This window comes from Nycticebus coucang, chromosome 7, assembly GCF_027406575.1.
Source record: "Nycticebus coucang isolate mNycCou1 chromosome 7, mNycCou1.pri, whole genome shotgun sequence".
Lineage (NCBI taxonomy): Eukaryota > Metazoa > Chordata > Mammalia > Primates > Lorisidae > Nycticebus > Nycticebus coucang.
In genome coordinates this window covers 104,432,535-104,504,623 of record NC_069786.1, presented here as the reverse complement: position 1 = coordinate 104,504,623, position 72,089 = coordinate 104,432,535, and the positions used below count along the sequence as shown (strand labels likewise).

The window sequence follows — 72,089 nt, the reverse complement described above, 5'->3', positions numbered from 1 at the left end:
CAAATCAAATTAAAAACATTAACTTGGAGGGGTGGTTGTTTGCTCTTATTAAAGAATCACTATTAAATTCTTTTGATAAAATATATTGATTAAATCAAAGGAGGGAAGAAATAACTATCCCAGAAAAATGATAATTGCAGAAGTCATTTCAAGTTGTAAGCAGAGAGATCAAAAAGATGGGGTGGGGGGAGCAATTAGAATACATGGAGATAGAAAAGGAAAGGCCAAGTAGAAACGAAAGACTTCCTATGGAATAATTAGAAAATATGGTAGTGACCTTAAGAAATTGCTTCCCCAAAGTATAATACAGTAAGTGCAGTCAGAAAACTTCTAACTCATAGGGGATAAATGCATTTTAGACAACGAAGAGCAAATGTTTTTAGTTGCTCGATTGGCCTGGAGAGAACTGTGGAAGCAAGAATGCACACCCCTAGGAGAGAGCTCTATTGAATCCAAGAAGAATTTCTAGAGAGAAAGAGAGAGAAAGGAAATTCACTGACTCATAAGGGAATAAAGGAATTGGGTGGCCACAGAGCCACACCTAAACCATCCCTGGAACATGAGACCTCCAGAGATGCAGCTCCCATGATCTCCCTCAGTCTCAGTGTTCCAGGGTGGAGCCTTGGTCAGAATGTTTTCCTTCTTACTAATCAACAATCATATGCAGAAGATTATTCTCTTTCATTTTGTTCACAGTAGAGAGAGAAAACAGGCAAGTCCCTCACCGCCTTATTTTCTTACAGGGCTAACAGGCACTGGCATTCCTTTATAACATAGCAATACCATCTCCTGGAAGAATATTATTAAGAACTCCTGTGGTCATCTCCAGGTTCATTAATCCAGATCTTTTCAGGCTTTCCTCCTCAGGGGGAATTCCTAGGCTTTATGAATTAGTGCCTTTGGAGAAAGCAGTGTTAAAAACTTAATAATAATGAAGTAAAGCTTCTCATAATTAAAAACACATTAAAGCAAAGTACTTGGGAAATGAGAGTCTACTCCAGTGGTGGCTCTCCAGATATGGTTCCAACTATGACCCTCCCAAATCTATCACAGCACAATTGTCAGACAACAGAGAAGCAGCAAAGAATCTAGGCGGACCAAAGGCAGCTCTGAATTTTGACAGCTCCCTGCTCTTTCAACTCCTATTTGAGACCCCTTTTAGGTGGGGTAATTACTATTACTAATACTACAAATAATAATGATGATAGAAAGTTACATAGTTATGGCTGGGCACGGTAGCTTGTGCCTGTAATCCCAGCACTCTGGAAGGCCGAGGCGGGTAATTTGCCTGAGCTCAGGAGTTCAAGACCAGCCTGAGCAAGAGCCAGACGCCATCTCCACTAAAAATAGAAAACCTAGCCAGCATCGTGGCATGTGTCTGTGGTTTCAGCTACTCTAGAGGCTGAAGCAAGAGGATTGCTTGAGCCCAGGAGTTTGAGATTGCTGCGACCTATCATGCCATGGCCACTCTACTCTGCCCAGGGTGATAGAGTGAGACTCTTTCTCAAGACAGAGAAAGAAAAGTAAGGAAAAAGAAAGGAAAATAAAGAAGAAAATTATATAGTTACCATTTATTTGTGCTTACTATGTACAGTAGGCAGAATAATGACCTCCTCCCCCAGCCCCAAAGACATCCTAAGCCTCAGAACTTTAAATATGCTACATGACATGATAAGGGGGAACTCAGGTGGCAGATGGAATTCAGTTAGTAATTGACTCAAAGTTTGTCCATTAAGATAAAGAACAAGACAAGATGTTCATTCTTACCACTGCTTTTCAACATTACACAGTAGTTCTAGGTAATGCAGTAGAAAAAGAAAAGGAAGTAAAAAGCATACTAATCGGGAAAGAAGAAATAAACTGCTGGTAGATGACAGGATGATCCCTGTAGAAAATAGAAAAGAATCGACCAAAAAACTCCTGGAACTAAGAACTGATTATAGCAAGGTTACAGGACACAGGGTTAATCAAGTCCATTGTTTTCCTGTACACCAGTAATGAACAAATGGAATTTGAAACTAAAAACACGTTACCATTTACATGAGCACCCCCCACAAGGAAATATCTAGGTATAAATCTAACAAAATTTGTGGAAGAAGAATATATACTAATGAGGAATATATGAGGAAAACTAAAACTTTAATAGAATATTAAAGAACTAAATAAATGGAGAGAAATTATGCGTTCATGGATAGAAAGATTCAATGTCATTAAGATGTCTTCTTCCCAAAATTATGTATACATTCAACATAATCCAAATAAAAAATCACAGCAAATTATTTTGTAGACAGTGACAAATTGATTTTAAAGTTTATGTGGAGAGGCAAAAGCCCCAGAAGATTGAAGATGGAGTTAAGGTTGCTAATGAAGTGAACTGGCCTTGAAACCGGGAGATTGTCCTTAATTATCAGTTAGTACAATATAATTGTGAGGATCACTGGAAGTAGAAGGAGGGGGAGGAAGGAAAGTCAAGTTTTAGAGGAAGGAAGGTGAGGCCGGCTGCTGCTGGCTTCCAAGAGGCAGAAAGGAGTTGCAAGTCACAGAATGCAGGCAGCCTCCAGAAGCTGGAAACCAAAAAAAAGTCTTAGAGACCCCAGAAAGGAAGACAGCCCTGCCCACATCTCAATTTTAACTCAATTATACCCATTTTGGACTTCTGACCTCTAGCACTATAAGATGATAAATGTGCAGTTTACGCCACTAAGTTTGTTGTGATTAGTTACAATGACCATAGGAAACTAACCAGCTGTGCCAAAATTGGGGCTAAATGTTTCCTGTCCAAGGATCTCTAACTGTTACAAACACTGCAATGAAGGCCTGATGGTTCGGTTTCAATGGATGAAGAAGGGACAGAGGGCCTGGATGTTAGGCTACTCACCCAAGGCCTCAGCTAGTAAAATGAGGAGCTGGAGTGTAAATCGGGGCCTGTTTGACTTCAAAGTCCATCATCATCTACTCAAAACTCAAAAGGTATCGAGCCCTCAGTAACCTAAAGCACCTCCGCTCTGTCCAGATACGCACAGCTCAACCTTGCTGTTAGGCTGGCTCCCCAGAAGCTGTACAAAGCAGGATAAAAAAAAAAAACCAGAAGAGGTCCAATTACCATTTAAAAATAGCTCTCTATCTAAGTGGCCAAATGAAAGTATTATTTTGGTCTAATTGGTCCTACTGGCTCTGTTTGATACTTCATTTATTCAATATATAGGATTCTTCAGAGGAAAAACATAGAGGGGCAAGGGGTGACTCCTGAATGCAGGCTAAAAGCTTGGCTGAAAGCAATTTGAATCAATAAGCAAGCTAGGGCTTTGGTCTGGGAAATTTACTATAGTCGGGTTTGAAATGCTTTTTTTGTTTTTGCTTTTATAATTAATTACTGTTGATAATGCTTTTTGTTATTATTTTTGTAATTAATTACCAAGCATTTAGAGTAGCCAGTGACTTTTCACACGTGGCTTAAACATACAGAGATAAGAGATCAGCATCATAACTGGAGTACACACTTATGGATTACAGAAATGGTCACATAAGAATTACACACTAATTCAACTACAATAAAAAAAATTACACTTGAAGAGCTTATTATATACTATTCCTTCCCCTTCTGAGAAACATTTGAGCAGAAGCCTAGCATGGTTACCATGGCAACTATAATGCAAAATTGGCAGTAACTTTATGAATTGCAAATTCCTCTAAGGGTGTTGAGGATTTTTTTTTCTACTTCCATTTTTAACCATCTCATATGCATTATTCCAGCAATATGTTAAACAAGGTTTTGGGAACTCATGCATCACTTCAAAACCAGCTATGTTTTAAACCCTCAAATTCCATTATTCTAACAAGAGCAAGGCTAAACAGGGAACACCCAATTTACTGAATTTTAAATTGTCCATTGTTTTTAACTGAGTTCTTCACCCCTTTGCTAAAGAAGATCTAGGTAGTCAAATACATGGAATCACTATATTCTTTCCCATCAGCTGCTCTTGAATGTCTGAGAATGGAGAAAGGTCCTAGTATTAAAAACAAACAAACAAACAAAAAACTCATAATCTCACAATCTGTTTCTCCCTCCAAGTAACATCAGTTACATTTTGTATCAATATTTTAATCAAATAAATGATCGTTTTCATTGTTTCTTTTTTTCACCTCCATCTTTACTCATAGATGCTAATGAGCAGGAAAGTGACCCAGGGGATTAGACAGTTTCCAATATAAATGGTTTGCCTGGGGAGTTTAGAGATATACAAAGGTAGCCCAAACTATTGTGCTATATGAGCCTCTTCATTTATAAATACATGTAACTGAGAGGTGCAGTTACCCACATGATCATAATTGGTTCAGCCCTTAGCATTTCTATTTCCTAGCCTCACGACTTTGAGCAAGTCACTTGTGAGATTCTGTTTCCTCATTTATTAAACAGGGATTTTAATTTTTGTCCAGGGCATTTCCCGAGTCTATTCTAAGAATCGCATGAGATAACGCATTTGAATATTTTTATGTCCCATTAAAATATTGCTATCAATTCTTCTGAATTTTTCTTTTAGATAACCAATATTAAGAATCTCCAAACTATGGATATTCTTTATTTTCAAAATCTGGTACCAGGAAGGAAGGATTCATGGATTGGGAGTCTCGGGGTTTAGGAAATAAACTGAAATAAAAGTAAGAATTAAAAGATTGGAATTAAATCCTAGTTTAGAAAAGGAGACCTAAATCATTGCCTCTGTTTGGTTTCTAATTCAGGAAACCTATTTGTTTGCAAAACAGTAACACAGAAAATTACTGCATCCAAAGCACATCTCTAAGACAAGTGTTCACCCATATGCTTAATGAGTTCAAAGAGCAACAGCATTTTGTGAAGAGGACCAAGTCTACTGGTTTGTTCCTCTCCGTTCCGTCTGAGAACAACTTCCTGTGGTCAAAGGAATGTTAGTTGTTCTCCTGCCTCTGAACAGTAGCCTTCAAAAAGGATGTAAGTAGGACATAAACCTGATGGACGTGAATTGTGATACGCAAGACAATCAGAGAAGTGTGGTGGAGAAGCTCCAAAAGACTGAGACCCTGTTTGGCTTCCAAGGACTTTCTGTTCATCCTTTCATTTATTCACTCAACAAACATTTAGTGAAAGCCAATACTTTGGCACATAAAAGGAAGTATCAGGCACAGTTTTACTCACAGGGAAGATTATATGGCTCTCTTTTCTAGGCCTGACTGGCTAAGGGCTAAGAGAATACAGAAATTGCAAAGACTAACCACAAATAGGGCAGGAACAGATGAGAAGAGACACCTCAGTGAAGTGTTGTTCACGCTGTATTCAGAGGGGAGCTTTCCAGGTGGAGAAGAGGTGGCAGGGATTCTGCAGAGTAGAAAGCATATGCAAAGGCTCTGAAAGCTCAGCCTGGAGTGCTGGTAAAGACTTCCAGTAACTGGAGCGAGGATGCCAAGGACAGGGAATAACGACCAAGGAATCTCAAAAGTGGGTTCGGGCCAACTCAACAGTACATGCACAAGAAATGAGGAGTCCTGAATTTTTTTTTATTATTATTATTTTTTTTATTGTTGGGCATTCATTGAGGGTACAATAAGCCAGGTTACACTGATTGCAATTGTTAGGTAAAGTCCCGCTTGCAATCATGAGGGAGAAGAATGATGTTGTCAGATCTGGGTTCTGGGCAGGACCCTGTAGGAGTAGCAGGGCTGGCCAAAACAAATATAAATGGTCGATCAAAAGTCACTGGCACTTCCAGTGGAAGAGCCTGCTCTCCCCAGGGCATACCTAAAATCTCACGGCCCAAAAAGTCTGGGGGAGCTGCAGGAAGAAAGTCAGAATCTGCTGGGCTCCACAAATTCTTGATGCGTGAAGAAAGTTTTGGAAAACTGTCAGCATTATCTCAGAAGGTGAGCACACAGATTGCAGAGCGCTTCTACCTTTCCAAGCTTGGCAACAAGACAAAAATGTGGTCGATTCCCTTCACTCCGAGTAACTCACACCAGATGCTGATGCCCTTAGACTCTTCCAAAGCTACAGCTCCCCAAATCATTTCTTTTCCAGAGGTCAGGCATATGGAGCTCATTAAATCCCATACAGCAACATTTTGACTGTGTAAAACTATTTGTTTGCGGTAGAATTTAACGCTGACTTTTATTTGCAAAGCACTGCTATTCTTGGTGCTCGGACGATGGCCTGCTTTTCTATAAGCTTAAATGTGGTTTGGGGCAATGGGGAGGACCTTAGACCAAAAGTTAGAATTGGAAATCTGGACTTAGGTCAAGCATTTGTTTAAAAAAAGGGAGAGCTTCGTGTCTTGGAGAAGGTCTTTCCCACTCTTAGTTTTCTATGGCTGAGGAAGACTCGGAGAATTTAAACAACAGTGGCTGGAACTCAGGTCTCCTGATCCTCAGCCCAATGGCCTTTTTTCTCTTTCCTTTGCCTCCCTACAATTCAAAACACATACACACACACAAAGAAGAAGACGACGGTGACGACAACAAAAGGGTCTTTTTCAACAATTATGCAATTTATTCCAATGTGAAAAAATGTTACCCATGTACAATGTATTGGTACCTTCAAATCCTAGTGTAAAAATTAGAGAAAATTGATAAGTCATTTGTTTGAAAATGATTTGCTTTCTGTTTGACTGGTACAAAGTTGTTTAATACATGTAAGATATATAGCTCTGAAATCAAATCTAAAAGTTTAAATAACATTCTCAAAGTCACATGGCTGGTAAAGTCTGGGTTTCTTCATCATTAAATAAGCATGATAATACCCCAAAGTTGGACTGTTGCATTTAACTAACCTTTGAAGAAATGCTTAGAAGACATTGGCTATTATTATATTTTATTTGGTATATGTGGGTTTGGGCTTCAAATATTCTTCCCTGGAAACTCCCCATATACTCACGCCCATGACACTGTCATTGTTGGAAATATTTGGTACACCCTTCTTTTGAAACTGCCTTTAGAGCAGCGGTTCTCAACCTGTGGATCGCGACCCACAGGAATTGTATTAAAGGGTTGCGGCATTAGGAAGGTTGAGAACCACTGCTTTAGAGTTCATTTTAGAATGCTGAGAGGAAATGATCTCATTATGCCTATATTGAATCAAAAGAAGTATAACTCAGTTTTATCAATTTCATTCACCAATGCTAGCTGTGAGGTTCTTTTAACCGTTTGTTTAAACCAAAGCCAGATATAGAAAATGAAGATTTGTCACAAATATTTTTTTAAAAAAAAGAAAGAAAGAAAATCTTATTCCTTAAGCAAAAGGGATACATTGAGCAAGTCGTAAGTCCCAGAGCCAAACCCTGTTCCAGAGTTGAGAAGGTGGAACATGGGGGTGTTGATGACTCAAGGTCAGCCTTTGGGAAACTAGAATTCTCTGGAACTTTTCAGAAAGAAATATTGCTTCTCAGAAACAATTATACATGGGTTTTCACAAGCAGGAAGATCACTGTAGCTCTGATTGTGATTAATTCTTATTCTGTGGGAGGGATAGAAAGAAAAGGAAATCTTTGAGAACCCTAAGCACTCTCGACCTTGAATGCAAAGCAGCCTGTTGAGGCTGGAGGAGCACTTGGGCCATTCCTATCATATCCTAATTCCTGATAAAATTATCCCCACCCTCTCTTTCCCCAAAGACACACACACCCCATGAAAGAGCAGACTGGCTGGCTCTGTGTTCCACCCAGACACTTCCAGACTGTAGGGTTAGCATCTTGCCTTCAACTCACACCTCAAACATTTCATTCATCATGTTGTTATCATTGATAACCATTAATGCTGATGGTTAATCATGATTTAACAATAAACAAAGAAAAAGCCCTTTCCCTGGTGAGCATGAAGAATTGTGGATGAATACATCTTGTTTGGGCCCCACACGGTGTAAAGTCACATGCTGTTACAGTGTTAGAGGATGTTTTATTGTAAGAGATAATGTTTTCTAATTGTAATATTTACTCCTTTCAGATTCCAACCTCATCCAAAGTCACCTAGAGGGGGTTTGTTAGAGGCTCTTTCCTGCAGTTTATGAGGAAAGTAGTCTTTCTCCTTGGTAATAACTCTACAGTGAACATGTGAAACCAAGCTGAAGGGGTGGAGGGATGCTTCTAATAGCAGACATTGAAACACACACACACACACACACACACACACACACACACACATAAGACCTGGATTCTAGTCCTTGCCACCAGGGTAACAGAGCAAGGAAATGAAATCTAGGGGTTCATTTGACATTACATCGTGCACTTTGAAGGCTCTCACTACAGGAAAGCAGCTTACTGAATAGGCCAGACCAGTAGCTCCAGCAGGCTGGGAGCAGCGTGATTTTGCTCCATCCTCTGCACATCACGCCAGCCCTGGGGCCCCCTCCCCACTCGGAGATGGCATATCTAGCATATGCCAGGGCACTTTGGGTCACACTCAGTTATTAGAAGAGCCTCATTTTCAGGTATTAAAAAGTTCCTTTACTGATCTATTCTCAAAATACTCATTTCTGACCCAATTTAAGTTTCCTTCTTTCCCCCAGCTCAGTAATGAGCAGAAGGAGGAGGTCATGGAATCTCCTTTTGTGGGGAGTCCACCTTGTTCTTTTATAGGGAGTCCACCCCCTGGAGCCTGCAGCTCCTCCAGGGCCAGGGTGGGGAGGAGGGACACAGGGTAAGTGGGTGAGGATGCCCTTTGTGTGCTAGATGCCCAAATGCTGGCTCTTCCTCACAGGAGGGACTTTTGTGGAGTTCTAAGAGACACCTCCTGCCCTACCCCCTACCCCCATGACCATTGCTCTCCCATATCACAGTATCCCTGACTTGGTTCCCCAGATGCACTCTCAGTTTGCCTGCAAAGACCCCACACAGCTTCTTTTTTGCCAAGGCTGCTGAGCTCTGGCAGGAAGTCATTGAGGGCTGGTGCCCTTCAGGATGCCTCCAACCTGCTAGTGTCTTCAGCACTGGATTAATCCACAGGAAATGTTATGCATCCATGCTGACCCTCTCCCTGAAAAACTTGAAAGCCTAACGCCCTCTCATGGCCACCTCTCTTTGGCTCTACCCTCAGAAGCAATTCTAGGCAGCCTTCTGCCTTTGAGCTTTACCAGACGAGAGTCAGGCTCCCATCTCCACCAACTCTCCCAGCCCCAACCAGTGCTCAAAGAATCTACAACAAGCTCTCAAAAGAATTCTGAGCCTAGGCTTCTGAGAGTCGCCTCATGAGTCCCGATTCTACCTCAGTGAGTGAACACATCCAAGCCACCTGTCATACTCTCCAAGACTTAGGTCGTGACCTGACCCTTCCTTCTCGTACAGTGAGCCCCTGCATGGCAAGGGGCTCTGCCCAGGATCACAGATCATTTTTCTCTTCAGACTGTTTCAGCTTTTAACTCAGCTAAAAATTTTAAGCACAACATCCTTCTCTATCATCATCTTAGGCAATTTACAGAGACAAACTTATGGTTTCAAATCTGTAGCACACAAAAGATGGATTTTTTAGATTCATTAGAATATGTTAATCTCACATCAAAAAGTTTATATTTATAAGCACTAGTGCCACAAAGATGATCCCATTAGATATATAGAAAAATTTATCTCTGATGAATTAATCTTGAGAATCTTGCCAAACACATATAATATGTGGTACCTGATACATTCACAAGTTTTTATGAAATGGCTGAATAGGTGGGTGGGTGCATGGATGGGTGGCTGGATGGATGGATGAAATATTTTTTTTTTGGATGAAATATTTTTTAAAGGGAAGGCACAATATCTGGGAAGGCAGCAGAGAATTAGAAATGGGTTTGATTTCTTATTCTGGAATTTAATAGTTATTGACATTGGGAAATGTCATTTAACCTTTTCATGTTTCAATGTGCTCATATATACACAGATATAATAATCACAAAGTCCTGGTGTGAGAGAAAGATGGGATAACCTCGGATGCTTCCATGCTACATACAATGAAAAGGTGTTAGCCGAATAGGGACAGAGAACCTGCCGCTCTGCTATTGCCTTGAACAATTTCCATGTTTCTACGACTTACTTTTACTACAGTAAAATATATCTTAGAAGACTTCTCTCCAGTTTTCCTTAGAAGGTAGCCCATGTAGGAGAAAGAACTCTGATTTCAGGGCTCAGCAGATCTAATTATCTACACAACCACAGGCTATTCATTATAAGCTCTGTGCTACCTTTCTCTTAACTGGAAAACAGGATCGTGCTCACTATCTCAGGGGTCATTATGAAAAGCACATGTCTTAAAGTAGAACGCTGCCTAGTGCATAGACAAAAGTACTTCGCCAATACAATAGTTAGAATCAATATTGTCCTATGGGTTTCCATTGAAAAATACCATAGTGTTACCTCCCCCTTGACTGCCTACGTCCAGTCATTTCTGAATAAGTTTAGTTGCTATGGTTACCTTCCAAAGATACCATGGTTGAAAATGTGCTGAGAGATGGGAATTGATGGCAGAAGGTTTTAGTAGAGGACACAAAGCAACTTCAGCAACTGAGACATTTTAATACATGTGAACTCTTTCCCTGGAAACCAAAGTCACATTTGCCAAAATGGAAATGAAATCAGGAAGTAGAGTTTCAGAAGTTCCACATTGGGCCGGCCTCCTTCCCCCATCACCAGGACCTCAAGGACAGGTATACCTGGCCCTGCATCAGCTCCCAAGCATCTCAGTTTCCTCCCCCAGGATCTGGCAGTCAGAAAGATGTTGGTTGCCAGACAGAATTCATCAGATTCACTTCCCAGATGCTATCGCTTCGGATGCCGAAAGAAAAAATAGGTTGCCCAGCAATTGAGGTTGGAAAGGATGACTGTAGCAGAGAAACGCAGTGTTACACACGAAACAATAATGGGCTTTCTTGTTAAAACTCATTAGCATACATTTATGTCTATTTCAGAGGTCCTCACATCCCTGAGATCCCATATAGAGCCTCTGGAGGGGCTAATGCTAACATCCCAGGTCACACTATCCCCTCAGCAGTGTTACAGGGAGGAGGTTTCTGATCTGTCAAAATCAGTCAGGGCTGCAACAGTTCCCAGTGAATGAATGAAAGTTGGCCTGACCCTGTTTCCTGTTTCCAACTAAAGCAAACCCAAGACCTGATGGGGCCTCACAGGCAAGAGAGTATTGTGCACTCACTCCTACTGAAAAGACTCTTTCTGCCTGGTCATTTTCCCCAGGCATCCCAGGGAGCTGTCCTGCTCTGATTTGAAATTCAAACCAGAGGGAAGTCACCTCTAAGCAGACCAAATGGCCCGTTGTGCTTTCACGTGATGATCCAGCACCACCTAGGGGACATTGTCGTTCATTTCTTGCAATTCCCTCTATAAAATTCCTTTCTAAGTACAGGCAGTCCCCGAGTTTACAAATGTCTGACTTACGTACAGCTCACACTTAGGAACGGAGGCTATCACAGGTTAATAGGTAAATGTACCTGTTCCAACTTATATAAAAATTCAACTTAAGAACAAACCTACACAACCTGTGTTGTTTATAACCCAGGGACTGCCTGTATTGCAATCTATCTTCAGTCCCCATCCCCATACAAAAAGTATAGAAGCTTCTCTGCACACGTTTTTCAAAACCCAGTTCCAGACTTCCTTGAATGGAAACCCTGGTCCACAAGCTTAGCACACACATGAGGATCACGGCCAAGGAACATGGTTCACGTTTAGCATTCCCTGTGGGGAATTTGTTTATCATGACATCAATTACTAAGCATCTACTACATGACAAAGCATATATATTTATTTCTAATTTATACAATAGTTGTTCAAATTGTCGTTCAATAGTCCCCATTTTGCAGATGAAAAATTAATGCTCTGAGACATTTAGAGATTCATCCAGGATCCTAAACCAGGGCTGACTTATTCTTTTCACTGTAAAATGCTATCTCTTTTTATCCTACCTGGCATTGAGCCTACACAGCAGTGAGACTGTTCATTTTAATGATTCTAAAGCAAAACATGCAAATAAAAATTATCCTTCAAAGAAGTTACTTTGAAATCTATCCTGTTATTCCAATAACGAATGCCTAGGACATTTCTGAGTCTCTGCTGTAGAATCCACCTTTGGGGCTATCTGTGAGCTACACACCATAATCTTATTACCTTAGAACCATGTAACACGTTTAACAAAAATATGGTAGATATCATAATGTTAAGCACTAGACAAGGTCCGACAATTAAGTTCACAAACCCATCCTAGAAAATGTGCTACATACCTCATGGCTGAATGTTACCATGGCGACTATCAAGGTACTCCCCTTGGTCATCTGGTGATAGTTCAGCTTTTTTTTCTAGATGAATTTGCAAACTTAATTGTCCGACCTCATAATCTTCCATGTCCCTCCTTTGTAGATTTTGATTCTGTATATGTGGAATGGGCCCAGCAATTTGTGTTTTGTCAAGTACACAGTGAACCCAACACCAGGAAAGCTGGAGACATACTGGTGTGATGATGTAAGCATGAGCTCTGAGGTGGGAAGGAGTTGGGTGGCAGATCTGTTTCTGCCTTTTTTCTAGTTGTGCACCCCTAGGAAACTCTCTTATAGGCCCTGAGTATCACTTTCTTCATCTATAAAATAAATATCAATATTTATTAATAACAACCAAACAGGGTTGTGGTAAGGACTGAATAATATAATGGATGTGAAATGCTAGCTTCACTGGCTGGCACATAGTACACACGTAAAAAATGATCATTACTTAGTCACCCTCTCAGCACATCTCATTTGCCCTGTGTGACTTTTTGCTAATTCTAAAAATGAAATCCACAGTGAAAGGATATGAGGACACATAAAATATATGACTGCAACATATATGATACGTCATTAAAAACTAAACTAAAGAGCCTTAAGAGATGATAAATAGATAAGCCTTAGGAAAAGAAAACATTCTAGGAATGAGAAACCAAACACTTAAAACAGTTTGACATGGAAAAGAAAAACGAGTTTCTAGAAACACATACACACATTGATACAAAAAGACAGAAGCAAGCAACAGAAGTGTCCATCTGCAGATACATGATGGCTAAACAAAATGCGGTCTATAAAAACACAATGTTATTCCACCTTAAAAGGAAGGAACTTCTGACACATGCTACAACACGGATGAGCCGGAGGACATTGTGCTAAGTGAAATAAGCCAGTCAGAAAAAGATAAATACTGTCTGCTTCCATTTACATGAGGCCAGGTGTCCTCAAACTGCGGTCCGCGGGCCACAGGAAGCGGTGTGAATTGTATTTGTTCCCGTTTTGTTTTTTACTTCAAAATAAGGTATGTGCAGTGTGCATAGGAATTTGTTCATAGTTTTTTTTTTTTTTTTAAACTATAGTCCGGCCCTCCAACCGACTGAGGGACAGTGAATTGGCCACCTGTTTAAAAAGTTTGAGGACGCCTGCATGAGGCCTTTAGAGTAGTCCGATTCATAGAAACAGAAAGTAAATGGTGTTTGCCAGGTGCTGGGAGATAGGGAGAATGGGGAGTTATTGTTCATGGACATAGAGTTTCTGTTTTGCAAATTGAAAAGATTCTAGAGACGAATGGTGGTGACTGTTGCCCTACGATGTGAACGTCTTTAATGTCACTGAACTGTATGCTTCAAAAGGATTACAATGGCAAGTTTTAAATTGTGTATTGTGCCACAATATAAAAGTTTTTTAATTAAAAAAAATCACATGGATATCAAAATCACAGTTCAAGGTGAGTTTCAGAAGTATCTTTCTCACTTGGTGCTGCTAGGGCAGAGAGCACCATATAAGAGAGATAGTATGGCTTAGGGGACCCAGTTTTTTTAATGAGCAGGTACATTCACAATTTTACATCTTCATTCTCAAAAACTGTGACCATCATTGCTTTGGTTGTCTGTTTTTCTTTCAAGCTATTTATTTGCCCAAAATCACCCGAGAAATGCTATCAATTAAAATAGATTGCAACTGCAACACCTGTTCGGCCTGCACTACCATTGATGGCCTGGCGGGGGCGCCTGGAAAATGGTGGCGGTGCCTGGCGCTCCTTCAGGGAAACACTGAGGGAGAGGCACTGAGGTCTCCCAAGGCAGAGGTCTGCCCTGGGGCAGCTGGGTGAGGAGCAGATACGTCAAACCTGGACTCACAGGGTCCCCGGCCCGTCTGTTTCCACGACTCACAGCAGCAGGACCAACAGCAACTTCATTCGAACCTCAGGCTGGTGAACAGGGCTATGGCCCTCGGTTTCATTTATCTTTAATTGATTTTCTTCAAGAGTAGGCTTTCCTCAGAACTAGCATTTACTAAGATAGAAGCAGTATTTTCTGATGAGTACAAGCAACATCCAAGTACTTCAAAGGTTTCCAAATACCATAGCATTGGCACTTTGTCTAATTTAACTCGAAAGTTATGAGAAGATGAAAGTGTTATGTACATATTTAATAAATTTCCTATGTTTTCTCTGTTCTGTATTTTCTAGCAAAACTAAAAAATGGATTTCTGGAGACAATCGGGCAAGAGTTTGATGCCAACTTCCTTTCCCTCTAGGATTCTATGTAAAGAGATTGCCTGAGACGCAAGTTTCTAGCAGGTCTCTAACCCTGAGTGAAATTCTTTTTTTTTTTTTTTTTTTTTTTTTTGTAGAGACAGAGTCTCACTTTATGGCCCTCGGTAGAGTGCCGTGGCGTCACACGGCTCACAGCAACCTCCAACTCCTGGGCTTAGGCGATTCTCTTGCCTCAGCCTCCCGAGCAGCTGGGACTACAGGCGCCCGCCACAACGCCCAGCTATTTTTTTGTTGCAGTTTGGCCGGGGCTGGGTTTGAACCCGCCACCCTCGGCATATGGGGCCGGCGCCCTACTCACTGAGCCACAGGCGCCGCCCCTGAGTGAAATTCTTTAAAGCAAAATTCAGAAGAATTTTAAGAAAGGTGTCTTATTTCTTGACTATAACACACACACACACACACACACACGAAGCTGAACAATTAAGTTCATGAACTCTTCCTAGAAAAATTGCTACATACCTCATTGCTGAATATCACTGTGGTCACCTTCAAGTTACTCCTCTTGGGAGCTGTGAGCCAAGGCCAGCACCTAAGCCACCCTAGCACCTAGTACACTCTTCAAAGCAATTTTGAAACTCCTTTTCTGGAACGGCCAGCAGAGCTGTCATTGTATGAGAACTGACAATTAAGTTCACAAATTAATCCTAGAAAAAGTGCTTTGAAAGGCGAACTAGGTGCTGGTGACAATGCATAGCTTCCCAAGGGGAGTACTTTAGTGATATTTAGCAAAGAGGTATGTAGCACTTTTCTAGGATGAGTTTGTCCAACCTTGTATATATGTATATGTCCTAGTATCTTTATCAATCTCAATTCAGTTGCTAATCACAGAAAACACTCTGTCTACTTTAGACACAACGTTCATGTACGTTAACTTCTACCATTTGCATAAGCCTCCTCCTGCTGATAAGACAGTAAGAAGGGCTGAAGAAACAGCCTTTCATCTGGCCTCCAGAGTGACTCTGAGAGCTGTTCATTAGAGCCTGGAGGCTGAGAAGTCAAGAAGATGCTGCTCATCGCTGACTTTAGAGCCATGACACCTTAGTCACAAGTCACCAGCAAAATAGATGCTCCATGTCCTGCCACACCACACCCTGGCACCTCTGTTACTGCTATTCCAGAAAACCCAAATGTTCCATGGTAGCGATGGCAGAAACATGTAGTAGCAGAAATATGGTCTCTATCTCACTCGGCCTTCCCTATTTCAAGGCACATCTGCATGGAGGAAGCTAAGGTGCGTTTGGAATTCAGCCCCAGGAAAGGCGGCCTTCTTCAGCTTTTTCTGGATCCAACCCTGAGCCTAGAACAGCCATGTGCACCACAAACAGGTAATAAGTGAGTCAAGGCGTATCTATGTCCTCGGCCTGCTGAGGAGCCACAGCCACCTTGAGCAGTAAGCTCCTCATCTAGAAAGTAGCCCAAACGGGGTCTGACAGTCCTCCTCTCTGTCCCCAGGAGTGAAGAGCAGAGCAGCTCTGCTGTGAGGTGTTGTGTGAAGCAAAGACCATGTCCAGTCACTAGCAGCCTGCTGCTGAGTGAGCCACTGACCATCATGGACAAGGGATGCTCTAGCTGCTGAGTAATTTCATGGGAAAGTGCAGTTGGTTGGGGTTTGAGGAACGCTAGCTCCTTCCTCATAGACACAGCTCCAGGTACGTGCTCCAAACCTCGTGTTATGGAGACTTCTATTTGCTCAGAGATGTCCAAGAGATGTCCTGTTTGCAGGATGACAACTTTTAACAATACTATCTATATATATAAAAAAAATCTATAAACCGGAACCTCATCATTATTTGGAAACACTTCATATGAAAAACTTCAATTGCATTTGAGATCCAATCATATTATCACCAAAAAATGCCAGTATCACATTTTGCCAATGACAAAAAAGAATTGCAGTTAGGCTATTCATATAACTTCTAATTTTTGAATTTTTTTTAAGTTTTAAATCGTTTCATGAGCTACTTGTATAAACAACTCATAAAATGTCTTGATCAAGAATTGCCATTTCAAGCTTACAACTTGATATTTAACAGCTATGTCTAGAAAGCAAGATCAAGCTTCTCTGGAAAAAAAGACTGTAATTTGGAAATTTTGCACAAAATTAGCCTTTCAGTTTTGTTTTTGAAACATGGTCTTGTTAGATTGCTCAGGCTGCTCTCAAATTTCTGGGCTTAAGGGATCCTCCAACTTCAACCTCCTAACTGCACACCATCATGCCCGGCTAAAATTAACATTTAAAATTTTCCCTAACACTTGGGTTTTTCTGATTTTTTATTATGTCATATAAAGAAATCTTTTCTACCCAACTGTGGACACCCCAGATGCTCTGCAGCTAGTGCCATGGAAGCACTGTTGTTTCCAGTGTGAGCCACAGCAGTTTCCAGGGGCCAGAGGGCAGGAAGTGCAAAGACGGAGGAACCCGGCAAATATGTTTATTATCTTGTCAGTGGTAATGTGATAGGTATATATCAACACTTACCAAATCGTGTCCTTAAAATGTGTGCAGCCTATTGTATGTTAATTATACTTTAATACAACTATTTTTTTTTAAATGATACGAAGAAAAAAGCACAAAGCACATTCCAGAAAGGTGTTCATTTACACTCCGCTAGTAGTAAATGCAGGTGCTTGCTTCATTACACCTTTGTCAGCAGTGTAATTATTGTAAGGGAAAAAAACCTGCTAATTTGAATGGTAAAAATATCCAACTGTTTGAATGTGCAAGTCTTTACTAGTAGACTAAAATATTTCCACATCGATCAGCTCTCTGCCCTTTTCCCTTCATTGCCGCTAAGCAATGAAGAATGCTAACACTAGCAATGCTAGTGTTTAGCTGCCACGTCAACTGGTACAAACTCAAGAAACTTACTACCCCAAAAGATGGTTATAAGTATTCATAGATTTGTCCAGTCCTTTGAATATGAGTCCTAATCACCACATTTAATACTTAGAAAACAAAGCTTAGTTTAACTGCAGAATATTTTTATCATGGTCCAAAGCTTATAAAAGTTGAATCACTTGGTCAAGTACACAAAGCTAGATGATGTTCAATCTGGAACAAGAAGTGAGATCTGCTGGACATAAGCTGAAAAGCAGCAGGAGAGGAAATGATGATGAAGTGATGTGGAAACCGCCAGCAGGGCTGAGACTTCAGAAAATAAAATTCTTTTGACCTTATCCTCCTCATCCTTTAAGTGAGAGAGGGGTAAACAAGACCACCAACTTCCTTCCAGCTCTAACCTTTTCTAAATGCAAGCTGGGTAAGTTGATAAAACCTGGCGATTCTTGTCATATTTCTTCAGTTTTTGTCTGGGGATCCTTAATTATCTGTCTCATAACCCAGACCAACCCATTCAAACTCTAGCACTACCCTCCTCTGTGCAGCCTTTGCCCAATACCTTATCCTCACTTTAGATATGAAGAAAGGAAACCCCAGGGTGGTGCCTGTGGCCTGTGGCTCAAAGGGGTAGGGCACCAGCCCCATATGCCGGAGGTGGCGGGTTCAAACCCAGCCCCAGTCAAAAACTGCAAAAAAAAAAAAAAAGGAAACCCCAAACAAAGAGAACCACAATGGTTCCAAGGTTCCAAGCCTGGTTAAAATAATGAAGAGAAAACACGTATGAATGCTTAGCCATGCCCAGGCATGTAGAAGCATATCCATTAACTGCACACCTGTGTACTTGGGGTTAGAACACCACCAACTGGCAAGAAAGTTCTACGAGAGATCATGCTCTTCATCACTAGATCCCCAGTGAGTCAAATACCAGGTAGACAGGTATATTGAACAAAATGTTTGAACTTTAAAAACGAACATAATTGAAAAATAGCCCTCAGGTCTGATTTAGAACACAGTTCAGTTATATATTTAATTCAAAAGACTTCATGAAATGGTGGGAGAAGTAAAAGGGAAGAAAAAAGAAAGGAATGACCTCAACAACGGCAAGTCACTGTGTTGGCAGCTTGCAGCCTCTCTGCCATCTGTGTATTATCATCTGGGTTTCTCTTACCGCCATAAAACAGGTCTACCAGCAGTGCTCGTTACAAATGCCAATGTCATCCTCACCCCATTTTAACATGCTGCTTCACCAATTCTTACACACTTGACAACTGCTACCTGGCCAATGTTTGAAAATGATTTAAAGGTATAACCCCAAGTCTCAGAGCAGCTATGGCAGAAGTATAAATACTCACATTGCAAACATAGGAAGTGACACATCAACTTGCCACTGACCTACTGCAACTAAGAAACCAGTTTCTAATGCATTGGAGACAATGAGAAAAGGTGAAACCTACAGCTCATGAATTTCTCAAATATTTGGGCACTAGAGGGGATTAGTATAGTAGGAAAAATGTTCCTTCTGGAATTTCCTCAGCATATTCTAAAATACCAGTAACAACATTTCTTCCATTCTTAAAATTAATTTTAACAGTGAACATAACAAACATTTTTTGTCATAATGAGCAGCCAGGCTAATTCCACTGATAATTGAATTATTATCTTTATTAATTTTTACAAATGCATATATCCTAATGTGAAAAGGCTGATTTTTACTTTAACATACACTTTGCAAATTTGTATCAGCAGTAGGCAAGGCTTCGACTGAATAGATTTTGGTCTTCAAAAATGTGACTGCATCCTCCATCTCTAGTTTGTTCATCTCCCAGTTATTAACCTTACAAAAGAAAGGAAAATAATCAGTTTGTGAGACAATGACCCATAAAAGCCAGCTTAGAGATCCAAACACAGTAGAGTAACATCAAGTCAACTACTTTTTAAAAGCAAACATTACCTTCTAATTACTCATATTTTAAAGGCTACACGTGAAGAAAGCTCTAACAGTGAAAAATATAAAAACATTTAAGGTTCTCCACATGGTGCAAAAACTAATTTCTTGAGGAAATCTTGGAATACATATAATCACCAGTATGAAAAACAAAACCTTAAGTAGCAGCCCATTAAGAGAAAGGGGCCATTTGATTCTCAATAACCCATGTGTAATCCATTTCCGGATACTAAAGTACTATAAAGGAAGACTGGAATGCTTACATTTCACATTATATGCAGGACCAACATTAACATACAGATACATTTATTTTTAAGGTTCTTGCTACATAGAGACATCTGAAGAGGCTATTTAAGAAAAGCTGTGAACAGGCAAGACCCCTCCTCCCTCAACCATCTAGCTCTTTCTGGTGACAAACATCCTCTAACAGCCTCACACTAGCCATGAAAACAAAGCTTTAACATCTTTTCTTCTCTTGTTCAAGATAACCTGAAAACTAAATATGGTTTTGTGTGTTTTAAATTAAATTTGAAAAAATACTACTTACATTCTTCCTCTTAGTAAAAAAAAAAAAGATTAAAGCTGACCAAAATAACGTTTATAAAACCCCTGGTAAATGACAGTAATCAGCTGAGGAGAAGCAAAATCATGCACTAAAAAAGCTCTTTCTCAAAGAAAACAATAACTAAAACATTCCAATGATGCTGGCGATTCCTCTAGAGCAGCGGTTCTCAACCTGTGGGTCGCAACCCACAGGAACTGTATTAAAGGGCCACGGCATTAGGAAGATTGAGAACCACTGATCTAGAGTCTTAGTAACTAATTTTAGATTCTTTGATGCTATTAGAATGCACATCAGTAATTGAAGAATATTTCATTTGCTTTTTATTTCTTACCAAGATCACATGAAAACCCATGACATTCAAATGCCGCATTTTCATAGCAAGAAATCCTCTGGGGTGGCTCGAACCCCAACAGTAAGCAGCTCTAGGCACACATAACATGGCTACTCTGAAAACAAAAACAAACAAAAAACAAGACCAGTTACTGACACGACCATTTCAGTCTGGCTGCTCTCCTGCTGCGAAGCTGAGCTTTCCACTGACCACGGTCCTCACCACTCCCAACTTCTGTGCCCTTCACTTCTGTAACTTGGCCGCTGCAGTGGGTCCAGTATGTAATGCTGCTTTATAAAAAAAAAGTACATACGAATTCTTAAACACAAAGTTCTCTCTCGTGTTTAAGGGATAGCTACATTTCTGATGAAGAAAATGTTCAAGTATGAAAGCACCCACGTCCAGCGTTTCCCATGCGGTGCCGATTCTGACGTGCACACTATTAGTCACAGCACCAGGAGAAGTGCTGGTGTAGACAACACCAAATGGTGAATGTTCTTCTTAGACTTACTGTCTCCAGAGAGAGGAGCATGAAACCAGAACTGGCAGATCAAATACAAAGAAGAAAACCCTAAGAAAAAAGGCAAGACCGTTAAAAAGATAAAATGTATAAAGATCACAAAAATGCGGAAGGTGTAATTTGTTTTTTCATTGTTCCTAGCACTTTGGAAATAATAAGTTTGCTGAGAAAAAAGGGGGAAAAAAGACATTTGTGATCTGTCCTCTCCTATACTCTGGCTATTAGAAAACAATAGAAATTTTATATTTTTAAAGGAATGCTCTTTATGCTGAGAATGACTATGTTACTTCATTATGCCAGAACAATGGAATGCCTAGAAAAGAAAAATGATCATTGAATGGGGTTAGAGAGAAAGCTTTTTTTGAGGGAAGATGGGTAACATGGACAGGAAAGAAGGCAGTCGAAAAAGGCGGCCAACAATTAAGCTCAATCCATTCAGAAAGGGGTAAAAGGCACAGAACTGCAGGTGAATGGGGAGGGACGGGCAGATAAGAGTGTGAATCCCTGCAGTTTGAATCTGTACCTCTCTGTCAAATGTGTGGACATGCTCAATAGAGTAACGGGCTGTAACCTCCCTGGGGTCAGGCCCATGTGGAACCCAGCTCTCTGTGTGCACCATGGAGCCCAGAAGAGCCTTTCCACAAAGGCTGAGCACAGGGTATATGCAGTGATTTCATGATCTTATGCAGTGGGCAGGACAGTCTCTTAGGGTACAGCACCATATTTCTTCCAGAGACACTGTATGAACCAAAGCAAACAACTCTGGTTTAGCTTCAGTGTGCTTGATCCATACAGACACAGCTTGATTCAAAAGCTAAAGTTTCTTTAACCTCTGGAAGAGTCTTGGTGGTAGAACAAAATATTTATTGGGTATCTGATTTCTGTAGAAGCCTCAAGTCTTTACAATCACTATTATAAACATAATACTGTCAAAAGTTTACACTGCAGTGATACTTTCAATTATGTTAACATTGTAATATTGAACTGTTTAGCTTCAAAACCTAATTGTTTAAAAATATCTGTTTCATTAAATGGCCCAACTTCGTAATTGAACTGAACACGATTGTATTCAACTATAACACCCACATTTATACCTAAGGAGAAACAGATTTATGGATGAGAGGTCTCTTCGTGCTTAGCAAACTCCAGGCAAAAATAAGGTCTTATTATTATTACTGCTATTTAATATGAAGTGTTTTAGAATTAAGATTTAAATTCAAAAAGCCCAGCAAATGAGTATATGTAAGCAACCTTTGAATATCTGTAGCGGAAGTCGCATCGGTATTAGAAAATGGAAGCACTCGACTCCTGTTGGTATCCATTCTGATTTCAAAATCTGGAAGAAAAGAGTGATATTAATTTTTCAAACATTGCTCAAAGTGATCTTCTATGCCAAAATGTCTAATACTACTAGCAATAATGGTAACGGCAGTAGCTGAAATGCATGCGTGCCAGACACTAGTTAGTCTAAGCCTTCTACCTATATAATTTCATGTATGGTTACAAGGCCCTTACAAGGCCTTTATAAGGTGGGTGCTATTAGTATTGTGATTTTACAGATAAAGAATGTGAGGTTAGTAAATGCCTGAAGTCAGAATACTAGTAAGTCAAGAGCAGGAATCCACACCCAGGCATCTAGCTCCAGAGGCAATGCTGTACTGCATCAACCTGCTGCCGTAAACTTAGAATCTTCTGTTAGAAAAAAAGGAAAATAAAATGAAAGTCCCATACCAATACAGTAATTATGTGGCAGCTGCACGTTTTTTGAGAAGTATCCTCCACCTCCCAGAAGGCGACTTAGCACCTCTGCAACCTTTGTGTTGGGATCTGGTGGTGCCGGTGGCACCTGTGGCAGTGCTAGGTCTATGGCCTTGTGATAAGGGGTATTATCAAGTTTTATACAAGTATCCAAAACATGAAGCTTGTGAACATTCCTCTCCGTGTCATCTAAAAAACAAAGCAAAAAAGGAACAAAATAAATCATTTGGAAAAAATATTAATGCCACATTTTAAAAACTATTATCAACATGCCCATATTTCTAATTATCTTTTTCTTACCTGAAAAATCTGTCTCTCTAGTTTCCACAGTGTTTCAGATCAAAGCCCTATACCTGACAATGTTTTATGTTTTAAAGTATCTCTGAAGTTCATTTAGTCTAAATTCCTTGATTTATAGGTAAGTAAACACCCAGGAATGCTGAAAAGTCTTGTGATTAATTAAAGGTAAGATTGGTACTAGAATCCAGGTTTTCTGGGTTCAAGGCTGTTTCCTCCAATATCATACTGCCTAAAATATCAGCACACGGTACTGATTCTTCACGACTCAACTCAGGGATTTTATAATACTGGCCTTTTTGTTTGTTTATTTATTTATGACAGAGTCTGTTTGTGACAGAGCTTTGCTTTGTTGCCCAGATTAGATGGTGTGATAATAGTTCACTGCAACCTCAAACTTCTGGGCTCCAGTGATCCTCCTGCCTCAGCTTCTGAGAGGCTGGAACTATAGGCCTGTGCCACCTTGCTCAGCTAAGATTTTCTAACTTTTTTCAGAGCTAGGGTCCTGTTTATGCTCAGGCTAGTTATGAACTCTCGAGCTCACGGAAAACTCAAGCCTCAGTCTCCCAAAGTGTTAGGATTATAGGCATGAGCTACTGTGCCCAGCCTATAACACTGGTTTTTGTTGTTGTTTTTGTTTTTTAAGAGACAGAGTCTCACTTTATCACCCTTGGTAGAGTGCCATGGGATCACACAGCTAACAGCAACCTCCTCCTGGGCTTAGGTGATTCTCTTGCCTCAGCCTCCCGAGTAGCTAGGACTACTGGCGCCCACCACAACACCCAGCTAATTTTTTTGTTGTTGTTGCAGTTTGGCCCAGGCTGGGTTTGAACCCGCCACCCTCAGTATATGGGGCCAGTGGCCTACCCGCTGAGCCGTAGGCACCGCCCTATAACACTGTTTTTTAAAAAATGTGAACTACACTATTCTTAGTAGTGTGTACAAATTTTGTACACCTATCTGGATATTGCTTTTGCTCGCTTAACATTAAAGAATAAAAGTCAACAGTTAAATTTGGTTCCAAGAATAAATAACTCACTAATTTGGTGGTTATTTGTTTTCTTGCTCTGAATAAGCATACTCTCAATACAGGTCATAAATGACCAAAAGTTTACACCTGCAAAAGCTGATTTCCAATGTAATGTACAAGGATTAGGAAATGCAAACACTCTGATCAAGGCATAAAGAACAACTTGAACATTTAGCCTTTGTGTAGGTGGATACAGTATAAATAAAAATAATGATGATGCATTTCTTATTCTTTTCTTTCATATGTAGGATCTGCCATTAAAGTACTGACCTTTGACTTCACCATCATTACTTCTTTTCTAAATAACATCTGCTCTGCAAATTTTAATTGATACTGCCCCAACTCAGAATCCAGGCTGAATCGCAAGGCAGTGACTGTGCCTAATTCCCATCAACATTATACACTGATATCCTACCTGCTCTCAGCAGCTCACTGATGACTTCCTTTTGGAGCAGGTGATTAACAGGGGCGAGAGGCAAATAATTCATTAGGCAAAATGAATACACAGCATTCAATAGGTTTTCAGAAGAAATGTGGTAAAGACAACCAGTCAGAGCACTAGCCATCACATCTAGGAAATGTCTGGGAAAGAAAGAAAAGTCAGTTTTCAAAAACTGAAGACAAAGTTTTGGTAGGGGTACTTAGGTTCCCTAGGATCAACATCTTTAAGGATTCCAAAGAAAAAGAATAAGAAAATCAGGCTTGCAAATAAGTATCCACACATCATTCTGGACAGGTGGCTATCATAACAAGTACTCACATTCAATTAATGCTGGCTTTTGCTATATATCTTGCACAAGACAAATGTTTTATAAACTTGAACTCATTTAATTCCCATTAAAATTCTATGGGAATCATAATAATTATTATTACCTTCATAATCAAGAGGAATAAACAGGCTCAGAGAAGTTGAGTGACTTACCTAAGACCACACAGCCAAGGAAGTAGCAAAGACAGTACTAGAACCCTAGTTGTCAGGCTTCAGAGCTTTCTAATCATTACAGTGGATTTTCTATAAGGCCTGGACTACCACAGCAGTTTCATAACCAATTAAAATTCTCCAGCTATCAATACTCTGGGTTGAAACAACTGAGCGGAAGATGGGTCAAGCCCAGCAGTTTGAGGATGCAGTGAGCTATGATGATGACCCTGCACTCCACCCCAGGCAACAGACTGAGACCTTGTCTCAAATTTAAAAAAAGAATCGCGAGCGTTATCATACCACCCAGAGCTAATGTCACACAGTATGACAAAGTAGTTAAGCGCACATGAAGAGAGAAAAAAATCAAAATTGGTGAGGTCACCTGCCCACAGCGACACTGCTAAGAAATGACACAAATAAACTCTGAACCCACATCAATCTGACTCTCAGGGCAGAGGCTATACATCACTCTGTAAGGAAAAAAAAAAAAAAGGAACACAGGCCACATACTGTGTCACTGCAGAAGAAGGAAAGCTGACAGTAACTTTTGGGAGAATGAGAATGTGAACAGGTGAAAAAGATGGGAAAGGAAAGAATTTGAATGGAGGCATGAAGTGCTCGCTACTTGCCTGATGGTGAATAACCAGCGAGATGAAGGCACAGAGCACTGAGTCTGACATCAGGGGCAAACATACCCAGAGGAAAGCCTTGGAAACAATGGTATCATAAATACAGGTCAATGTTCCAGATGAACTGGGAGGCCCATGGGCAGATCCATGGGCGGGGTCAGGGAGAGAGGGGCTGTGGCATTACGATGGGGTGGGGAGAATATAACAGATCCCAGGGACAAAGCGAGGCAGCATGGATGGAACGGATCATGGATGGTGGAAGCCTGGGCAGTGATCCCCTCTCTGATCTTCTCTCGCCCCTCCTCGCACGGGAACTCAGCTTCAGCAGCCCACGCTGCTGCTGTTCCCTGCACGTGTGTTTCCCTGCTTTCCTCCAGCCTGGTGTGTGGAATGCCTTCCACTCAGAATGTTCTTCCCTGCTTATCCTCCCACAGGAACTGCCCATCTATCCATCTTCTAAAATCGGATCAGATGCCAGTGCCTCTGGGCAGCACTGCCTGACCCTCCTCTTCATCAGGCTGGCATCCCAGCACATCCTACCTCTATTTCCAAACACCTCAGATAAAACTCTATCACTCTAGTTTTCATGATATGTTTGATTGCCAGTTTATATGTCTACATTACCCATTACACAGACAATCCTCTGGCAAGAATGTGTCTTATCTTATTCATCTATGTCCTAAGTACCCAGGTGCTTGGTAAATGCTGACTAAATGAAGAAATCAACTTAGATAAGGAAGACAAGAGAGGAGCTTGTTAGCTCCTAGAAAGTATAAGTTGAGAATAATAAGAATTCAGAATTGTTGAACTTGAGACACTTCTGGGATGTACAGAGATAACATACACCCTGCAGAGACTTAGGTCTGGAGTTCAGAAGTATACTAATAACCAGAGATGCAAACTTGGGGCTATCTATATGTAAGGTGGTAAATATGGATCAAGAAGCAAAGAAACCAAAGGACCAAAACAACAGAGTTTAAATGTGAAGTGTTTCCTTCCCTTGGTTTCAAACCCAGGAACATATTCCAGATTTAACACACTTTCTCTTCCATAGTCCATCACTTAAATAAAATAATGATTAATGTACGGCATATGGATAAACAAGGTGCTACATCAAATTTCCCTCCACTCTCCTACTTAACCCATTTCTTCTAGTCAACTCTCTTCCCAAATGCTATGAGTCACCCTGCTTCTAAAACCTCTGACCAGTGGTTCTCAACCTTCCTAATGCCGTGACCCTTTAATACAGTTCCCACGATTGAGAACCGCTGTTCTAGACTCTGCATTTTAATGGACCAACAGACCCAATCTGACAGTGGCCCAAAACAAGGGTTTAACTTTACTGGTCTTACAACTTGGGAACCAAATCAGCACAGGAAGATAATTTCTGCTTCTCAACTCTATGAGTTTACCCCTTAGTCAATCAGCAGACCAATTCCCCAGCCCTTTACCCACCAAACTCTCTTTAAAAACCCTGGCCCCTAAACTCCTGGGAAGACAGATTCGAGAAATTCTTCCCGACTCCTGGCAGGTCAACTTGCAATATTACAATGTCTCTCTGCTATAACTCCTGCTGTTTCAACGTATTAGCCTCCTCTTGAGCAGCGGGTAATGAACCTGGTAGGGCTATAACAATTATATGCCAACAGATTAGGTAACCAAGAAGGTCTGGATAAATCCCTAGAAACATTACAACATACCAAGACTGAATCATGAAGAAATAGAAAAATCTTTAAAAAATAAAAAAAAAAAAAAAACAGAAAATCTAAACAAACCACTAATGAATAAGGAATTTAATCAGTAGTCAAAAACCTCCCCAAAATGAAAAAAGCCAGGAACAAATGACTTCACTGGTGAATTCTAGCAAACACTTAGAAAATAATTAGCAATACTTCTTAAACTTTTCTAAACACTTGAAGAAAAAGGAATACTTCCAATCTCATTTTATGAGAATGGCATTACCCTGACACCAAAGCCAAACAAAGGCACTACAAGAAAAGAAAACCATAGGTCAATATCCCTGATGAACACAGATGCAAAAATCCTCAATAAAATACTAGAAAACCAAAATAGATAATTAAAAGGGTTATTCCCTATCAGCAAGTTGGATTTACCCCTGGAAGGAAATGATGGCTTAACATACGTAGATCAATTAATGTGACATTCCACATTAACAAAATAAAAAATAGAAACCACATGATCATCTCAATAGATGCAGAAAGACCAGCTGACAAACTTCAACATCCTTTCAAGATAAAAGGCTTTCAACAAATTAGGTATAGAGGGAATGTACCCCGCCATAAGAAAGGCCACATATGAAAAGCTATAACTAACATCATATTCAATAATTAAAACACTGGTATCTTTTCCTCTAAGACCAGAGTAAAATAAGGATGCCTACTACTCTCACCATTTCTATTCAACACAGTAGTAGAAATTCTAGCCAGTGCAATTAGGCAAAAAATAAAATAGAGAAAGTAAGAAAAGGCATCCACATCCAAAAGGAAGAAGTAAAATTATCTGTTGTGTTCCTATTCACATACAACAAACTATCCAACACTCTTGTTTTGCAATAGCCTCAAAAAGTATAAAATATTTAGGAATAAACTTAATTAAAGAGATAAAAGACGAATACTGAAAACTAAAAAAAAAATTGATTAAAGTAATTGAAGAAGAGACAAATAAATGGAAAAACATACAGTTATCTACAGAGTCAGAGCAACCCCTATCAAATCTCAATGGAATTTTATACACAAATAGAAAAAAAAAATCTTAAAATTCATATGGAACCACAAAGAATCTAGAACACCAAAGCAATGAGAAAAAGGAGCAAAGCTAGAGGCATCATACTTTCTGATTTCAAAATACAATAAAAACACAATGGGGAAAGAATGTTCTCTTCAACAAAGGGGGTTTGGGAAATTGGATATCTATATGCCAAAGAATGAAATTGGAACATTATTTTACACTATACACAAAATTAACTCAAAATGGATTAAAGATTTAAATATAAGCCTTGCAACAATAAAACTTCTCAAAAAAAAACATATAGAAAAAGCCTTATGACATTGGTCTAGGCAGTAATTTTTTTGGAGTAACACCAAAAGTACAAGTAACAAAAGCAAAAACAGACAAGGGGAACTACATAAAACGAAAAAGCTACCGTACACCAAAGAAACAAACCAACAGAGTGAAAAGGCAACCCACAAAATAGGGAGAAAAATCATTGCAAACTGTATGTAGGAAAAAGGGCTAATCTCCAAAATACATACATAAGAAACTTCTATAACTCAATAGCAAAAAAATAAATAATGTGATTAAAAAATGGGCAAAGGATGTACAAATAGACATATCTCCAAAGAAGACATAAGAGGTCAAACAATTAAGTTCACAAACTCATCCTAGAAAAAGTGCTGGATACCTCACAGCTGAACATCACTGTGGTCACCTTCAAAGTACTTCCCTTAGCCATCTGGTAACTGTAGTGATACTCAGCATTGAGGTATGTAGCACTTTTTCTAGGATGAGTTTGTAAACTTAATTGTCAGAGACCTCATATGATGACAGCTCTGATACCCATTCCAGAAAAAGAATTCCTAAACTGCCTAGCTTCCCAAGCAGAGCACCTCAAAGGTGACTGCGGCACTTTTTCTAGGATGAGTTCATGAACTTAATTGTCCATCCTCATATAAACGGCCAACAAGTATATGAAAATACATTCAATATCACCAATTATTAGGAAATATAAATCAACATGGCAATGAGGTATCACTTCACACCTATTAGAACGGTGATTACTCAATAAAGAAAAGCTAACAAGTGCTAGAGAGAATATGGGAAACTGGAATTCTTGCATACTATTGATGGGAGTACAAAACAGTGCATGGAAAACAGTAAGAAGGTTCCTCAAAAATTTTGAAAGTAGAACTATCATATGACTTAGCAATCCCACTTCTGGATATATTTCAATTCCTATAAATTGAAATCAGGAGCTCGAAGAGATATTTGTACTTCCATAGTCACTGTAGCACTATTTATAACATATGTATAATAGCCAAGATAAACAAACAACCTAAATGTCCATCAACAGATGAGTAAATAAAATAGGATGTACACATATAATGGAATATTATTCAGCCTTTAGAAGGAAATCTTGCCATGTGCTACACCATGGATGAACTTTGAGAACACTATGCTAAGCAAAATAAGCTAGTCACAGAAGGACAGATATTGCATGAGGTATCTAAAAAGTCAAGGTCATATAAACAGAAAGCATGATGTTGGTTGTTAGAGGTCAGGGGAGGGGAAAACAGGGAGTCCCTGCTGAACAGGTATAAAGTTCCAGTTCTGTGAGATGATTAAGTTCCAGAGGTCCATTGTACACTACCATGCCTACAGTTAAAACATCATAGTTAAAAGCGTTATGCTGCACACTTAAAATTTTATTAAGAGTTCTTACCACAATAAAAATATTACTTTTCAAAATACATTTCTCAATTTTTCAATGAAGTTAAAGAAAACTAAACCATAAACTTAGGAAAGGGTGGGATACCTGTGAGAGTTTTAAATGAAAACTCCTATTATGAATTAACCAATATAAAGAACAAAGATGCAAAACGAAGAGCAACAAATATAAAATGAAATGCTGTTTAAATGAGTAAGGAACACTTTCTTTATTGACATGGATGATGGTTGTGGATGTGCTCACTTGTGATAATTCATTAGATTTGTGATTTGTAATCTTTTGTACAAATATGTTTTGTAACAATAAAAAAGCAAAATAACAAACCAGTACGTACTCTTTGTTCTGGTATTTGCAGACGTGGTTGAGAGAAGAATATACATGAAGAATGGAGACGATGTTTTTCACGTCCAAGGATTCAGGCTGCTCTACTATTTTCTTCATTAACAAGTCCATCATACCAACAGGTCGAAAACCAAGGTTTTCAAATAACAGAAGGAGAAAAATAACCTTAAAAAGAGAAAGAATTGAGGGGAAAACTCTTTAATAAATACAGTATGCTAATAAATAGTTTATTAGATCTCAATTTAGACAGCTGTACAATTGTCCTGATCAACAGAATATATCCTAAAACGGAATAGTGATCTCCTCCTCCCAATGACACACTCTGAATTAGGTGTCAAGTTAATTAATAAGCAATCTCTTTTTATAAGCTGAGAACCACAGCATAAACTGGTTTCCATATTTCCATTGCATTTAAAACTAAATCCTTTCCTATGCACTTTTTGTACAACAGATCTGAAAACTACTCTTAAATATACCTTTTCTGAAGTTTTTCAAAATGTCCAATTCAATCTTGAACTCCTCCCATGCCCAAGCCAAGATAATTTCCTAGATTCTAACTTATAAAAGATAACTCAAAAATTTTCATATTTAATATTAATTCCTGTGAGAATGGAGCTCTAATAGCATGATTAAACTGCACCGTTCACCTCCAATTTCCCTCTCAGTCTTTCTCACTTATGATTATTCTCTTTCCATAATCAATTCCCAAAGTAATCTAAATATTCTTTTTATTCTTCAAAGTAAACTGAACCTAGTGACTTAACACAGTTACCACTGACTTCATTACAAAAAGGAATTTATACTAGCTACTTCATTTTTTAAGTGTTTATATGTAGTATTATTACCAGAGACCATGAATTTTGTTTTTTTTGAGACGCAGTCTCACTTTGTCACACTCTCTAGAGTGCTATCATAGCTCACAGCAACCTCAAATTTTGGGGCTCAAATGACACTCCTGTCTCAACCTCCTGAGTAGCTGAGACTACAGGCACCTGCTACAACTCCCAGCTAGAGATGGGGTCTCGCTCTTACTCAGGCTGGTCTCAAACTCCTAAGCTCAGTGATCCTCCTGTCTTGACCTCTCAGAGTGCTAGGATTACAGGGATAAGCCACAGTGCCTGGCAAAGAGACCCTGAATTTAATGGCTTTTACTCTGAAGGAAATAATGGACGCTGATCATTAAGTAATGACATTTTATTCTTCATAAACCATAAGTATGTCATACCACCCATTTTTATTATTCAAAATCTAATGAGAAGTGTAAACACAAAAATGACGCAAAATATCTAACCAAAGCACCGCACAACCTTTTGAAAACCAAATAATAGAGCAAACTTGGGACAGCATAATTTTTGTTTCAGATAGAAAGATGATTAAAAGATTCAACAGTATACAGATGATCCTGAACTTACAATGAGGTTAAGTTCTAATAAGTCCTACACATAGTACATTGAAAATACATCGTAAATCAAAAATAGATTTATTACACCTAACCTGCTGGATATCATAACTTAGCCAAGCCTACCTTAAACATTCTCAGAACACCCACATTAGCTTATAGGTAAACATGCTCAGAACACTCACTTTAGCTTATAGTCGGGCAAAATCATTTAACACAAAGCCTGTGACACTGTACAGTATCAGTTGTTATCCCTCATGATCATGTAACCGAGTGGGAACTGAAGCTCACTGCCACCACCCAGCATTACAAAAGTATATTGTACCTCCTGTCTCTAGCCTGGGAAAAGATCAAAATTCAGAGTATGGTTTCTACAGAATGTGTATTGCTTTCACACCATCATAAAGTCACTACCTCATACGTCAAATCATCCTAAGTCAGGTACCTATATTCACAAGTAAACCCCGGATATAGAAATAATAAGAAGCTACTTATTAAAAAATCAATTTAGTGTTGGAATATTTTAGTATATTAGCTGCTATAAAGGTAAAAAAAAAAAAGTATTTAAAATGCTAAATGAATTAATATGCTTTTTGAAAGTTTCTGAGGCTTATTCTAACATACTCACATGTTTCAACTTCCAGATGTCATAAGTTGCAGCCACATAGTCTGCTATTCCCTCGAAGAGATAAGAATTATAATATCGGAGATCTTTGCAGGACTGCAGTATGTTCAGCATTACTTTAAAAGGACATCCATGGATATTATCTTTAAGAATGAATTAAACAAACAAAAATTACCAGAGGGTTTTAAATATACGACTCAAGTTGCTTGATACCTATTTTCATAGAAGAACAAGGTTTTTAAAACAAATAAAAGAACTGTAGTCCCAACCAGTATGTCAGATGCTACAAAGCATGAAAGAAAATTGTCCTTACCAATGACCGTCTTACTGCACTCATTCAAGAGCGTAAGAGAACGGTGATTCATAGCGGCTAGTGCCTCAAACATGTGCTGGCTATTCAAAATAGAAAATCTGTCTAGTTCACTCAAGGCTTTCATCTAAAGAAAAACAAACTTAGATTTACTGTTTGTGGCAAACAAAAATATTAAACTTTTATTTTTAAGTAAAAAAGATGACGTTTAAGAAAAATAGTTAAATATATTTAACTACCTACATACAGATAAATACGTCTACTTCTATTAATTCACTTTAGCAAAACTAAGCCAAATGGTATAGCAATGTCCCTCTAAAATATTAACTTCAGGAATTGATAGTGCATTACAATAAATAATGATTTTTCAAAAATCATCCATTGCAGAAAATCCAGGCTTACCTCCAGTTTCCTTTTAAGAGCTATTGGTGCATCTTTTCCAATACATTTCATCACAGCTTGTAAAGTGAAGACATGTTTTATTTTCCAGACTTGCTGATCAACTAATATTCTGTCATCAAACATCAAACACAATAAATATTATAATCCTAGAGTTTTCAAACTAGAAGAGAAATCTTAAAAAAAAAAAATCAATTGGTCCAGATCCTACTTTTTATAGGCCAAAAATATGAATCCCAAAGAAATAACCTTGAGCAGAAATAACCTGCTTGAGAGAATGTAAGTAGTCAGTGAAAGACCCAGACCCAGTCTAGTACTATTTCCTCTCCATGTTACTGTACTATCTTTATCAATGAACAAATCACATCAGGAGATTACAGGAAAATAACCTATGCATACTCAATGAAAAAGAGAAATAAGCATTATTCTCACTGATCTATGATATTAGATCAGCTGCATCAATTTTATAAATTCCTTTTCAAGGTGGGCAAGTGTCGTATAGTCCCCACAGAGTGTTCTAATAACTATCCTGAATTAAATACACAAATCAGTTCTCCCTCAGCTCATATCAGTACTATGTTTTAAGATAAATTAATTTCGATTCCAGTGTTACTCATATTTTTCATGGTAGACCCCCAAAGAAGTATTATTTCCAGCTTTATCTCACCCTGAGTCAGGATTTTAACTTTAATAAGGGATTAAAGACTATAACTACATACAAAGCCTCCCCAACCCACCACTCCAAAAAAGAAAAGCAGTTCAATTTCCATCTCATTTGTTTGAATTCAGATACAAGAGGAACAAAGAAAACCACATGAAGAAGGCATAAGAGAGACTCGACGCCCACAGCTCAGGGGTTAGGATGCCAGCCCCATACACTGGGGCGGGGGGGTTCGAACTCAGCCTGGACCTGCTAAACAACAATGACAACCACAACAACAACAAAAATAGCCAGGTGCTGTGGTCGGCACCTGTAGTCCCAGCTACTTGGGAGGCTGAGGCAAGAGAATCACTTAAGCCCAAGGGCTTGAGGTTGCTGTGAGTTGTGACGCTATGGCACTCTACTGAGGGAGAAATAGTGAGAGTCTGTTTCAAAAAAAAAAAGGCGTAAGAGAGTTCTCACCTTAATCCTGCTTGAAGAACATGCACATTCTTGCATGGCTCCATTGCCCCTAAAAGAGCTGACAGAACTGAAAGACATTTCTGATCACACTCATTGATACGTTCCTGTTGAAATTAAAAAAACACTACAAGTGATTAGCTGAAGCAAAATCACCAAGCTGATGCTTTCAGTAAAAGGATTAAGTATCGAACCAATAATTTCTATAGTCAGTTCACAATGAAATAGCATCTTTGGGAAATAACATGTTATGTTTAAGTGAATTTCCCAAACAATTGATAGATATCCTTTTAGGCATCAACATATTTTTACTTTCACTATTATCTTTGAAAATCCATTTGGTAAACAACCTTTATTAAACATCATTTTGTGAAACAACCTTTATTAAACATCATTTTTACCTCTTCTTAGAAACCAAGGTCATCATAAAGACAAAAGAGTTTGAGGGCAGTAATATAAAAGCTACTGATATAATGGGTAATTTGCCCATTCCTAAGGATCCTTAGAGGCTCTGCCCTATATCCTTTCCTGGGTATCAAGCTGAAAACTTCAGTTATGAATCTTCTGAGTAACATTTCCTGCCACATTCTATCACCACTATTTGGGTCTCAAGGGGAGCTCAGGCTCCACAGATCCTTCCTTTAGGTCTCTTTAGTTAAGACACTAATTTAGATTCCAGAAACAACAGTGGGCATAATTTTGAAAGTAAATAGCAACAACACAGCTTACCTAGTACTTCATAATTTAATCACAATCTACACATCTCACGAGAGTTTTCATAACCACAGCGGAGGAAACTTAGACTGAAAGAGGTATGGTCTTTTGCTAAACTTACATGACTAACCAATCACAGTCTCACATGAAAATCAGATACTGATAATAAATGGATAAGGCTGGAAAGATTACAAAGTTTCATTCCCATAGGAGCGTTTCCTGCTGTGAAGGGAAAGGCCACTTGACTATGTGATTGAAGGGCAAATTCACTGATAGCAAACTGTCCTTTCGTCCCTAACTAAAATGTCTTCATAACATTCTGACAGGTCAGTGAGACAATCATACACATAGATATTCTGACTCCAAAATCCCACTGCTCATACCTTACCAATCCACATGCTATGCTGATAGGAATATGCATTCAAAATCCAGAAAGAACATCTCTGACTAGGTAAGGTGACTTATAATCACTTTTAAATGACTATATAGAGAACTAAATGACAGTCTACCAAATAAACATGGCCATTCTGTAGTTTAAACTCTGCATATGTACACGAAATAAAATTCTTGGTTGAGAACATATGGAAATCTCAGTAATGCAAAAAGTTAGTTGAGGGCAGCACCTGTGGCTCAGTGAGTAGGGCACTGATCCCATATACCGAGGGTGGTGGGTTCAAACCTGACCCGGGCCAAACTACAACAAAAAATAGCCGGGTGTTGTGGCAGGCACCTATAGTCCCAGCTACTCGGGAGGCTGAGGCAAGAGAATCGCCTAAGTTCAAGAGCTGGAGGTTGCTGTTGCTGTGAGCTGTGATGCCACTGCACTCTACCAAGGGCAACAAAGTGAGACTCTGTCTCTAAAAAAATAAAAAGTTAAGTTGAAAACTCTTACATAATTATGAACCCAAATACATGTGAGATTATCCCCAAGATATTTCTTTTAAAAAAGTATTTAATTATGATCATTGAGTGTAGAAGTCTGAGGTGTCCACTCTTACAATGTGATTAATTAACAAGCTAATCTTGCCTTTCTCACATCTAGCACCATTCCAGTGACATTATGCAGGACATTAATGTCTTGTTTTAAATTAAATATACTAAAAATGGCTCCCTCCATCCAATTTCAACCTTCTTCCAATGCATTTTCCACTCATTCAGTGATCTAAAATGCAAATTTGAACATGTCAACCCGTTGTTTAAAATTCTTCAATGGATTCCCATTGCTGCAGCCTTAAGGTCACACACAACCCTTCAGATCCCCAAATATGGAACCCTGACCAAATCTAAACTTTGAACAATAAATTCCTTCATTAAAAGGATTTGTTCTGTAAAATTTGAATTCAATCAAAAGGCCACACTCAAGAATCCAGAGGGTCACCTGTGGCTCCACAGCCATAGGTTTGCCCCCCTGGCCTATACTGTAGGCCCTACAGGATAAATACAAACTCCTCAGCCAGGCATGAAAGGCTCTTTATGATTTGGCTCCTATTTTTCTAGCCTCATGTCCTGTCACTAAGCCCCTTCTCCCTCAACCCTCTGCCTTGACCAGCACGTGCACAACTTCCTCCCTACCCCTTCAAGCAGAAAAACCCACCATTATGTTGTTCAGCCACAGCAAACTACTCTCAGCTCCCTAAACTTGCAAACTTTTCCTCTGGAATGTCAGGGCATGCAATCTTCTCTGCTTGAAATACTAACCCTTTCACCGTCAATCCTCTTACAAAGCTCAGGCATCATTTCCCACTGGGCTTGAATTCCAACTCTACCATGGACTAAGTTCTCTTCCTTTCTTGGTTTCCTTCAACTATCCAACCTTTCTTTGTATTATACATCTTGCATCTCTCCTCATTTTAGCTTCTTCATTACTACTAAACCCTGGAGAAGGTAAATAGGGCAAGCTTTCATAAATTTCCATAGCAAAAGGAAGACAAAAACCTACCTAATTAAGGTCTCTAAATCATACAACATATGTGCCATTATATTAGATAGTCTATTCTTGTAAGGAGGCCACATATCTAGTTCCCTTCATTCTTTCAAGATACTCTAAACCAAGTAAAAACATGTAAATCTCCTTTTGATTTTACCTGGATCACCCTCAACAAAGTCTGTACCAGAAGAGTGTTCTGAGGGATCCCAAGCTTCACTATAGCATGAAGACTAAACAACAAGTGGTCATAGTGCATAATCTTGGCTTCCCTCATTATATGTTCACAGAGCTGGTTAAATGCAGGGTGGCTAACCATCAGTTGTTTTTCACAATGCTTCTGGTCATCAGACAGCCTTTTGGCCACTGTCCACATTGCTGTGAAATAGTTACTACTAGGAAATGTAGGCGCTTTTGAAAATTCATCCAACACATCATTCAGGGAATTACACTCTTGAGACAGTTTTCTGTAACTGATAGGGGTTGGTTTTGTTTCACTGGTGAGAACATTTTCATTGGAGACTTCATGATGAAAGTTTACTTTGTTGAATCCATTACTGTGTGCACCAATAGAGAAAAAGGAACGTCTTGAGTCAAAGGACGGTCTTCGAGGACAAAGTTGTCTGTCAACTGTAAAAACTGTTAACATGCTTCTGCCCTTTGTTTGAAAGCCATCAGCTCCCAAATTAAAAATGAATGCATCCTGAAAGAGATATCTAACAGATGATCTAGATGGTTGAATTTTGTTACCAAAGTCATTTAAGAGGCGGTTTCTTAGCTTCCAGTTTGAATAAACAAAGTTTGGTCTGCAAAATCCCAAAGGATTTAGCTTCACAGTTCTGCTTGTTGAAACTAAAGTACTGAATTGTCTGAGGTTCCACAAAAAGGAACATGCTTTGTCACTCATTTTGCTATTCACTGAAACGCTTCCAAATGGCTTTAAAGTTGTCAATATGAAACAAACATCACTTCCACTACTGAAAAAGAATACACCCTGTCGTTTTCCTGTAAAGAAAGGGATAATGAAAGGGGAAAAAAAAATTAAGCAAAACTTTTACTTAAAGAAATGAGATGTATTTAACAGAGGAGACAATGGGAACCTATGGAGTCATTAAAGATTTTAAAATGGTAAAACTACTTTACAAATACAGGCTTCCTTCACTTGTACTACAATACGTACCATTTTAAAGAAGCCAGGTTACTTTGTAAGTAATCGTTGTATAAATGAGATTTTTTAAAGTTAATTTCTGGTTGGAAAGCGTTCCATAAAGCTACCTCTGTAGTAAGGGCTTTTGTTAGTATCGCTAGGCAGATGTCTCCAAATATGAAAATAAAGGGATTAACAGTGACAGATAATTTTCAATATGAGGATTTTGCAGCAGCCCAACCTGGACTGTTAAGAATAGGGGGCTGGATAAGTAGAACCGCTAAGAAGGAGAAAAAGAAGGTGATGTATGCACATGGCCTGCGTGTAAGGGAAAGATACAACTAGTCAGCCTCACCAGGAGCCTGCCTGTCCTTTCGTACCTGAGCAACCTAGCATTAAACCACCTCCTAAACTTAATTCCCCGCAACTCCTAAGACCTTTCCCCTGGGTAAAAACTCTTTTAAGTGTGATACTGCCAATAGTTCCGGCCATGCTGGTCCTTCACTCACCTTAAGAGCAGAACATTGAAGCTTATGTAGGCGCCGCCATGACAGCGTCCCCGAGAGTAACGCATATCGCGAGATTTTACGGATTCCTTCATAGGCCAAAAATGGTTTGTTTGTGGTGATTGCTGGAGGAGTTATTCAAAAAGAAGAAAGCCTACCAAGGAGAAAGCCTAATTTTCCAGGATATAGGAATAGGAATGAGGAAAATTACAGAGCTTATTAAAAAAATGCACGATCACGTACCGAATTCAAGCCCTAACTTTGTAAACACCTAACCTGGGCTGGGCGCCAGACTTCGGAGTGCGCCTGCGCCAAACCCGCGCGGCGTGGTTGCCTGGATACCGTGACGCCGCGGTTCTAGTGTCTAGGTCTCTCTTGGCAATGGCCAAATTCGTGATCGCAGGTGAGTGATCCCGTCGCCTGCCAGCAGATCGCTCAAAGTGGCAACAACAAGCCTTGTCCTCTTGGCAGTGACCCTCTTAACTGGCTTCTTTTCGAGATACTCCTCTATACAGACTATTCCGTGCTTTTTTATGCATTTATTCAAAGATACGTATTGGACGGTGACCATATGCCCAAGCACTGCCAGACACTGGAGAAATAACTGGGAAGACACCTTTGCCGTCGAGGAGCTTTCAGTCTCATGGGGTCCAGAAGCATAGAAACAAATACTGTTCTCGGGCTGTGATTAATACAATAAGGGAGACGTGCACAGGCCACTGGGAGAATACACTTCTAATCTGGGTGTTGGAGGTGGGAGAGAGGAGGAAACAAGAAACTCACTGGGGGCTGAGGATGGAGATGTTATAGGAACTGAATTGTGAAGGTTTGAGCTGGGGAGGCTGTTCCAGTCAAAGCCACACAGGCTGGAAGCCCCATAGCCTTATTGAGAATCTGGATATAGGGGGAATGAGAAGAGCTGGGGCTAGAACAGGAGCAGGACCCAGATCTTTGCACCTCACGTGCCCCCAAACAAAGGTGTTAGAAATGTATGTTGAAAGCAGCGAAGAATGTTGACAAAATTTTAGCAGGAGAATAGTTTTAATGGGTTTGCATTTTAGGAAGCCCCTCTTGGCAACAACGGAGGGGAAGGATTGGAAATGCTGATGGAGAGAGGCAAGGAAACTTCTGAGGAGGCTTTTACTGCAATGGTCTATTGCCCCTGCCTCCTCTCCTTCTCAGCAAGTTTCTTAAAAGAGTGGACTGTTCTTCTATCTTCAGTGCTTTGTTTCCCCCAATTTGACTTCTACTTCTACCTCCTAACAGGAATTGCCCTCACCAAAGTCACCAATGACTTTTACAGAAGCACTTCAGTGCTTGTGGTATTTGACCTCTTTGATGCAATTGAACACAACTGGCACCCACCATCAGCCTAGAATCTATTTCCTTTGCTTCTTTACTTGTTCAGAAGAGTATCTTTGAACACTGAGTAACTTTATGCTGAAAGACATTGGAAAACAAATGTACAGAGAATGTTGCATGTATGACAGTGGCAGGGCAGGAGTCTGTGGAAATAGTGGCAGGAGACCTGACTTAGTCAGATAAGGGCCTCCCAGAGGCAGAGATTTTAAGCAGATGCCTGAAAGATGAGAAAGTATTACCTAACAGAGAACAAGTAGAAAAGGAGGCGGGGGTAGAGTAAGGAGAATTAGTTTAGTAATAATTGAGAATATAAAATAAACAGAAAATTGAAATAGTTTAGTAGGACTGCAGTAGAGTACAAGGCAAAGAATATCATAAGATGAGGCCACAGTTAGATAATATTATCATGAGCCATATTCAAGAGTTTAGAATTAATCCAAAATAATGAAAGGTTTTTGGAAGGGGCAAACATAGTAAAGCTTGCATTTCATCTTAGTGTTATGTCTGTAGTGTGGGAGAAAAAGACCGAGTGCCAAGTGACCAGTTAGGAGGCCGGTGGTATACTCCAGGAAGGAATTGATGGCTGGGCCTAGCGTGGTAGATATTGGTAATAGAGAGAAATGAGTGGTTTGGAGAGATACTGGGGAAGAATAATCCGTAGAAGTGGATGTCTAAATGGATAGAGCAGAACGAATAAGGGATAAGAAAGAGTTAAAAATTATTCCTACGCAGTGGTTTGGATAACTGGGTAATTTAGGAGTCATTGGGGAATAGGGAGAATAGGCAGAAGTGTGGGATTAACATTCTGGATACTCTTAATACTCCAAGATAACTGGGGAGATTGACATAAAAAAAACATTGAAGAAGGAACATATTTGGTGTAGTAGTGGTGACAAAGTCCATCACAGACTTACTGAATCTTTATGAGTCATTTAAAAGGAGATGTAAGGGTTAGATAAGCAGATATATCTGAGCTGGAAATACAGATTGTTACCTGAAACCTACTGATTCTTTAGGAGTCATTTAAAAGGAGATGGAAAAGTTAGATAAGCAGATATAGCTGAGCTGAAAATACAGATTGTTACCTGAAACCAAGAAAGTGTAAGAATACACAGGAAGAATATACACAGAATATGAAGAGAAGATGCCTCTCAATGTTCCTTTTAATGGGTTGATAAAGGATAGAAAGCTACAAAGTCTAGAAAGGAGTGGCCAGAGAGTAGGAAAACCTAGAGAACGCTGCATCACAATGGGTTTTTCAAAAGGGTAGAAGGGCAGCAGTGGCAAATGCTGCCAAGAGTCAACAAGAAAAGGATCAAAAAGGATTCATTGGCTTTAGTGTCATGGAGGTCTTTAGGGACCTAAAGAGTTATGGGATAAGCTAAATTGCAGTGGGTGGAAAATAAATGGAAGTGAAGAACTAAAGGTGTCAAGTGCAGTGAACTCTCTGAAGAAGTTTTTACAGAAAAGGGCATATGAAAGGCAATAGCTAGAGGGGTCATTGTTTTTAAGGACAGGAGAAACATAATAAACATATTTAAATATGATGGAAAGGTGTCATTAGAACAGAGACAAGATTTTAGAAAGAGGGGCTAATTCCTTGAGCAAGGTTACTAAGAAGGCAAAAGAGGGTGGAGTTCAGAGCATAAGCAGTGGGATTAGACCTAGAGAAAAGACAGGATTCCTCTTCCAACAAAGAGGAGAAAGAAGGAAAGGGATGATTCCAAAAGCAGATGGGCTTGTAGGCGTGAGAGAAGGAGGTTGGGGGTTTTCCCAACAAGGTCTTTTTGCTTGGTTTGGTTTAGTTTTATAAGATAGGAAGCAAGGTTGTCCATTGTCTTCTGATAGTACAAGGAAATGTTGGGGAGGGAGAAGACTTAGAGGAAGAGGCCAAAGTTTGGAATAGTCATCGTGGAGAACATAAGAGAGTGCTGATAAAGGACACAGAGTTGAGGGACAATTAACGCTGGTTAATTGGCTGTTTGTCTCTGCCATGTTCCTCCAGGGGAGTCCTAGCAGACAGGACCTAAGCACTAAAAGAGAAAGTAATTGGGTTCATCCAGGGTGAAGGGCTTTTGCCACTCTAATTTCCATAATAATAGTGGGGCAAGATGATTGAAGACGTGAGTCATAGAGTGGTTTGAAGTCATGAACTGTGAATTTGAACTAGGAAGGGAAGCTTATAGATGGGGGAGGCTGAAAGGGAGTTTTGACTTAGAGTTGCCCATGAGGTTAAGAAGCTGGTGACTGAGAGTTATTAGGGAGAATGCCACAAAGACACTCTGTCCTTGGCCCATGTGTCTTCTATTCTATCAGACACCCAGTCTTATCCACTCTGTTGGCTTTAACTCCCTGGGTATTGATGTCTGCAAAACAGGTATCTGAAACCCTTCCATGGTCCTATCCCTCAGCATCATATATCCAGCCACCTGATGATCATGTCCACTTAGATATATTACTGTCACCTACAACTGCACTTGTCTAAAATTGAACTTGTCATCCACGATTTCTCACTAGCGAGGTGAGATTATCTACCCAACCCAGAGACAGATCTATCCCAGACCCTTCTCTCTCCCTCCCCACAACTCCCTTCCACACATATCAAATCCAAAAGTGATTTTACCACCATTCCTTGCTTCACACTTTACCTTCTACTGGCTGTTAGTGAGTAGTTCTTAAGAGTAGTCAGCAGCCTCCCGAAATGAGGTCTAGCATAGCACTGGAAAAGAGTAAATATTCAATAGCTTTTTTTTTCCTTTTCCACATTTTTTGAAATTCTGATCTGATCTAGGAAATCTATTTCACTTTTGTCAATATAATAAAAATAAGTTTATGTCATGGCAGTTTATACTATAACTTCATATTATAAAACTATATCATAACTATGATATAGTTAATATGATTAATTATGATTAATAATATGATTAATCATATGATTAATTAATATTAATTAATAATATAATTATTATTATATGATTAATTCCATAATTACATGGGAAATACTTAAACTACATAATTTCTGTATGATGGAAGAAAACATTGCTTATTTGAACTCTTTCAGGTAAAGCAGATTGTCCATATTATGCTAAAGCAGAACTTCTGGCTGACTATTTACAAAAGAATCTTCCTGATTTTCAGATACATAAAATTACACAACATCCTGAGGTTTGGGAGGTAAGATGCCTTTATAGTTTATTAAACTCATATATGAATAAAAATGTGTTTTAATTTGATTCAATTTTAGCTAGCATATCAGATCGCCATCCAATAATGAATGTTCATGTACTACTGATATTTGAAGTTGATTAAAATGCGTCCGGACTTATCAGTTTCAAACCATTGTTTATATTTTTTTTCTACTACCTAGTTGAACTAATGAGACCCTAGCCAGTAAGTAGAATAGATTTGACTGCCCCCTTCAACAATCTAGGTAGCTTGTACTGCACTTGCTGACTTTTCATTTTTCATATTGCTTTATATGAACTGAGGGACCTGTTTATTGGAAATACCCTTCTTTGGGACTGCATATCTCTGGAAACAGGCTTTGATATGGAGACTTTGGTAAAAGGGCTTTACTGGGATGCACTCTTGAGAAGAACATCCCAAGAAGGAATGAGGACAGCAGGGTCAGGCACAGGGGCTGCAACAGAAGGCTTAGCCCCTGGGGTTAAGTGTACCTCTGCCAAGGTACACTCTCTTGAATGGCAGAAGAGTGAGTGGTTCATACTGGTAAGTCTTCACTTGTCTAACTTTATGTTCCACTCTTGATTCAGCACTCTGGGGGCCAATTCTATAGTTCTTGCAGGGAACTCTCAAGCTGGGTGGCTTTTCAGGGATATCCCAAATCGAGGCAAGGTACCTGAGCTTCTATACTCTCACCTTAATCAGTCATGGGTTGCAGGCTGCCCCTGGGGAACAGACTTAACCTTAAGCAAAGCAATTCTCTTTGGCTGAGGCCAATTCCTGGAGAGAGAATTGAGTCAACCCTGAGTCATCAGCAGCCTTACACCTGGTGGCTAAGGGTGCCTCGCTGTGAAGGAGGGGATCTGGGCCGAACACAACAGCATTTGTGACAGTTCACTCTCTGTGCCTTTTGGATCCACACGCGCCCTGTAATAGGTTCACACCATCTGGTAATCACTCCTCCAGGAGTCTGGTTGGCATTTTTCCCTGGGGAAACTTTACGGGAGGAAGGATAGTCAAAAAAACTACAAGTCTCTGCTGCACACTGACACTCATCACCTCTCTTCTCTGCTGTCTATTACACATTCCCCTCACTCTGCCGATCCAGCCTTCAACTGAGTGAGCTCCTCTGCTGGGTTGTTTAGATGTTCTCTGACAGTCACTGTCCCCTGGCCTCTGTTATTTCAGGATTTTCTCATCCCAGTTGTCAAAGATTCCAGGTATGTAACAACATGTCCTTTAATAGCCTTGGCCTAGAATGGATGGCCACACTGGGACCCATGTCACCAGTTCATTCCTTGTCACTTTGGTGAATGTAGTATCCTCGAGGCCAGTGGTTCTCAACCTTCCTAATGCCACGGCCCTTTAATACAGTTCCTATGGGTCACGACCCACAGGTTGAGAACCGCTGCTCTAGGCCCTTCTAGGGAACGTGGCTGACCAGGAGGTTCTCTAGCCTCCAGTGTGCTACATCTACTAGCCTTTTGATCCCTTCTTACGTTGTCTGCATGGCAGTTCTGGTATTTTTATTTTATTTAATCACTTTTTCCAAGTTTCTAAGAGCCAGTCTAGCAACATGTTGTCACCAGCTTCTGAGGCCTCTGCCAGGGTCCACTCTCTTGAATTGCAGAAGAGTGAGTGGTTCATATTGCTAAGTCCTTGTCTAACTTTATGCTCTACTCTTGATTCAGCACTCTGGGGGCCAATCCTATCCATGTCCCCCTAGCTCTTGCCAGGACACCAACGTGTCTGCATGGTGTTAAGAGTCCTTTGGGGAAGTTCCTCCATAGGCCCAGCACTTCAGTGGCCAGGCTGTGCTGTGACGAGAGGAGCATAGTGGAACCCTCACTGCAGCACTGTTTGCTTTTAGGGGGGATAAAGGCAGGGAAATCTTCAAGATCAGCAAAGGACATTAGTCTCTAAGATTTTGTGTAAAGCAGCCTCACTGTATGTGCCTTCAATGACATGATAGCGTGTACTTTCTGCTCAAATCTTGTCATTGGAAGCCCTGGTCTACACAAACCAGATAACGATAATTTGAACTTTTTTCTATAAATATTCTCAGAAATCCCCAGCTAACTTTTATTTCATTAATTCAGTCTGTACCCACAGATTTGAAAAGCAGCATCAAATTTGTATGACCCTAAGGCTGGAATATCTTACATATAACACGAACAGGGCAAAGTGAGTTGAAATTTTGTTTTAAATCAATTGAATCCAAACACCTAGCCTCTCTCTTTTTTTTTTTTTTCGTTAATACTATTTTTCTCAAAAAGCAGGTTTTTTTCATGCTGACATTTCCAGTGTTGGGAAGTACAAGTACTATTTGTCATCGTCATTCTTTGCATTACCAAGGAGTTCCTTGTTCTACAGGATGCACAAAAGGCTGAGGTGTACGTCCCAGACCCCCAGTGTTCACCCAGACTGTATCCACCTTTTGCCATACATGTCGCATTCCAGATAATGCCTTGGTAAAGCATTTTGTGTCCTGAGTAAGAAGTACAGCTCGGCCTGTTGCAGGTGTGCAGACACGGCTCATCTCCCGTAGGCAAGCTGGATAAAGGTTCCAGTTTCTCTTCTTGGAGTCCATCCTTTTTCTAAATGGCAAATCTGTTACAATAATGTCCACTGAGCCTGTTCTTAAGGGCAGATTGCAGATATCCCATTGAACAGCATCTATGGGCAAGCCCCACGATGGTTTCCCTTCTGTATTTTGGCTCTTGGTCAATAAAGATGAGATGTTATTTACTGCTTTATTTACAGCCAGTGGATTATTATCACCAGCAATATGGTAACAGTCAGACCATTCGGTCGCTCCCTCTATTGGTATTGCCCCTGTTCCACACATTGGATCGACTATTATATCATAAGGTAGAGGATCACAGAGCCTGAGCATCCCATACGCAAGAGTTGATCTAAGAGTTGTGGGTCCAAAATGTGTGATATTTCTTCGGTGGAGACTCTCTTCAGTCAATGCAATGCCCACGATGATTTCATTACCATGGATAGTCAAAAGTACCTCCACATCAAAGTTGGTCATGTCAGCCTTCCACTGAAAATAATCTTGAATAGCACCTCCAAAATCTCTTGCTGCCTCATTTGAGGTAAAGCAATGTTTCTCCCCTGCCCTATTGCACGTGACTCTACATTTTAGCACTTGAGACTCAGTTTCTTGTTTTGCACCCTCATCAGTCTCATCTATGCAAGATGCCAAATCATCACCTACTAATGTTGATATCTCCTCTTTGATGGCTGGATTTTCATAATAATCTAAGATATGTGACTCTAAAGCATTGCCAGGGAACTCTTTTTTAACATCGGTCTCATCTGTTTTGTCTTCTTTTCCATCATCAATCTTCTCTTTACTTGAATTTTGATTTATCTTTGTGCACTTTTTTTTTTTTCTTAAAACTGGTGTTAATTTTCCATACTTTTAAAGGATCTGACCATGGGAGTTTTCTAGCCAAGTCTTCAAAATCCTTTAGAACATCTTCCGGCCACCAGCGCAGACCCTTCCAGCTCTGGAACCGTGGGCCTCACACAAACTGCCACCTAGCCTCTCTTTAAGTTGAACACTTGCATTGCAGTTCCCCTCAGCAAAAAGAACAACTTTCAATACCTTGACTTTATCAATGAATTTGAAGAATATTCTTTCTAATTTGATTCATATGTTACTAACTCATGACTTTCTATCTTTATGTTATGCAAAAACATTTTTACATTCTTATGCCCAAATTAACAGCATTTTATTTTGGGGGGGAAGGACTAATTTTTCCAAATTTTTACAAAGAAAAATCCTTGGGAAGATGGCTGTGATCAACACAGGGTAGGTACTGAACACCTGTAACCACAATTCAGGTAACTAAACTGTACTGTGTGTACATGGTAGCATTGGAAACAACCTACTACTTAGTGTTTGGCTTCTAAAGTATTAAATTTAATCCTCAGGCAGATTTACTATATGACTTAATCTGGGTTATCATTCAATAGGAGTGGCTGAAAAATGTGTGTACAAAGAATAAGTGGAGTCACAAGAATTCTCCCATCATCTGGAGAGAGCTGTTGGATCGTGGAGGAAAGGGTTTGCTTCTGGGAGGATATAATGAGTTCCTAGAGCATGCCCAGGTATAGAAACTAACGTGATTTATCTGTTCAAACAATGATTTTCTTCCGTTATTTTCTTTTTCAAATGTCTTGCTTTCTGATAGTCTCTCATCTCTCTTTTTATTCTACTTTTTCTTTAAACAAAAGCTTTCCATGACAGCTATTGTCAGCTAGTTGGCTGCTCTCTGGTGTTGACTTCCTCTTTTGTAATATTTAGCTTTACTACGGGGTCACCTCTAGCATGACGACCGAGATGATGATGGTAATTGCTCAGGAGAACCTGGGGACACATACAGAAAAGGAGCAGGAGGAAAATACCCTGAAAGGTCTCATCAGCCCCTTGAACGTCTGGATCACCAGGTGGGACAGTCAAACCCCAGGATTCATGAGATTGGCTTTGTATGTTTAGAAAGGACAATGAGACAGGATTCATTCCTTGATGGAAAAATACATGAATGGCAGGTTTGAGACTTGTGTGTATGTATACTTACATGTATAGGGGTGTGTGTGTATATCTCTTTCAATATAATTAGTGAAGGAGCTTTAGGTTTTAAAAACACACATGCTTAAGCTAAAACCAACTTTATAGCATGGCTGCTTTGCATAACTTCTTGCTCTTTCCCACGTGTTGGAGCTTTCTGTGCACATCCATTCCCTCCTTGTAGCCCCATTTCCCTCACCTTGCTCCTTTTCACTTTCTCCTTCTTTTGTTTGCTCCTCTTTACTCCTCTCTGCTCCCAGTCTGGGGCACATGAAGTCTTTGTTGTCATTCTCCCTCTTTCTTGCTCTCTGTCCCTGCCCCACTTGCGGTCACTGCCCCATCTCTGTCTCTCTTGCTCTCCCTGTCCGCCTCTCCTTTCTCCCCGCCCTCAGTCTGTCTCATGCACTGCCCTTCCCACTACACATATATGTGTCCTAATGTAGACACTCATTAAAAAACTATTTCTTATGAATTGAGAGAGATAGAATAAACATCCTTCACTGTATTCCTCAGATTTAATAAATAATACATCTTTAGATATTTCTCAAAGGCTTCAAATGGTAAGAAAGTTGGTGAAATCCCCCTTGTACCCCACATGACATGCCCGGATGCATTTCTGAACTTCCTGCAGGGGGTCATCATGTCATTTCTGCTTATATCAGCTCACTGTTGATAGCGGCAGCTAGAAAGGACACTTGCTGAATTGTGGTTACAGGTGCTCAGTACCTACCCTGTGTTGATCACAGCCATCCTCCCAAGGATTTTTCTTTGTAGAAATTTGGAAAAATTAGTCCTTCTCCCACAAAAGAGAATGCCATTAATTTGTAGATAAGGATGTAAAAATTTTTTTGAAAGAGAGGTAGAGTTAACTAAAACTTATGAGATGTACACAAGTTAAGATATGATACAGTTCTTAGAAATTGTGCTTTATGCATATTGGAAAGTCTAGGATTGTTCTCAGACCATCAGAGTAAAGGGTTAGTAATGAGAATTTTTTGTTCTACTTTTGATTTCTAGCCTTAAAAATGTCAGTGCATGTGTGTATGTGCTTATTTAAAATATTAAATCACCCCGTTAATGCCCATGTGGAGATATCTATTAAGAATAAAGCCTTACAAGATACAAAGGGTTGAACCGTTCATAACCCAGCTTTCCACTTTCATCAGTGCGTCGGCTCCCGCTTGCTACAACTTGCTTCCCATTTTGACCAGCGGAGAAGTGTTCGGGATGCACACGGCCATCAGCATCACTCTGTTTGACAACCAGCGCACCGAAGAAAGTCTCAAATGCCTGGTGATGGAGACCCAGGACCTGGCGTCACCCGTCCTGCACAGTGTGTCCCTCTGCACAAAGGTGGAGGAGGCCTTCCGCGAGGCCCACGTGGTCATCGTGCTGGACGACAACACCGACCGGGACGTGTACTCCTTGGAGGAATGTCTCCGAAGCAAGGTTCCCCTGTGCCAGCAGTACGGCCGCATGCTGGAGAGAAATGCGCACGACTCGGTGAGAGTGATCGTGGGAGGAAAAAGCTTTGTGAATCTGAAGACGGCTTTGCTTGTGAGCTACGCCCCAAACCTCGCCCACAATATTATCACCGTGGCGCTGGGCGTGGAAGGTCAGGCCAAAGCCCTGCTGGCCAGAAAAATGAAAACAACTCCTGCACGTGAGTCAGCTTCTCTTTGTGTTTGTGTTTTTGTTTTGATTTCCAAGCAGCTAGGAGGAACACTGTACCCTCTAGGATCATTCTGAGTATGGGAACAGAAGTGCAGGGCAGATACACAGAACTTACTGTGTGATTTCACTACTGCTGACGTTTTTTTAAACTGGCTTTTGTGACTGACTTTTTCCAACATGGTAAATATTAATAAACAAACATTTAACATAATAAGATCTATATTATTCAAGTAATGATTTGACACCTTTTCTTTGCATGACAAGAGTCCATTACGGTGGTAATCAGTGTTGTTTACAAAAAAGATCAGGGCTATGTCCAAGTGGCTCTGCCCCACTTGGTCAATCTGTGTGACCTTCAGCTATCATTTGCTTTACGGCACCTCAGTTTCCTCATCTGTAAAATAAGGACATTAACAGCACCTATCTTCCAGCATTGATATGAGGATTCAGTAAGATGATACAAGGATGTAAAACTTATCAATAAGATTACAGAGGGAAGGAGGGAGGTGGGTGGGGCCTTGGTGTGTGTCACACTTTATGGGGGCAAGACATGATTGCAAGAGGGACTTTACCTAACAATTGCAATCAGTGTAACCTGGCTTATTGTACCCTCAATGAATCCCCAACAATAAAAAAAAAAAAGATTACAGTATCCGATCAGTGTCTGCTCCTATTCCTCTTTGAACTGGCAGACATCTGAACTGTATGAAGATGAGACTGGATCAGAGAAATGGAGTGTTGTGTTTAAAAAGGAAGATCACATTTTAGATGCTTGTCGCTATTTGTGCCCTTAGATGGAGCGGGTGCAACATTGTCCATTGAGAATGGAAGGAGGTACAGGATAGTTTCCCAGTAAAACTGGGAAGACTTTGCTGTCTGGACTTGACTGTGAGCCTTGAATGCTCCAAATCAGAAGATTTCTGTGAACCCATAACCTTATAGCCAGAGCTATCTTTTTTTTTTTTTTTTTGGCTTTGAAGCCATAGAAAACATAACTTCTCTCATTCTTGCATACATATCTTTAGGGTCTTACCCCCAGGGTCAGTACAGAACTCAATCAGATTAATGCTAAAATTATTTGATAGGGAATAAAAACATTTTCTAACTATTTCATCTCTGTTACATGTTTAGACACTGACTTGTCACAAAAGGTGTATAAGACACTGATGACAAATGTATCACTGCAAAACGAGGCAGTGATACAGAATTTAAAGCAAGGTTTATGGGTGGGTAGGTCGGGGGTCCGGAGCCCTTGACAAGAAAGCTGCTGTCTTGTGGTTCTGCAAGTGCCAAAACTCTAAGCTGCATTCTACTCAAAGCCAACAATCACGTGAGGAGAAAAGTTGGGGAAGGGAAAGAGAGACATTGAAGAGACAGTAGTCTAAGTAACACTGTCATGGAACAGCAAGGAGAAACCCAGCAATGATAAGAACAGAGATGGAAAAATGGCTTGAAAGAGGAAAACTACCACAGAAATCATTCGGGAATCATTTCAGATGCCAACAGGATAGCAAACCTTTTCAGAAAAGCAAAGTTCAAGATATCTCCTAGGGTGATGCACATATAAACCTGTTTCTCAGATCATGTGTGTTGGGTCCACCAGGACTCCTGTTCCAAGCGATAGACAGTCAACTCAACTGACATCAAACAGAGCACTCTTTTCTGTAAAGCACAGGAGGTGGTTCTTATGTCAGGCGTAGCTGGATACTAGGGCTCGAATCAGGATGGGAGGACTCGCCCCTGCTCTCTCTTGGCCTTTCCCTTTGTTGATTTCCTTCTTAGGCAGGCTCTAAGAAGTGGCAAAATTGCCACTGGCACCCCCAGACGTATGTGCTTGCACAAACTCATCAGCCAGGCTTGGAGCACAGGTCTGTCTCTGAATCAGTTAGTGCAAGCCGGGAGAATGGAAATCTGGGTCTCAGGCTTATTGGTGAGGACAGCCCCACCCAAGACATAGCGACTGCAATTGGAGAAATAGTTATTTAAAGAAAAACAAGATGATGTTAAAGAAAAAAAGAAGGAGGAATTACAGTTGGCAGGGAATAAAAACAGCAAATGTCCAGTATAATTTTCAATAGCATAATTTATGGTATTCAGATCTATATAGGGCTTCAAAGCAGTTAAGAAAAATGAGACCCAGTGAGAATAAAAGTTTCTATAGACTCTGGGAAGGAAGCCTACTGTATGCTTACCTGGAACTGGGAATTCTTTTTCCCATGTGGCATCCCATGAGCTCCAAATCCTGACTACCACCCCCTTCCCTCCTACAGCGTGCAAGCCAAGAGCACATCATTAGCCCTTCTAAGAGTTGAGTGGTGGAGGGAGAGCTAGCTGTTGTGATTCCTACTTCATGAGTCATTTTGATGCGGGAAGGTCTCTCAGGGGATGATGGGAGGCAGTGACTATTCAAAATCTCTTCCCCATTCTCTTCTCTCTTCTCCCCTAGCCTGTCTTCTACTATAGGAGTTCAAACGCTCACTCATTTTCCCAGTCTCTTTTGCAGGTAGGAGTGAGTGCCTGAATGATGTAGTCCACTTGGGGTTCCCTGGCCTGGGAAGAATATTTCACCTTTTGAAAAGAGAAAAGGCAAAAAAGAGGAAGCCTCTGCCCCCTTCCTTCCCCTGTTGCCTGACTCTGAACACAACTGTGTGAGAGTGTGATATTTGGAGCTGCTGCAGCCATCTTAGAACCATCAAGGGAGGGCCCCAGGCATCACTTCCATGAGCTGCTGAACCAGCACATTTCTCTGCCTACCTAGATTTGTTATCTAAGAAAAGTCCTTGTAATGAAGCTAAGTCAATAGGATGTTCTGCTATTTAAAGACAAAGCAATCTTACCACATAGAGAATAGGAAAGAATTTAATCTTCCCGGTAGAAAGTGGTATGGCCTTACAAGGAAATTAAGTTTTTAAGCAAATAAATAAGTTAATAAGTAAATAAATAAAATGACTTATATGCAGTCTTCATACAAGAGTCCTAGAAAAACCACAATTATAGAATCATAATGAATATCAATCCCTATTTCTCTCTAACCCCTGTCTTCTATTTTTCTTCTTAGCATGTATCACTTTGTATAGTATTTGTTTTCTTACCCACTCCCCACCACCCCCAGAATGTTGTAAGGATTTGGGCTGACTTGTTTTTTGCTAAACCTCATACCCAAAAGTGCCTCAAGGTAGGCTGTAATTCTTAATCATTGACTAAGATATTCCCCAGGATCCTCTTCTTCCAACATCCTCATTTAGCAGGAGATAAAACTCACCTAGAGAGTTAAGTGATTTGCCCTAATTTCTAGTCCAGTCTAGAATTAGGGGTTCTGTGTCAAAATCAAAGTAGATTAAAAGTTCTCTCTGTCTCTCTCTCAAGCAAAATAAATAAAGTTACAACAAATACTGGTGACATATTTTTCAGTGGCAGTTTCTTTCAAGGGATATTTCCCTGAATTGAATCATATAGCCATATCATTCATAGAGCATTGTTAGAAATCACCAAACCCCGATGGTCAGGGAGGTGGTCCCCATGTTTTGTGAGGTTTTAGGAAATGTAAACATACATTCATTTTATAAAGGCCTGAAACAACCAAACACATGAACATAAAATAGGCTTCAGGTCATTTTTTATTTTACTGTACATTATTAAGATTATTTTTTAATTTCTATTCTTTACAGACATTAAAGATGTGATAATTTGGGGTAATATCAGTGGAAATAACTACGTTGATCTGAGAAAAACAAAGGTTTACAGATATGAGAGTGCCATTTGGGGACCTTCTCAATATTCTCGCCCTGTCTTAGACTTGATTTTTGACAGGTATAGTATAATTTGAAGTGAAATATATTAACAATGTTAAATAAATGTATAATAGTTATAATCTTTTAAATCATCTTATATTTGAACAAAAATAACTGGCATTGTTCACACTCATATTTGTTCATGCTCTCTATTAAAGAAACAGAAAATTCTGCAGAATATCAACTAAATAGTTCCCATTCCCAATTTATTTGGTTTTGAAATTATGAATTTTTATATTTATGATTATCTGGTAGTTCATATATTCCAAAGGTTATTGCTAAAGCAAGTATATGTAAATGGAGTCTTATTTAACATAAAGACAGAGCTATGTATCCATGTTGAAATTAGTTGAAACATTTTCTAGGAAGAAAAAAAAAACAAAAACATTTTCTAGGAAGAGGAAATAAGATGGTGAGCATGCCCAGGCCATGCTGGGTGTTCAGTCCCAAGAGGGCAGAATCGAACCCAGAGGTAGTGAGGAGCACAGCCAGGGCCATTCCCCTGGGTTGGGATGCTTACTTCACCACTTATAGCTATGTGACTTTAAAGACATTAGCCTCTGTATGCTTTCAGGTTTTTTCATCTGCAAAGTGGAAATGGTAACAGAGTAAGGGGCTTATATGGTCGCTGGGAAGATGAAATGTGTTAATCCGGGGAAAGCACTGGGAGCTATGCCTGCTGCAGGAAACACTCGCATCACAGTGAGGCAGAGGAGAATCCAGCAGGAGCATCTTCGAAGCATTTTTCCAAACTTCCCCGCACTTTCCCAGTTGCGGCATTTCCTTTTCAGTGGCCCTCACTTTTCTTTTTCTTCCTCAGACCACAAGCACTTCATCCATGCCTGGAAATGATGTGTCCCAGGTTCACCTCCCTGAAGCATGATCCCCCTACGTTCACTGCCTGGATAGGGCCAGTGCCTTGTGGAGCTGTGTACCTGCTCTAATCCAGTGAACTAGTCCCTGGGTTTAGATTTCAGAACATTAAAACATGTTTATTTCTCCAGTTCTTAGTGTGAATACAGGTTAAGCATCCCTCATCCAAAAATCTAAACAACTCTTAAAGCCAAACCGTTTTTAGTGCCAACATGATGCCGTGATTGGAAAATTCTATACCTGACACTTTTGATTTCTAATGGATCCGTTCATACAAACTTTGGTTTATGCACAAAATTCTTTTAAAATATTATATAAAATTACCTTCAGGACATGTATATAGGGTATATGAGGTCTTATAATTAAGTTTGCGAACTCATCCTAGAAAAAGTGCTACCTCATCGCTGAATATCACTATGGTCACCAAATGGCCAAGGGAAGTACTTTGAAGGTAACCATAGTGATATTCAGTGATGAGGAATGTAGCCCTTTTTCTAGGATGAGTTCATAAACTTAATTGTCAGACCTCATATGATGACAGCTCTAATGGCCATTCCAGAAAAAGAGTCCCCAAATTGCTTTAAAAGGCTGAGTAAGTGCTGTGTCGGTGCACACCTTCCCAAGGGGACTACTTCAAAGATGACTGTAGTCGTGGCAATGAGGTATGTAGCACTTTTTCTAGGATGAGTTCACAAACTTAATTATCTGACCTTGTATATGAAACACAAGTGATTTTTGTGCTAAGGCCTGAGTTGCATCCCCAAGATAATCTCATTATATATGTGAAAATATTCCAAAATCCAAAAATGTCTGAAACACTTCTGGTCCCAAGCATTTCAGATAAGGGATACCTTACCGATAATTCAATGTTTAATGAAATTATTTTATTTAAAATGAAGGATGCCACTGGTTCCAAGATTACATCTACATAGTATAAGTTCTTTGTAGTGGAAGTAATTGCTCTTGAACTTTTGATCACTTTCCTGTGTTCCATATACATACATATATATTATCTGTTTTTAATTTGATATTTTGGGATTCCTTTTGCTACATTTCATTATTTTTACATTGACTTTTTATAGAAATTGAAGACATGTGAAGAAAGGGCACAAGAAGTTATATTTCTGTTTTGTTTGAGGATATGATTCCTTACATTTAGTTCCATTGACCCAGGGAACCTCCTTTTTCATTTCTACACCTCTCTTCATTATAAAGTTGTTTCTTTCTCCCCTTGCAGTGAGTGGGTAAACAAAGAATCTGTGGCAATTCTTAACAACTGGACTACCACAGGAAAACAATTTGGAGGCATTCTGGCTGCACACAGTATAGCCACTACATTGAAATACTGGCACCATGGCTCACCCCCTGGGGAGATTGTGTCTGCTGGAGTGTTGAGTGAAGGTAAATCTGAATTTTTCAGATCTTGTCATATTTAAAAACCTCCATGTACACTGTACACCATGTGCCCCCAAGTTTGTGTCCCTCCACATCTGGCTCTTAACATGGTCTATGAGCTGTCTAGACTTTTGTAATTTCATGATCATTCATTCATTCAGTTATTCATTCAGAAATTCAACAGAATTTTGTATGAATGCATTGAAAGCATAGAAACACACTTAGGAATTAGGCCTTGCCTCTGCCTTCAGGAAACCTACAGTAAAGGAGTGCCAGACACATAAACAAAATAATATTGTTAAGTTTTCCTCACTAGGGCAGGCACAGTGGCTTATGCCTATAATCCTAGTGCTCTGGGAGACTGAGGCAGGTGAATTGCCTGAACTGAGGAGTTCGAGACCAGCCTGAGCAAGAACGAGACCCTGTCTCTACTAAAACTAACCAGATGTTGTAGCAGGTGCCTGTAGTCCTAGCTACTTGGGAGGCTGAAGTAAGAGGATCACTTGAGCCCAGGAGTTTGAGGTTGCTGTGAGGTATGACTCCATGGCACTCTATTCAGTACAACAGAATGAGACTCTGTCTAAAAAAGAAAAATACATAGTTCAGTATACTGAGCAGAGAGCAGTAAGAATCAGCACAGGTTTTATAAAGAAAGTGACAATCCAGGAAGCCCTGAAGTCTGAGGAATATTGCTTGGAAGACAATTATGGGAAGAATACTGGGCACAGAGAGCCACAGGGGCAAAAACACAAAGGCAGGACCCAGATGTCGCAGTACCAGCCAGAACTGGGGATGTGGGGAGGTTACTGTCCATCCACAAATAATGGATATACTTTTTTTTTTTTAACAGAGTCTCATTTTGCCGCCCTCAGTAGAATGCCATGGCATCACAGCTCACAGCAACCTCCAGCTCCTGGGCTTAGGCAATTCTCTTGCTTCAGCCTCCCAAGTAGCTGGGACTACAGGTGCCTGGCTATTTTTTGTTGCAGTTTGGCCAGGTCTGGGTTCAAACCCACCACCCTCGGTATATGGGGCCAGTGCCCTACTCACTGAGCCACAGGCGCTGCCCTGGATATAGATTTTTATAGCCTTGACATTGTAATCTACTAAAAACTATCAGAAGGCTTCTACCATTTTACAAAACATGAAAGAGCATACATAATTCCTTTCCTTTGTGATTTGCTATCTCCTTTAACAAGCTTATTCACTCCCAAACCTCCTGGCCCTGGCCTCCTTGCTGAGCTCTAGCCTGTGAAACATTGCCACTGGATGTCTTGATGTCCCTTCCATCCAACAAACACCAAACTGAACTCTGTGTCTTCCTTCTCAATTGGATCTACCTCTTGTATACTTTATGTCACCTGTAGAACCACCACCTTCCCATAGTTCCAGTGACAATGGTACAGGTTAAAGAAATCTTTCCACCCACCAAAGTCAGAATTAATCTCTGTCCCTCCTCCATACCCACAGAGCATTTTGTTCCTCTGTCAGAGAGCATGTCATCATCTGCCTTTTCTTGATAGTGTGGTTAGTTGAATGTCTCCTTTACAACAGTGCAGGCACCCTTAGGACAAGGGCTTTGTCTGGCTCATCTTTCTTTACCTTTATGGGCACAAAATTTTATATAGTATCTTGTTCAATTAAAGTTAAGGTGCACAGTCATCATCATAGCATGAATTCAAAACAGGATGTTACTTTTTTAGGGAAACAGGCATTTAAACCTACGAAGTTCAATTAAACTCAGTAGGAATTTCATTGCAAAATAAATGATGCACTGCTAAGGTGGGGGGACCAGTGAACAGGACAGGAAATTTGGTTATTTCCTAGAAGCTCCAGTTCCCCATTTGGATGTGCTCTAAAAACACAGATTGACAATATTTATTACTAAGCACCATACAAATGGAATTGCTGCCCATTTTTGGTACCTTAATCACATAAGAAAATAATTCCTTCTATTCTAGGCACCAAAAATGTTGTCATTAGGGCAAAAAAAATGAGAACAGTCAAGAAACCAAGATATAAAAGACTTTCCTCAGAGAGATTTTTCAGGTCCTCTAGTCATTCTGTATTTGTTTTATCTGTGAAGAGCTAGCCTCGTAAGCAGACGATGGGTGAGAGCTTACCTGCATATTCCTGTCCCTCCTCACTTTCCCTTCCCAGCCTTTCATACCCTGGCTATGTGACTGCCATAGCAGGGAGGAGAGTGGAAGGCCAGACTGGGACAAATGCCTTAGGCTGATGGGGTTCACAGGGGTCAAGGGAAAGCTATGGAAGCAGACAAAAGAAGGACAGATGAGGTTCAGACAGAAAGACAGTATTAGCCTCTGGGTGTAAGAGAGGTACAGAAGGGAGAATTGTCAGAATGCAGATAGGTTCTCAATCAATACTGCTAAAGTAAGCCTTTCTGTCTTCTCTGGAGAGGAATTCCCAGAAATTTTAATTCCGTCATTATTTAAAAAGAAAAAAATCATGTGTCATGTCTGTCCTTTGGAATGCCTAACTTAACCAGAAGGATTTATTTTTCTCAGTTCTTTTGCTTTGCTGTGTGTTTGCTCATTGCAGGCCAGTTTGGTATTCCTGAAGGTCTTGTCTTTTCTATGCCTGTGAAATTTGAGAATGGAACTTGGGAGGTACTCACAGACCTTGAAGGTATTGAAATAAGTGAAAAAATAATGGCCAGAATGACAAGTGATCTTATTCAGGTACGTCAGAATAGATACAAGGGATTATAATTTTAACTTCTTTTTGGTGTTCGGGACTCTTTTCCCAGGATTTGGAACTCATGAGATTGAAAAGACTGTTTCCTCTATGATAGTGGAACAAGAGTTCAATATCACTGCAAACATTAGGAGCAGTGCAGTTAAAAGTCAACAGCCTAGCTTCTGTCATATTTTAAAATCATCAAGTCCTGCATGCTGACATACCACAAAGAGGAGCCTATGTGATTATTGGTGAAAAGTGCTCTTTCCATAAACTGCCCAGGAGAAGAAAATCAAGAATACAACCAAGGGGCAAAGCAAGATGGCAGACCAGAGGATTATTCAGCTGAGCTCTCCTAGAATGACTGGAGATAAAGAGAACCCAACCATACTTAGGTACAGGGTTCTTACCCAGAGTCATAGGTCAGGGAGCATAGCAAGGAGGTGGTGAGCTGGATACAGCACATGATCCAGAGCAGTAGAATTATTACAAATTAGGCAACTCATTGCAACTGGCTGGGCTCAGCTGAACCCCATGGAGGTCCAGGATGGGAGGAAGCCTTTCTGGAATTTTCCGTTATTGGGGGAAGCTTCATGTTGAGTGGAAAGCTTGGCAGAGTAGGCAGATTTGGACAATATACAGCAACCAGATTTGAATGCCAGGCGGAGGGGATTTTCCATAGGTTTGGTGGCTGTTGAGGCAGCCATACTGAGAAGGTCTCAGTGGCCAGAGGGCTGCCATTGTGGGAAGGTCATGAGAAGGTCTTAGCAGGGGCCTAAGGCATAGCTGTCTTAATTCCACCTGCCAGGATCATAACTCCACTCTTGGGACGGGCTGAGGGACTCCTGCACCCCACGGGAACTGGAGTTAAGGGACACTGTGACTCCTGCCCCTGAAGGATTCTTGTGAGCTTTAAGATCCCAACCCAGCAGGGTCTGAATGCTGAGGAAAAATCAGGCAAACACTAAAGGGCAACTAAGTTTGGAATAAGAATCATAGAGGTTGCTGGCTGTGTTCTCTGTCTCCAAAATCCCCCACAGTGCCACCTTTTGTCCTAGTAACATATTGTCATCAAGTGCAAGGACTTCTGTTTATTTGGAAGAGAGGAAGAGTTTGGCTTTGCTCAAGCTGAGGCCACTTCAAGACCTAAGCTCTGAGAGAAGGTAATTTGAAGGAAAGGAGACAGTGAGAAGGAAAAGGGAGGACAAGGAGGTGAACAAGAAGAAAGAACACATGAAGAGGAACCAGCAGAAAACCAAAGCAGGAGCCATGAAGCAGCTACTGCAGAAGACTCCACCTATAAAGAATTAATGGACTTTACAGAAAGAGGACTTAAAATATGGATGACAAATTTAATAAAAGGAATGGACAAGAAAATGGAAAAACAAAACCAGAAGTCAGACAAGAGATATGTAGAATATAGAAAGGATATGGCAGAGCTTAAGGAAATGAAGGAAACAATCAGGGAATGTAAAGATGCAGTAGAAAGTATCAAAAATAGGTTAGACCATGGAGAAGAAAGAACCTCAGAGCTAGAGGATAAAGTTTTTGAGTTAACCCAGGTAGTCAAAGAGGCAGAAAAGAAGAGAGAGAAAGCAGAATAGGCACTTAGAGAACTACGAGACTCCATGAAGCATTCAAATGTATGAATAATAGGGATTCCTAAAAGGGAAGAAGATTTTTTTTTTTTTTGTAGAGACAGAGTCTCACTGTACCGCCCTCGGGTAGAGTGCCATGGCATCACATGGCTCACAGCAACCTCTAACTCTTGGGCTTATGCAATTCTCTTGCCTCAGCCTCCCGAGTAGCTGGGACTACAGGTGCCTGCCACAACGCCCGGCTATTTTTTTGTTGCAGTTTGACCGGGGCTGGGTTTGAACCTGCCACCCTCGGCATATGGGGCCGGCGCCGCCCAAAAGGGAAGAAGATTATCCCAAGGAAATTGAAGTCCTGCTGGAGTCTATCATAAATTAAAACTTTCCAAGTTTTACTAAAGACCCAGACATACTCCTTTTAGATGAATATCATACCCCAGGGCATCTCAACTCAAACAGAGTTTCTCCAAAACACATTGTAATGAACTTGTCTGAAGTCAAGATGAAAGAAAAAATTCTGCAAGCAGCCAGGTGTAAGTGCCAATGGACCCACAGAGGAAGAGCCATTAGGATGACAGCAAACTTTTCAGTCGAATCTTTCAAGCCAGAAGAGCATGGTCATCCACCTTCAACATTCTTTAAACAAAAAAATTTCTGCTCGGAATTCTATATCCTGCTAAACTAAGCTTCCAAATTGATGGAGAAATCAAATCTTTGTGAATATACAAGCACTGAGGAAATTCACACCACAAGAAGACCAGCTCTACATGAAATACTTAGACCTATTCTTAACACTGACCATCACAATGAACCACCAGCAAAGTAAACACCCAGAAGCTAAAAGTCAAAACTTAGCTTCCACAGTGGGACAAAGGATAAAACTACACAACGGACTCCCACAAAATAAGATGAATAGAACTCCACCACACTTATCAATTCTCTCAATAAATGTCAATGGACCGAATTCACCACTGCAGAGGCACAGGCTGGCTGATGATAAAAAAGCACAAGCTATTCCTTTTGCCATCTCCAGGAGGCACACCTAGCATTGAAGGACAAATCAAGACTGATGGAAAACAGTGTATCAAGCAAATGTACATCAGAAGAAAGGAGGGTTGGCAATCTTATTTTCAGACACAAGAAGGTTTAAAGCAACTACAGTTAAGAAAGACAAAAATGGTCACTTTATACTAGTCAAAGGAACAGTACAACAGGAAGACATTTTAACTTTAAGTATTTACTCACCCAACTTAAATTCTCCAAGATTAATGAAGCAGACCTTTATGGGTCTGAGCAGTAACATAACACCATAATAGTCAGGGATTTTAACACCCCTCTGACATAACTGGACATATCCTCTAAACAGAAATTAAACAAAGATACAAAGAATTTAAATGTGACCCTGGAACAAATGGGATTAATAGACATACACAGAACACACCATCCCAAAGCTAAAAAATATACATTTTTCTCCACATCCCATGGTATGTACTCAAAAATTGACCTCATTTTAGGATACAAATTAAACCTCAGCAAAATTTAAAGAATAGAAATGATAACTTGTATCTTCTCAGACCACAAGGCAATAAAGGTGGAACTCAATTCTAACAAAAATGTTCATACCCACACAAAGACTTGGAAATTAAACAACCTTATGCTGAATGATAGTTGGGTTCAGGAAGAGATAAAAGAGGAAATAGTTAAATTCTTCAAACATAACAAGAATGAAAACACAAGTTACCAAACCTGTAGGATACAGCAAAAGCAGTCTTAACAGGGTAATTTAATGCATTAGATGCCTACATTTGAAAACCAGAAAGAGAGTGCATCAACAAACATCTGATACACTCCTTTCAGATGGATATCATGCCCGGGGTATGATCACATCAATAAACTCATGAACTATCCTATGGAACTAGAGAAAGAAGAACAATCTAATCCCAAACACAGCAGAAGAAAAGAAATAACTAAAATTAAATCAAAGATGAATGAAAATAAAAACAAAAGAATCGTTCAGAAAAGTCATGAAACAAAAAGTTTGTTTTTAAAAAAAAATAAAATCATTTTAAACCTTTGGACAGATTAACTACAAAAAGAAAAGTAGAATCTCTAATAACCTCAATCAAAAATGATAAAGGGGAAATAACGACAGATGCCACAGAGATGCAAGAGATCATCTCTGAATACTACAAGAAACTCTATGCCCAAAAATTTAACAATGTGGAGGAAATGGATCAATACCTGGAATCACACCCTCTCCATAGACTTAATAATAATAATAAAATAGATCTCTTGAACAGACTGATTTCAAGAACTGAGATGAAAGAAACAATAAAAAAAACTCCCAACAAAAAAATGCACTAGTCTAGATGGCTTCACACCAGAACTCTGTCAAACCTTCAAAGAAGAGCTTATACCCATATTGCAGAAATTATTTCAAAATATTGAGAAGGAAGGCATCTTCCCCAACATGCTCTATGAAGAAAACATCCCCCTGATACCAAAACCAGGAAAAGACCCAACTAAAAAGGAGAACTTCGGACCAATTTCACTAATGAACATAGATGTAAAAATCCGCAAAAAAATCCTAGCCAATAGATTAGAGCTACATATTAAAAAATCATTCATCACAATCAAGTGGGTTTCATCCCAGGGACTTGTTCATACACAAGTCCATAAACGTAATTCACCATATCAACAGAAGCAAAAACAAATACCATATGATTCTCTCAATAGATGCAGAAAAAGCATTCGATAAAAATCAGCATCCTATTCTAATTAGAACACTTAAGAATATAGGCATTAAGGCTTGGCGCCTGTGGCTTAAGCCACGAAGCCACCAGCCACATACACCTGAGCTGACAGGTTCAAATCCAGCCCGGGCCTGCCAAACAATGATGGCTGCAACCAAAAAATACCCAGGCGTTGTGGTGGACACCTGTAGTCCCAGCTACTTGGGAGGGTGGAGGTAGGAGAATCACTTGAGCCCAGGAGTTGGAGGTTGCTGTGAGCTGTGATGCCACAGCACTCTACCCAGGGTGACAGCTTGAGGCTCTGTCTCAAAAAAAAAAAAAAAAAAAAAGAATATAGGCATTAAAAAAAGGAAATAGGCATAGGTGGCACATTTCTTAATCTGATCAAAGCATCTACCACAAACCCACAGCTAATATTATACTGAATGGAGTAAAACTAAAAGCTTGAGAACCAGAAGCAGACAAGGTTGCCCTCTATCACCACTACTATTCAACATAGTGCTGGGATTTTTAACCAATACAATCAGGCAAGACAAGAAAATAAACGGCATTCAAATCGGAGCAGAGGAGGTCAAATTCTCACTCTTTACTGATGATATGATCTTACTCTTATAGAACCCAAAAGACTCAACCACAAGACTCCTGGAAGTGATCAAAAAATAGAGTAATGTTTCAGTATATACCCTGTTTCCTCGAAAATAAGACATCCTCTGAAAATAAGACCTACTTACAGGAAAGCTAAGACATCCCCTGAAAATAAGACCTAGTGCATCTTTGGGAGCACACCTTAAAATAAGACACTGTCTTATTTTCGGGGAGACAGGGTAAAATCAATGTCCACAAATCAGTAGCCTTTGAATATACCAATAAAAAGCCAAAATGAGAAGCTAATCAAGGACATAATTCCCTTCCCAGTAGCTTCAAAGAAAATGAATTACCTAGGAATATACCTAAAAAGAGGTGAAGAACCTCTACAAAGAAAATTATGAAACCTTAAGAAAAGAAATGGCAGAAGATATTAACAAATGGAAGAACATACCATGCTCATGTCTGGGAAGAATCAACATTGTGAAAATGTCTATACTTCCAAAAGCAATTTACACATTCAATGCAATACCCATTAAAAATGCCATCATCATACTTTCAAGAATTGGAAAAAATAATTCTTCATTTTGTATGGAACCAGAAGAAACCCTGTATAGCAAGGCAATTCTTAGTAATGAAAACAAAGCCAGGGGTATCACCCTACCAGACTTTCAGCTATACTACAGGCCATAGTAATCAAAACACCTTAATATTGGCACAAAAATAGAGACATTGACATTTGGAACTGAACAGAAAACCATAAGATGAAACTAACATAGCCACCTGATCTTTGATAAACCAAAAAATAACATACTAGGGAAAAGAATCCCTATTCAATAAATGGTGCTGGGACAACTGGATAACCACATGTAGAAGATGGAAATTGGACCTGCACCTCTCACCACTTCGAAAAATTGATTCAAGATGGATAAAAGATTTAAATCTGAGGCATGAAACAATAAAATTCCTCAAAGAAAGTGTGAGGAAAACACTTGAAGATATTAAGCAATAGAAGTTTGAAAAATTCACATAAGAACACTACTCATTTGGTAATATAATTTGTGGTATGTCATAAATATGTGTTGATTACCTAAAAGTCAAGAATCAAAGTGTTTTTCTATTAAAACATAACTGAGTTAATAATGTAGTTTTATAATTCTCTGTAAATGTTTTTAACAGGAGAAACTTGTTGCACTTGGAGATGTGTTAATTTTTCAGCCATACCAATCAGGTAATATCTTAGATGTGTGGTCTTATTGGACTGTTATTAAAAGACTATTGAAGTATAGGAGATGAGAGATAGAACCATGAGGGGTAGATGGGAAAGCTGTAGAGACTTTTTGGTGGACAGGAACCTGATCAGGTGTGGAATTCACTTGGAAAACAGACTTGAACAAGGCAAGATTGTTTGCAGAAAGACTGGTATCAGGAGAGTTATGCAATGACACAGGAAGGAAGAGGTGGGTACAGCTGCAGCTAGAGGCTGTAGAAATTCAGCAGATATTTAGGAGGCGGAATTATCAAGACTTGATGATAACGTGGCCTCTCGGGAATTCCAGAGGGCTCAGGCTTCTTCTGGTTGAGCAACTGGGTAGATTGAATGATAGGAGGAGAAATGGTGGAAAAAAAACCTAAAATACCAAAAACATCATTTCATTATTTGAGAAAAAGAGAGAAAATATGAACATGTGGGGTGTGGGGGTGGTGGTGTTGGGTGGGAGAGGAAGAGGCATGGTGCCAGAGCAGAGGAAAGATGAGCTTGGTTTCTTACATTTTAATTCTGAAATACCTGTGGGATACCTAAAATGGAAGCATCACATGGAAAATAGCATACTTCCTGGAGCTCAGAAAGACCTGGACTATAGTTGTCAAGCTGGGAGTTGTTGCCTTATAAATAGAAATGAAGCCATGAGCATGATAGAAATAATCCAGAGAAAAAGTGAGAGATAAGCTCTCAGTTTTAGGGGAACCTTATATGGGAACTCAGCCTAGAAGGGTTGAATAGAATAGGAGCAGCTGATAGAGGACCATAAGCAAGTGAAGGTGAGAGAGAGGACGAGCCCCTGAAATCTGACACTGAGGAAGGCCCAAAGCAGAGTTGTCTCAAGAACAAGAGCTGACCCGCACTGACGGAAGCTGCTGGGGCATCACATAACATGAGGCCTGAAAGTACCCAGTGGATCCATGACTTTGGTGAACTGGAGAGGGCAGAAATGAGACCAGAGTGGAAAGGCAGGGTACTCGCCTCAGGCATCACGGTGGTGCTATGGAGCTGGTGTGCTCAGTGCTGTGGGCCTGAGGAATACGCCACATGCCATGAATGGTGGTGAGGGCCCATCAGGATGTTAACATGATGAAGGGCTTTCTGGAGGAGACATGCAAATTGAGTCATGAGAGAATGGAGGCCTGGCTGCAGGGTGCAGTAAGTGGGAGGTTTGTTCCACATGGAGGGGACAACATATGCAAAGGCACAGACAGGTGGCCATAAGAAAAAACTGCCAATTCATTCATTCATTTTATTTAGAAAGTAGAGTTCCAGGTGTGGAATGTCAGAAGGAAGAGAAGCAAGCAGGGGCCTTGGTAAGACCAACGAAGGATTTGGGAGCAGCTGAAAGGAAGGAGCAGGTTCTAACTTTAGGATGATCACCGTAATGGGAAGAATGAATTGAAGTTTATGGGGGGACAAGAAGCACTGAGACCAGTTCTGTGGCAGGGAGAGGAATGATAAGACCCTTACCCAAGCAGTGGCTGCGGGCTGTAGGAAAGGACCTAGATTTGAAAGAGATACTAATGGATAAGAGAGAGTGCAAGAGAGTTGGGAATCCCCCAGTGTTTTTGACATCTGGACAATGGTGATATCCTTACCTGAGGCAGAACATCCCAAACAGTGGGCCAAAAATGAGCTGGGTATGTGGAGCTCTTGACCTCCTCAGCCCTGAGGGACAGAGTCCAGAGCAGCTGGAGCCCCAGGCTGGTTGCCTGGGTTGTCATTGTCATTTGCTAGGAGTGCCGAACCATGAACATGTTTGGGAGGGTGAGCTCAGGTAAGGAATATAGGAGAAAGTGCAGAGTTTCAAGAGGCATCTATGAAAGTCTGGTGGGTGCTGGACACATATCTTAGGCACTGAGGTGGAGAGATCTGAGCTGGATATGGGGAAACAGAGTCGTCAGCAACCAAGAGCAATTAGAAGAAACTGCCAGCCCCAGTGATCTCCTGGAGGAGGACTTGGGTGGCTAGGGAAGGAAGACCTCTGCACTCTGTAGTCTTGTGTGCCTTTTGGGTTCTGTCCCATGTACATGATTTATTAATACATAGCCAAAATTATAAAGAGATGGCTAGATAGACCTCTGGATGGATGGATATTAATGCTTAACTGCCGAAGAGAGAAACCTAAGAGTGAGGAAAAAGCTCTCAAGACAGCAGTAGAACTCGAGCACAGGACCAAGCCACAAACTGAAGGGGTGTCTGCTGCTGAGGCTTTACAGAAGTGGAGAAGGTGGTGGGTGCAGACACGTAAGTAAGGGTGTGGGATGGGGGAGCCAGAACCAAAACAGGCAGCAGGACCAGGTCCTGAGGGTCAAAGACTAGGGAGGAAGACTGGGGTTGTAAGGAAGGAGGTGAAGGTGTGAAATACAGCTGTGTGCACACAACAACGTGGGGTGAGAGCAGGCAGCATATGTGACAGTGGTCCCCTAAAATCATAACAGAGATGAACATTCCTGTTGCCCAGCAACATCTTGACAATCCTGATCGGGGTAGGCCTAAGCTGATAAAAGTGTTTGTGACTTAGTTTTTCAAAAGAAAGGTTTAAAAAGTCAAAAAAAAAAAAAAAAAAAGCAGGGCACAGTGGCTCACACCTGTAATCCTAGCACTCTGGGAGGCTAAGGTGGGTGGATTGGTTGAGCTCATGAGTTTGAGACCAGCCTGAGCAAAAGCAAGACCCCAACTCTAGTAAAACTAAAAAAACTGAGGCAAACAGATCACTTGAGCCTAAGAGTTGGAGGTTGCTGTGAGCTATGATGCCATAGCACTCTACCCAGGGCGACAGCTTGAGACTCTCTCTGTCTTACCAAAAAAAAAAAAAACATTTAAAAAACTTTTACAAATCTTATAGAATGAAGATAAAAAGAAAGAAAAATTAGTGTACAGGTGTGCAATGTGTTTGTGTTTTGAACTATATTAGTACAAAAAAGTCAAAAGCTCTAAAAAAATTTAAGTTTATAGAATAAAGTTGCACTAACCTAGGGTTAATTTACTGTTGAAAAACATTCTTTCCATAAATCTGTGTAGCCTTAGAGTACAGTGTTGATCAAGTCTACGGTTGTGTGTAGTAATGTCCTGGACCTTCACCACTCACTCACTCACTCACCCAGAGCAACTTCCAGGCCTGCATGCTCCCTTCATAGGGAGGAAGTACCCTGTACAGATGCACCATTTTTTAATCTTTTATTATGTGTTTTTGCTATACCTTTTTTATGTTTAAACATGCTTCGGTACACAGATGCTCACCATTACACTGCAGCTGCCTGCAGTACCCAGCATAGTAACACGCTGTGCCGGTTTGCAGCCTGGGAGCAGTAGGTTGTACCACACAGACTAGGTGTGCGGCAAGCTGCACCATCCAGGTGTGGTCAGTGCACCCCAGGATGTTTGCACAGTGATGAAATCGCCACATGACGCATTTCACAGAATGTGTCCTGTCATTAATTGATGCATGACTGTAACTGTTAAGGGCAGGGGAGAGAAACAACATGGGGAAGCACAGAATTCCCTTCAGTTCTGAGTGCTCAGTGAAAGTCAAGAGACGAAATTGGCAGCGACTCCAATGTAGACTTGTGTGATTCCTTACAAAGATGCTTAGCTGCCTGGATGCAGGAGTGGAAACGAGGACCATGACTTGTAGTAAACCCCCAAATATCACAGAATAGTCAACCCCCCGTGATTAGAACAAAAACAACACTACTCTGTCTTCCAACAAAATTTTGAGTTTTTCCACGTTGATTTTATTTAGAATATCAAATTATTTGTAATGAGTTATTATTTTCTCATGTTTGTGCCTGAAATAGGTGCTAAGGTGATTTTGGTGCTGAGCATTGAATACAGGAACGGAAAATGAGTTTCATTGTTTCACTTAGCATTTAGAAAGGAAGAAGATGAAGCAAGAAAATCGAGGGTAATTGCAAGAAAGCAGATAAAGTGATAGCCTACAGGGTACTAGAGTGGATAAAGACGATGATAAACAGAAATTAAATTTGAAAGTCCAACAGGCGTAATATTAAAAGTATTTAACAACTGGGCGGCACCTGTGGCTCAAGGAGTAGAGCGCCGGTCCCATATGCTGGAAGTGGTGGGTTCAAACCTAGCCCCGGCCAAAAACCACAAAAAAAAAAAAAAAGTATTTAACAACCAATATGATTGGTTGATTCCCACCAACTAAAACAATTGATGCCTTTCAGAATGGAGTAATTGGTAAAAAGAAACCGCAGGGGACAGAGAAGCCCATGGTTCCAAACCAGTGAGGTCAAAGGCTGGGCAGTGGGAAGAAAGGGAGGGAAAGATTCAGAGGCAAAGAGCTTGGGGGTAGGGGTGGGACTTTGGAGGAGACTCTGGCCAAGGCAGCAGGAAGGAGCAGGATGCGGCCCAGAGGGATACAGAGAACTGGAACTCTTAAATTCTCAGAAGTGAGAGACCCTTTGTGTGGTTTCCTGCAGGTGACAGAACAGAGCTCCAAACAGTCATTCTAAAATTGACTCCATTAACTGGTCATTGGTCCTAAATTTCCCATGTATGTTATAGAGAATTTTGTGAAAGAAAATGATTTGATTGCATTGTGTGTTTTGTCAACAAAGTTTAATGTGTGTGTGTGTATATATATATATATATACATGTATATTTGATTTATCTTTTGATCTCTATTCTGTCACCTTTGAATCATTGAATGGTTTTTACTCTCTTCCAGTGTTTCCAAAATCATAGCATTGAAAATAATCAACAGTTTTGCACTCTCTTCCAGTTTAGAGATTTCTGCTTTATTAAAATATCAGTGAGATGATTCCTGTGTAAAGTTTGTTTAGTCTCTTCAATTAATTCAATACTTTATTTCCTGACTTTTAGCAATTAACCTAGTCAAAAGAAATACAATGGTCAGACCCGTCATAGAGGAAAACCAGGAAGAAGAATTTGTCCCCGAAGGTAGGTGCCCTTACTTGGAAGCAATGCCCTTTTCATCCAAGGGTTAATACTGAATTTCAAGGAAAGATTTGATCACCCATTAGCCATAAAATGGGGGTTAAGTTATTCATCACCTTTATCTTATACTCAAAAATAGGATCTTATTTAAAACTGCTGAAATATTTGGAGGGAATTACCAGGTTTCAATCGAGCACCTCATATCTACTGGTCACTAGTAGATATGAGAGACACCGGGGGGGCACAATAAGGAAGTTATGATCACACAGACTGTCTGGGGGAAAGGACCCATGAGAATATGAAAATGTAAATATTAATGTACATGTTGACTTAAATCGCTTAATAAAACAGGGCAAGACTTCAAAAGGAAGGAACGTACCTAACAAGTACTCTAAAACTGAAAAGGACAAATCCTTGTATGAAGGAAAAGCTTTAATGGTATCTTAGTATCTAGTTGGTGCATTATATGGCTACAGATAAACAAATGGGCATTTATTTACCCAGAAACTGCTAGTTCCATCATGAAAGATGAAAAAGTTCTAGAGATAGCAAGATGTACGCAATTATCAATCCTGTACTGTGTGCTTAAAAATTTAAGACATGATAGATATTTCATGTCATATGCCAGAAGGAAAGGAAGGTAGGAATGAAAGAGAGAAATAAAGAAGAAGGAGAAAAAAAGAAGAAACTGTTCTAAGTGCTAAAAACATAAAAATAAATCAAACATGGTTCTTGCCTTGAACAGTATTCACTGTCTAGCATGGGAAGTAGCAAAGCAAAGAGAAAATTACCCTATTAAAAGGCATCGTAGCCCAGTAAGGCTGCTATAACAAAAATCCCATAAACTGGTTGGCTTGTAAACAACAGAAATTTACTTGCCATAGTTCTAGAGGATGGAAAGTCCAAAATCAAGGTGCCAGCAGAGTTGGTGTCTGGTGAGGGTGTGTTTCCTAGTTCAGAGATGACACTTTCTTGCTGTGTTTTCACATAATGGGAAAGGATGAACTAGCTTCCTTGGACCTCTTATATGAAGACATTAATCCCATTCATGAAGGCTCCCTCGTGATCTAATTACTTCCCCAAAGCCCTACCTTTTAATAAAATTGCATTGGGGGTTAAGTTTCAGCATCTGAATTTGGAGTGGGCAGAGTATTAACATTCAGATTCTAGCAAAAGAAGTAGGACCTATTACAGAGAGAGGGAATAATGGGACCACATGAGCATAGGAGGTCTTCTAGACATAGACTGGGAATGTTAGGGAAAATGTTCTTAAAGACATGAAGTGAAAGCTAGGTCTAGAAGGATGAGTAGGAATTACTCATATAATTTAGTGAAAAGAAGGTGTGCAAGGGGAGGAGTAGGTAGGAAGGAGATTGTGAAAGGGTGTCTCACCAGAGAGAAAAGAACATGGGCAAAGGAGGAATTTCAGGGGATGAAGGCATGATCAGAAGTATGAACCTGGGGTGGCATAAAATCGTAATGAGAAGACAGGAAGAAGGGTAGCTGGATAAGAGCGGAGAGTGAGGCTGGGAAGGTAGGGAGGGGACATCTGTTGTTCAGCTGAATGTTTAGTTAACAGTATGACTGGTGGAGAATGGATGGGGACAAAGCATTGACTAGGTGGGGTCAGGCCCAGAGGACTAATAAGGCTGTATCAAGAGTGCTACAGAGGACTGTCAGACAGCCCAGTCCCTGCCCAGAGGAATGTGGCGAACTCAGTCCTAGCGAGAGTAGATCTCTCTGTAGGCTAATTAAAATTTCTGGTTCTTAGACCCTTTACTAAGTCATACTCTTAAATATAAAGAGCTTCAGTAGTGATAAGAGAAAATGGGGTTGATTTCAGGCTGTTAGGAAGACCACTCCATTAATGAGCATTAGAATCAAATATAATTTGTAATAGTGCTTTCCATATTGTGGAAAATATTTCCATAACCTTAGGTGAGTTGTAAAAAAATTAATTGTTAATGGAATCAATTTTATCACCAGCATTTTCCCCATTGAAATAGAATATAATTGGTAAGAAAAAAGTAAGAAGACCAGATTTTTTCCCCAATGAACTACATAAAATAGAAAAAGGTCAGTAAAGAAGATAAGACAAGGGTAAGAACAGTTTACAAAATGGTAAGTATTATTTCATGTAACCTTTTATTTCATTTATATGCACACAAATGCACCCACTGGGCTATCATGTAAAATGTATTTTTTTAATGTGGATCATGACCAAGGATGTTTGAAAAGCACTGACTTAGAACATCTCACAGATTGTTGGTTATAGTCTAAACCCAACATGTTTTATTTAATTTTTGTTTTAGAACGTAAATATAGCGAGTATTCTAATATAGTGACAGATGAAGAAAAAGGTCTAGCGGTGTCAGAGGGTAAGTCGGTGGCATTATACACAACCTCTGTGGTGTTCGTGGTCCTGACTCACACTGTGCCATCTCAGGGAACACAGTCCAGTAACTGAAGTAATTTTTCAGTACCTCTTTTTCTTATGTTTTATGAACATTTTGAAAGGAGGGTGAAAATGTCAACCAATTTAAAAAAAAAATACTTCGTGTCGCATTCACTTCAAACTCTCCCCAAATACATGTGCCCTAACCTCAACTCTAGCCCCTGTGTCTCGTCTTCCCCCTCTTTCCCTTCTCTTCTCTACTCTTCATTACAAAGCTCAAAATAGCCAATGTGGCAAGACAGGATCTTCATCAGAAGGAAAGTAAGAGGAAGAGACTGAGATAGACATCTCGGAATTCTCTTGAATGGGGACAACCTGGGAATTTTCATCTTTTATATATATGCAGTTTGACCCTTGAACAACATGTGTTTGGATTGTATGGGTCGTCTTTTATGTAGCCTTTCATCTGTCTCTGCCACTCCTGAGACCACAGGACCAACTCCTCCTCTTACTCCCAATTCAGCCTACTCAACTTGAAGTTGATGAAGATGGAAGACTTTATGATATCTGCTTTTACTTAATGAATAGTAATATATTTTCTCTTCATTAGGATTTTAATGCCATTTTTCCCTCTAGCTTACTTTATTGTAAGTAATACATTGTAATACATGTAATATTCAT

The 72,089-nt window shown here is 40.0% G+C and overlaps 2 protein-coding genes and 1 pseudogene across 5 annotated transcripts; 1 reads left to right on the top strand and 2 right to left on the bottom strand.

Moving 5' to 3' along the window:
* Positions 1-19,012: 19,012 nt before the first annotated feature.
* FASTKD2 (FAST kinase domains 2) lies at positions 19,013-38,461 on the bottom strand. 3 transcript variants are annotated; one of them, XM_053598042.1, is made up of 13 exons: positions 38,331-38,461; positions 36,835-37,679; positions 34,040-34,143; positions 32,920-33,028; positions 32,521-32,644; positions 32,211-32,350; positions 30,176-30,348; positions 24,241-24,407; positions 22,472-22,687; positions 21,992-22,076; positions 20,732-20,791; positions 20,221-20,335; positions 19,013-19,213 (listed from the first exon to the last, which is right to left on the bottom strand). In XM_053598042.1, exons 2-13 carry the CDS (start codon positions 37,579-37,581, stop codon positions 19,094-19,096), a joined length of 2,160 nt encoding a protein of 719 aa, XP_053454017.1. In that variant the 5' UTR covers positions 37,582-37,679; positions 38,331-38,461; the 3' UTR covers positions 19,013-19,093. The 3 variants fall into 3 exon arrangements, with proteins under 3 accessions (XP_053454017.1, XP_053454018.1, XP_053454019.1); XM_053598043.1 differs by lacking the exon at positions 38,331-38,461 and adding an exon at positions 37,855-38,263; XM_053598044.1 differs by lacking the exon at positions 20,732-20,791 and having other exon boundaries at positions 38,331-38,460.
* A 141-nt stretch (positions 38,462-38,602) lies between these two features.
* On the top strand, positions 38,603-71,081 carry MDH1B (malate dehydrogenase 1B). Of its 2 annotated transcripts, none has more exons than XR_008381223.1 (10): positions 38,603-38,730; positions 42,751-42,863; positions 46,863-46,997; positions 47,194-47,336; positions 48,624-49,120; positions 52,800-52,941; positions 55,033-55,196; positions 57,753-57,892; positions 68,939-69,016; positions 71,000-71,081. XR_008381223.1 is itself a non-coding variant. In XM_053597280.1 (10 exons), exons 1-10 carry the CDS (start codon positions 38,709-38,711, stop codon positions 64,771-64,773), a joined length of 1,635 nt encoding a protein of 544 aa, XP_053453255.1. In that variant the 5' UTR covers positions 38,603-38,708; the 3' UTR covers positions 64,774-64,829. The 2 variants fall into 2 exon arrangements, 1 of the variants encoding a protein (XP_053453255.1); XM_053597280.1 differs by lacking the exons at positions 68,939-69,016; positions 71,000-71,081 and adding exons at positions 64,003-64,054; positions 64,547-64,829.
* On the bottom strand, positions 45,220-46,586 carry LOC128590413 (tRNA (guanine(6)-N2)-methyltransferase THUMP3-like; annotated as a pseudogene).
* Positions 71,082-72,089: the final 1,008 nt, after the last annotated feature.

Excerpts from the sequence above, each read along its gene's own strand:
- FASTKD2 (XM_053598042.1), bottom strand. The coding sequence starts at position 37,581 with ATGAGTGACAAAGCATGTTCCTTTTTGTGGAACCTCAGACAATTCAGT. Across the intron at positions 34,144-36,834 it reads CTTTGTTGAGGGTGATCCAG|GAACGTATCAATGAGTGTGA; the intron begins GTAAAATCAAAA and ends TAATTTCAACAG. Across the intron at positions 19,214-20,220 it reads TGGGTTTTCATGTGATCTTG|GTTAATAACTGGGAGATGAA; the intron begins GTAAGAAATAAA and ends TTCTTTTGTAAG.
- MDH1B (XM_053597280.1), top strand. The coding sequence starts at position 38,709 with ATGGCCAAATTCGTGATCGCAG. Across the intron at positions 47,337-48,623 it reads TTGAACGTCTGGATCACCAG|TGCGTCGGCTCCCGCTTGCT; the intron begins GTGGGACAGTCA and ends CACTTTCATCAG. Across the intron at positions 49,121-52,799 it reads AATGAAAACAACTCCTGCAC|ACATTAAAGATGTGATAATT; the intron begins GTGAGTCAGCTT and ends TATTCTTTACAG.